General features: G+C 44.1%; 5 protein-coding genes across 11 annotated transcripts; 2 read left to right on the forward strand and 3 right to left on the reverse strand.

The window, feature by feature from the left end:
* Window positions 1-1,380: 1,380 nt before the first annotated feature.
* On the forward strand, window positions 1,381-5,959 carry cxcl14 (chemokine (C-X-C motif) ligand 14). Its single transcript, XM_084707013.1, has 4 exons — window positions 1,381-1,678; window positions 2,421-2,526; window positions 4,069-4,182; window positions 4,543-5,959. Exons 1-4 carry the CDS (start codon window positions 1,615-1,617, stop codon window positions 4,556-4,558), a joined length of 300 nt encoding a protein of 99 aa, XP_084563139.1. The 5' UTR covers window positions 1,381-1,614; the 3' UTR covers window positions 4,559-5,959.
* A 722-nt stretch (window positions 5,960-6,681) lies between these two features.
* On the forward strand, window positions 6,682-36,574 carry fam13b (family with sequence similarity 13 member B). 6 transcript variants are annotated; one of them, XR_014767131.1, is made up of 22 exons: window positions 6,682-6,900; window positions 10,417-10,577; window positions 11,180-11,353; window positions 12,546-12,758; window positions 13,556-13,733; window positions 15,585-15,729; window positions 17,576-17,691; window positions 24,211-24,252; window positions 25,275-25,361; window positions 25,601-25,730; window positions 26,343-26,419; window positions 27,202-27,253; window positions 27,650-27,776; window positions 28,717-28,927; window positions 29,131-29,269; window positions 29,474-29,555; window positions 30,925-31,142; window positions 31,499-31,678; window positions 31,909-32,246; window positions 32,470-32,571; window positions 32,966-33,518; window positions 33,781-33,910. XR_014767131.1 is itself a non-coding variant. In XM_084707436.1 (22 exons), the coding sequence occupies exons 3-22, from the start codon at window positions 11,200-11,202 to the stop codon at window positions 33,902-33,904; spliced, it is 2,904 nt and encodes a 967-aa protein (XP_084563562.1). In that variant the 5' UTR covers window positions 6,682-6,900; window positions 10,417-10,577; window positions 11,180-11,199; the 3' UTR covers window positions 33,905-36,574. The 6 variants fall into 6 exon arrangements, 3 of the variants coding, with proteins under 3 accessions (XP_084563562.1, XP_084563471.1, XP_084563388.1); XR_014767123.1 differs by having other exon boundaries at window positions 32,966-33,529; window positions 33,781-33,870; XR_014767136.1 differs by having other exon boundaries at window positions 31,502-31,678; window positions 32,966-33,529; window positions 33,781-33,870.
* Window positions 36,575-39,086: 2,512 nt separating this feature from the next.
* klhl3 (kelch-like family member 3) lies at window positions 39,087-46,920 on the reverse strand. 2 transcript variants are annotated; one of them, XM_084707664.1, is made up of 15 exons: window positions 46,786-46,920; window positions 45,964-46,098; window positions 45,394-45,500; window positions 45,074-45,195; window positions 43,795-43,957; window positions 43,196-43,305; window positions 42,223-42,339; window positions 41,965-42,114; window positions 41,732-41,849; window positions 41,267-41,464; window positions 41,023-41,124; window positions 40,596-40,724; window positions 40,342-40,482; window positions 39,985-40,128; window positions 39,087-39,655 (listed from the first exon to the last, which is right to left on the reverse strand). In XM_084707664.1, exons 1-15 carry the CDS (start codon window positions 46,803-46,805, stop codon window positions 39,627-39,629), a joined length of 1,785 nt encoding a protein of 594 aa, XP_084563790.1. In that variant the 5' UTR covers window positions 46,806-46,920; the 3' UTR covers window positions 39,087-39,626. The 2 variants fall into 2 exon arrangements, with proteins under 2 accessions (XP_084563790.1, XP_084563871.1); XM_084707745.1 differs by having other exon boundaries at window positions 45,964-46,083; window positions 46,786-46,907.
* Window positions 46,921-47,301: 381 nt separating this feature from the next.
* Window positions 47,302-50,393, reverse strand: thoc3 (THO complex 3). Its single transcript, XM_084707866.1, has 6 exons — window positions 50,171-50,393; window positions 49,290-49,446; window positions 48,933-49,137; window positions 48,386-48,547; window positions 47,962-48,062; window positions 47,302-47,723 (listed from the first exon to the last, which is right to left on the reverse strand). The coding sequence occupies exons 1-6, from the start codon at window positions 50,348-50,350 to the stop codon at window positions 47,560-47,562; spliced, it is 969 nt and encodes a 322-aa protein (XP_084563992.1). The 5' UTR covers window positions 50,351-50,393; the 3' UTR covers window positions 47,302-47,559.
* Window positions 50,394-52,398: 2,005 nt separating this feature from the next.
* On the reverse strand, window positions 52,399-58,315 carry slc25a48 (solute carrier family 25 member 48). The gene is made up of 7 exons (XM_084707551.1): window positions 58,006-58,315; window positions 57,300-57,343; window positions 57,134-57,205; window positions 56,552-56,804; window positions 56,074-56,355; window positions 53,507-53,640; window positions 52,399-52,954 (listed from the first exon to the last, which is right to left on the reverse strand). Exons 1-7 carry the CDS (start codon window positions 58,121-58,123, stop codon window positions 52,850-52,852), a joined length of 1,008 nt encoding a protein of 335 aa, XP_084563677.1. The 5' UTR covers window positions 58,124-58,315; the 3' UTR covers window positions 52,399-52,849.
* Between the last annotated feature and the right edge of the window lie 11,890 nt (window positions 58,316-70,205).

The raw sequence follows: 70,205 nt of genomic DNA on the forward strand, positions 1-70,205 counted from the left end.
GCATGTGTGTGTCTACCAACATTTGTCACAACTCTGACAGTCAGGGTGGACGAAGAATTCTCCACTTTGTTTGGGTTAGAAATAAACCTTACTTTAAATGGTGAATTAGGTCTTGGGAGCGTACTCTTGGCAAGTGCATTAAGAGCACTGAAACACTGAACAGGTGAACTGTATTTTTTTTTAAATAGTTTACAACTCAGTAAATATTTGAGCTTATGTGTATCTGGTAAGTGTGTGCACCTACAACGCTGCTCTACTTCTTTGTGAAGACAGTCTGAGATGGATAGAACACAGTGAATGTTGTAGCCTACTAAATTGGGTTATAAGCAGTTGTTTCATCTCTTCGAATATCATTATTGTTGGTTGGTTGTTGTTGTCTAATGAGAAAGGATGGCAAATATATTTTTCAATTTTCATCTTAGAGTGTTTGACATTTAGAAGCCACCTGACATATAGAAATTTGACCCATGATTCATTGTGGATAGAGAGGCTACTGCCAACCCGCTACAAGAAATGCATGAACATCATCAGCATCCTAATCAGCTCCACTAAATGGAAATGACAAATTCTATCAGTCTCCTGCGCATGGAGTCAAATAGGCCAAATGTTAAAAAGAATCCATGGACTGACGTAAGGGGTTAGCTTCACTATTCATTTGCTTGCAGTGTACTTTCCTCTTGGCATCCGAGAGGCAGCGGACAGATGTTTCATGGCCACAAGTTTGAATGATGACAGCCAGAAGCCAATTGGATGGAGGTTCAGCCCATGAAGAATGGTGGAGGCTAATGAATACGGTTTCATCCCCAGCCCTTCTCAGGGCTATCTCTTACAAGGCTAAACTAATGCGTGGTGGCCGGGTTCGTTTCTTTTAAAACAACGGGCTTCTTAGTTCTGCGCGCTTTGTGAAATCTGTTATTCTGTTAAAGGTATTGCAGTTTCTAGATGTGGAGATGCCGTTTTATTTAGAATATAGTTATTAAAGAACAAAATGTAGGAGCCTTGGACAACAGAGAAAATCTTTATGAACAAAGCTTGATTTGCCCCAAACAATGTCACAGGCTCAACTTAGCCCTGTCTTTTCTGCCAACATTAATGTAGTTACACTTACACAAATAAACACGCATTTTCTTACAACGAGTTCCAACTAACTCTGCCATTGTCTAATAAGTAATCTGTCCTACCACAATAATCCTTTGGTAGACTACGTGTTTACCTTTGCACTAAATGCAAAAGTAGTTGTTTTTCTATTCCTGACCTCCCTCCTCATGTAGGCTTTACCACACTGAAGTTGAAAGTTCTTCATTCGTCGGTTGCCGTGCATATTAATGAGGCGGGGAGCGGGGCTGGTTTTTAAAAGCTCAAGCTCAGAAACAGGTTGAAGAGATGGCAGCACTGGCGACGTGAAGTGTGACAGACTTACGATTAGGAAGCGCACAAAATAAAAGAAATAACACGGACTCCAAAGAGCTTGAAAGTATTCGAAGAAAAAGAGCAACTCGCGCCTGACACTTTTGAAATTAATATCAGTCAAGAGGATATTGTTGTTTGACGGAATTTATACACCGTCAAAACCATCTGGTTTTTGTTTCGGAAATAAAGGTTTCCATCAGCAGAATGCGTCGGTGTACAGTAGCGTTACTTCTGTTAGTTATTGCTCTATATTCTCTCCACGTAGAAGGTAAACGGAAACTATTTAACATTTAATTGAAACGATGTATTTTATTTATGCTTGTTGCTCGGTGCTTAAACTAATGCCATAGCCTACAGTATATACAATTATTATTGTTTGTTTGAAATGTTGGTTCTGTAACCTCAGATAGCCTACCTTTATCTCAAAGTCAAACCTACTGTTCCATAATCTATCAAGATTTAAAACTCACAGTGTTTCTCTGAGTATTGCTGTTTCTTTCAACAGGGAGTCACAACAAGGGATAAAGTTTCATTTTCCAGCATTCTAGCTTTTAGGCCGACAAACTTCAGTCAATGTGTTATATGTGTGTATGGTTGGGAGTTAATAATCTTGAAGGCTGAGGATTCATTGAAATTAGTAATAAGTAATCCATGGAGATTTAGGTTAGGTTATGTTACTTCAAAGAACCACTGCTGACACCCAGATGTATACAGAGTTACAACACACAATAAAGTATTAGATTGGAATTATAGTTTTGACCAAAAGTGTACCAATATTTAAGTACAGGTGCATGAATGATCCATACTAACAAAGTGGCTTATTTGCATAACTAGATGTGGAGATCATGTGGAGACCTTTGGATGGAGACATGAATCGTCTCGAAATCCATGTCATAATCTGTCAAATGAAAACTGGAGTGTAAATTAAGCTGTATGAGCCTAATTGCTTCCACATATTTTATAATATGTACTTTTACGATTATATGTTGTTTGTCATTTCCCCTTACCAGCTTACAAGTGCAGGTGCACAAGAAAAGGGCCAAAAATCCGTTACAAGGATGTTCAGAAACTGGAGATCAAACCCAAACACCCCTTCTGCCAAGAGAGGATGATCTTGTGAGTACTTTGATAACTATACCCCCTAACTCTTACTCATTCTTTCTTTTTACTACATTTCATTACATTATTATTGCTCTAGAGTAGATATTTCAATAACTTTCATGCTGGTTGAATCTGAATACAGCTTCCCATTCAGAAATATCTTCTCAGAGTTTACAGCTAAATTCTAATGTAACTATTACATTTCTCCTCCCCTCATCTTATTTGTATAATACAAGGTTCTAAAACATTGCTTACTGATCTCTGCCAAATTGCAGACACATTGTTGGATTGAGAGGTCTGGGCATCCTATAAGGATTTACCCCCCTCTCTTCAGATTGAAGACAATAACTTGTCATTTGTTCAGTTGGTTCTAAATGGATTTAAATGAGCCTATTACTGTCAAATTGAAAGACCCTATTGTGAAACAGAAGCAATTGGTATTTCACATAACCTATGAGTCATTTTTGGTGTAAGGCTTACGCTGTACGCGATCCTCCCTTCAACATATAAGATACGAAGTCTCCCCCTGCTGGTCACTTTCATAAAGAAATGTGTGTTGAAAGGAGACCCAGAATGACATACAGCCTTGATACTGATTACAGCAGATTGAATTAGTTTAATCATAAGACCATAGTATATGGTATAAAACGACAAACAAACTGTTGGCTCAATCATTTTAGCTTCACAGTGCAGGCCTTTGAGCGTTGGAGGAGCCATTCAACAGTAGAGGGCTGAAGAGCTGAAGCTGGCCTATTTGCATGAGATGGTGGCCACGGGCCACTGTCCCCCTGTGAAAAATGAGACCCAGCAGGCTCCGGAAAGAGAGTCCCCTTCTCTCTTTTGTTGAAGCCATTGGCTTACGGCTCGGAGTTTAACATTCTGGGAGGCCACCTCAAGTCATGCAGGGTCTCTGCCTCTAGCTCCCAACTTCAATCGACTGTTGGGAAGTAGCTAACCAGATTACCCAGGGCCTCTATTGGCTCCACAGGTGAATAATCAAAAGACGAAAGCACCAGAAAGAGGGGAGTTTGTATTTGTTTTGAAAGCGTCCCCTGTAGAGAAGCCGTGGGACAGTTATCTGTTTACTAGTGTTGCTATGACATATGCTGCAACAGAAGCAACAAAAAACGAGACGCAATTAGGACTGGAAAGCACATTGCGTAACTTAAAATGGAGGCTATGAAGGGACGCTATCCCTCTAACCATGTGGGGTGGGGATTTCTTCACTCCATTGCTTTCCCTCTTTATTTCTCCTTTGGTGTAAATATGTTTCAACATCTACCCTGAATATCAGTGCGATTATACATGCTTATAAACAGCATATCCAAAGTCTGTTTGGAATGACTGCCAAATCCTTCAATCATGGTTTACCATTCATTGGAGAGGAATAGACTGAACCATTCCATATAGCCTGTGTGAGTTATTTCAAGGTGTCTATCCCTTTAGGAAGTACTGGGTAGAGTCATTCCGTGTTTGAATAAGATAGAGTTCATGTGCTATTTAAACATTATAATGATATTGTAACTATACATTGAATCCACACCTCTGTTTGCCCAGTGTGACCATGGAGAATGTGACGCGGTTCAAAGGTCAGGAGTATTGCCTGCACCCAAAACTGCAGAGCACCAAGAACCTTGTCAAGTGGTTCAGGATCTGGAAGGACAAACACAGGTACATTGTTGTGATGAACTTTTGAAGGTCCTTGGTGGTCAACCCTCCAACCTAGATTTATAATAGAAATGTTGCATTGGAGTTTGTGGGTATACCATCTAATCCTTATTGGGAGACATGCAAATACTGAGAAATTGGAAAACTGTGAAATAGAAGATTTTTTGTTTTGCACTTCCACATTGTAGGCTGAGATTATATTATATTGATATAATTATGTTTATGCACACTTTACATAAATCACTTATCACTCTTTGGTTATTTGGAAGATAGATCATCGTATGGGTCGTTACAGGAATGCACAGATGGAGAATGGGCTGTCTGGTCTTTGATTGTGTTGAACACTCTCTGTTTCTTCTCCAGGGTGTATGAGGCCTAAAAGCATGGATTACCAGCAAAAATAAAGTGAGAAGATGAGACAACGTCAACAAACAGAACCGTTTTTTTTTACGTGAAATAGGAGACAGAATGTCCACAACCAGTTCTTCCTCCCCAGGAGTGAGGTTTTTAACATACGCACAATATGATTTAGTTGACAATGAGGCTAGTAGCTGTAATCACAAAAGTAATATCCAACTGTTACAAAGGTCACAATTCGACAATTCCAACATCCAAGACCATGTTTACCCATTCAAACATCTCTAAAGGAAAATCTCTTGAGGAAGGTCGAATAAGTCTTGACCACGATTTGGGATATGACACATGAATCCCGTGTCTGTTCGGAGGTTAGAGTATATCATAGAATTTAGGTCTTGTAGCAACAAGGAGTTATATGATTCTTGTTGTAACCATGTCATTGATTGAGAAGGTTCTCCCCAAGTTTCTGTCAGTGCAAAACTGATGTTTAAAACTTACAGACACAAATGTGTATGCAGTGACAGGGACGAGGTAACAATGTAGGCTCTCATTCCTAAATAATAAGACCAAGACCAAGTCTGTGTTTTGTCATAATTTATGACAAAACCTTTTTTTTTTTTTCAAAGAGAGATGGCATAAATGATAGGCTACAGAAGCATCCAGTACACTAGATGTACAACATGTAGAGTATGTTGTTCTTTACAGTACATTGTGCCATTCTTACATCCAAGTTCATGAGTTGTGTGTAATATAAATGTTATGAACCTAAAAGGTCCTCTATCATATGAAAAGCTGGTCAGATTTGTTATTTCTGCATCCAGTGTCGATCATTGGTATACGGTTATTGTATAAACATAGTCATTGGTGATGTTTTGTATCAGGATTTGTATCTATTCTGTTTCTATTTTAACCTTCAAGTTTTTGGAGTTCCCTGAAATATGTCATATTTACTTTTTTTTAAAGATACGTTTGCTACAAAAGCACTACAGGTCACATAAAGCAAGCAAACTTATTAAGCAATATCTCAGTGTATGACTTTCAATAAGAAAATATGGATAATTAATTATTGAACTAAATTTCCCTGCAAAGACAACATTGCAGAAGTCTGACCTTAAACGTTTCTTTATGACAACTGATACAGTCAAAGTTGTGGTTATTTTGTAAACTGTTGATACACATTCTTGATTCAAATATATATACAAAAGTATATATAAATAATCACTATGTAAATAGAGCAATAGCTTGTTAGTTACAATGAATTCATCTAGGACTTCATAGCAAAATGTGTTGTATTACTGAGTTGTTTTGCTATTTAATTGTAATTTTGGTCAAATGTTGTTTGAACTGACACATCAAACACATTATGTAAACATTCCAATGTGTGTAAATCAATAAGCACAGCAATAAACAGTGTCTAAAACAATTTCACTTTAATTATTATTTCGTCGGGCTCCAACTCACTATAATACAGTACGATATTTCTTATTCATATTATTGAGCAATGGTATTATAACGGAAAAACTGTGGCTAGGTGGCGCTACTGAACCAATGTTGGATGTCACAATTAGAACTGCAGGAGTTCATACAATTTTGACGAAGCATATGTTATCTACCACGCAGTCTTTTTATTAATTGTACTTTACTAATACGTTGCAACTACACTATTGTTCTTAATTGGATTGTGTGACGCTTAAATTGTCTTATTTTTAAGCATCATTGTTCCTTACTTTATTATTACGGTAGCTCTTGTCGCTACTGTAGCCTACTGGCAGTAGCGCACTGAATACACTAGAAATTCAGACAGAATTGGCATGCCATAGTCTATCTATGGCATTGAATTCGAAAACAGTAAACGAAGGTCACAACAAATACAGGAGTGAATGAAAGATTTAATTCTGAAACATTTCGTTATATTGTAGTAGTAGTTTTCAATATATTCTATTTCAATGAACTTTCTGCGCACACGGACAATTAAATACTTTTTTAAAAACAATTCCTTTTTTTTACTACAAATGTAAGTACTTTCAGGAACAAATAGGATTGTTAAATACCAATAATACACGAGTGTATCTCACTGTAGTTTTCGAGTTGCTGACTTGTCAATCAGTCAGTGGGTTGACCAACACCTGGAAAGGCGGAGACAAAATTTGGCAGCTTCTGTTGTGGGTGTGTGACTGAGAAACATTCTAGCAACGATCCGCAAACGGCATCTGAATAGAAATAATCAGGAACTAAATACTCTCGGATAAGCAATGTTTTCGACGTTGTTTTGTTAATTTTTATCGAAGGTATCGTCAAGTCAGACGTCTGCTTAATGCAAAGAAACGAGAATTGATGCTTTTTGCTCCTGTTGTATTTGACCTGGTAGGTGCAAAAACGTTGGTTAGCTAGCTAGCACTAGTTAGCACAGGCTACGCTAGTGTGTACCGCTTGCTGTTAAGAGGTTGACTGTTAAACCCATCTCTAATGCTGCTTCTTCAAGATAGGCTAGCTAGCTAGCGAGCGAGCTAACATTTTTCATTAATTCCAAGATATTTAAGATGGTTATGGCAATGTTCATTTGTGTCGTTTAAATGAAGTTAGTTTTTTAATCTTCTTAACACTATTCACTTCACAGAATAATTGCAAAAGGGTTCAATGTTGGAATAAACATAGATACAGTCAGTAGCCTATTGGGTTGCTACTTGAACATTCGCTATCTTTGCTGGCTAGCTAGGAACTGTAGCGTAGTTATAGTCAGTATGAAGTGTAGGTCATCAATGATGCTTCCTACACTGTCCTGCTCAACAATCGGGGTGCAAACGTCAGATCGGGTAACTAGCTGCTAATTGGGATACGGTAGCTCTAGCTCTGTTTCGGTTTTATTTTTGCCCATTGGTTGTTAAAGTACGTTTTGCTTTCTGTTCCTCATGCTCAAGAAATTAGACGGCTAGTCTAGTCTGCAGTACAGTAGCTAGCTAGCCTAGTGTAATCGGATTTCGAATAGTCTTGTACAGAGACTACAGTAAACTGTGTTGCTGAAAGATTATGTTGCTACCCTAGCAAGCCCGCTAGTAGCCTAATCATATTCGATATTGATGTCTTATCATTTGTTGTTACTTAACCAAATAACTTAATTATACCCTTGGTTGGGATTTGATCGGTTTCCGTTCTGGTCATTCTCCTTTTCCCACCAGCTCACCAGCTCCAGAGATTAGATAACGGGATTTGAAGGTGTTTTTTATACAGTGTTGGAAGTCGAAATTAATTAGATATTATAGTAGTGTGGAAGTGTTTTGTGTAAAATGTTCATTAGCAAAATGCCATTTACATGCGGTTTTTATTGCATGTAGACCATTGTTGTTACTCAGCCATAGATACTTAGATGGACTGCTTGTTGCATCATTTGCACTCCCCCTCACTGTGTCTGCCTACTGGCCTGCTCCAATAACTCAATGTTAACAGCTCTTGGCAACCACAAACTTGCTGTGGCATCTTATATCTGTCCGAAATAGAGTGGTTTGGCATATGAGATAGAAATGCCATAATGTGTTTAAAAAATACAAGACAACAGAGTCCGACGACGCCAGATGTAGTTTAAAAGCAATTTTAAACAAGCAATTTCTTCAGACTTGCTTGTGGGCATTAATGTGAAGATAAGTCAATGGCCAAATCGACGTTATTCAAGGCTAGGCTGCATTTATCATGTTCACAAGGCAACACACTGTATCCACAGACATAACCGTGGAGGACAAACAAATGTCTTTTGATTTGCACAGAATTCCCCCCAGGTAACAGTATTACTATTGTCAACTATTTGATCTGACATCTGAGCCTGTTTTTTTTTTAGATTAGATTAGTATTTTCTGGTGTAGATTTATAACCAGTTAAACATGATATTGCACATTTAAATTACAGTAGACTTTTATTTCAGAGGAGCATTGAGGTCTGCTGAGGGAAATTGACCATTGGATTGAACAGTATATTGCATCCTCCCCAAATTCTAATCTTATCTAACCTAGCTATCCGTCACTTATCCTTTCACGGTTTGTTATCACAGTTGCCAATTATTTTGACCATCTCCTAGAATGATCAGCCAGGAAGAGTCCCATTACCTACTTGTTGTTTGAGAAAGCTTCCTTCATGCATGGACGTAGCGTAGAGTTATAGACAATTAGTAAAATTAGTTAAATGAAAAAATGACCATAAATATTAGGGAAGGACAGAATTTGCGTCCAAATAATTTTGGCTGATAAGCTTATCCCACCAAAAATATATGAATCCGTAGAAAGCATACTGAATCAGGCTAAATATCTGATTTTCCAAACACCTTTTGGCATTTCCCTGTAGTCATAATTGCAACCGAATTCAAAAGCAAAATAAAAACACAATGTCAACATTGTGTCATGTTTCATTCATATCAGTACATCCCTTGTAAACATGTCCTAAGTGTTGTGATAATTGTTTAAAGGGGGCTGATTTTGAGATTAGACACCTAGTTTGGGCTTGTGTGATCAAACCACATAGAAGGATCTGATCATGGTAGGGCAACCAGCTTCATGCCACCTCATTTCCTCGTGGCTCTGTGCTTCTGTCTCTTTGCCCTCTTTCCTCGCTCCAACAATGGCCAACATTGTGGACCTAAAGGTTGTCACGCATGATATGTGGGATTAAGATACAGAGAGTTTGGCAGATTCTGGACTTTTCCATCTAGAGGCCAATTGTGCTTTTCAGAGCTGTAGAAGGGTCAGTTTACACCCCTCTAAGACAGTTTGGGAACATTCAGTACTTTAGCCCATGTGCTTGTCCTTCTGTTGTGTCCAACTGTGACCCTGCACAAATTAATCTGGACAGTTTAATTTGGATTTCAAAGCCATGTTAGAAATGGCAGTAGCAAATGAGGCATGGGAAATAGGCAGTACAGAGCATGTAGTTAATAGGAGTCCTTATTGCCAGAAAGATACCCAATGCCTTGAAATCAAACTGTTATAAAGATGGTTCTAGAATTAAGCAATTCATATGACTGTCTGCACACAAGGTTTATGTCACGAGAGAATCCTGGTCATAAAGTCATTAATGTGAACTAGTTCCAGGACGGTCGTTCTATTACAAGAGAGTGAACCAAAGTTTTTCCCAAGATATTTTGCACTCTAAAACGGGATCTCCATTCATTATCTTGTCTCCTGGTGTAGGAAAAAAAGTTACATTGCATGTAGGTCATCTTGTTGTGTAACATCTGTGCATGGTCGGTAAAGTCTCTAACGGGAGAAAACGCCTGTTTTATGGTCAAGATTAACCATACAATCATTATGGTGGATATTGCTTTGCCCTGCCGTAAACTGGAAAGCGTTGCATGATTGGACAAAACCCATAGGGTTTTATCATGACAGGACACACCCTTTTTGAATCCGTTATATGTCGCTATCACCAAGTTTGGTGTCCCAAGGATTCATGAAATCAACTCTGCATTTGAGTACCGTCAACATCTTCGTGAACTTAGCGTAGCAAAGGCCCTTCGCTCCATTCATGAGCAGACTATTAATATTTAAACACACACCCATTCCTTTCCCAGGAGAAGGCTTCTGGTGACGGATGAGAACAGGCTGTAGTTATCCTCCAGCTTTTGTTTCAGCCGAATGGTTCTCCCGCCTGCTCGCCAGTCATTGGCTGAGGCCTTGTTAGTGTTCCATGACAAGCCACTACCAGTTCACCCACCTCCCCTTCCTCACCTGGAAGTGAGTTGCTAGACTTACCTGACTCCAGGTCCAACCTGTGTATGGCTGTGTCTGTCCTGCAGAAAAATGGCATCTGGTGTTGGGTGTTTTTTTGTTTGTTTTTTTTGCTTGTTTAGGCGAGTAGTTGCTAATAATATTTCTATCATATTTTTTTATTTTAATGCAGCTAACAAGTGAGATCCTGAACGGGATTTGCGGTCTGTCAATGAGGAACTACCGGCTCATCTTTTGCCACAACCTGAAGCAGCCATAGATGTCCATTCTCTTCAGCGGGCTTGAGAGGAGCAGGCGATAAGGACAACTTCTGGGTGTTTCAACTGCTAAACGGTGAGTATCTTACTCGCCACAAGACAGCAATACAACAAATACCACTGTATAATACATTGGCCACACATTTGTTTTAATGTGCAATTAGTCAGGCTAATCAATAAAGAGATGGGGGGGGGGGGCACTATTAAGAATGCTCCATGTTATTGTTATATGCCACAAAATGTGCTTACCTTTGCTTCACCCTTTGTTGGCTGCATGTGTATGACAGCCTTATCAAACATCAGTGACTACTTTTTGAATATTTCAATATGAAACAATATGATAACAATACATGTAAACAATATGAATGACACAAACTATATTTTACAATAGAGCATTGCACAATTTTTAAAAGCCCTCCTGTCACTATATCTATATCAAAGAAGCTTGCTTGCATGAGATTTTGCCTTTCCTCTTCTCACTTTACTCCAGGCACCTGCTGCCACTACTCAATAAGAATGCCTTCATTATAAACGGTTTCACAAGGCTGCCCTTTACTGTATTTCCTTCCCCTCTGCGTATTCCGCTTTTGTGTGCACACTTCACATACACCGAGGCCTTGACCTTGGCCTGCATTGTGAGAGTCACCACCTCTCTCTGTTTCTGTGCCCTGGCTGTAGACGGAAGGCGGGGCCGTGAGATGAGGAAGAGCGTGTCTCCTTCCCCAGGTAGCGAGGCCCTGAGCCAGGCCAGGGTGTTCGGCATCCCCCTGGGGGAGCTGAAGGCCAGTGGGCAGAGCGGCCACAGTGTGCCTCTGCTGGTCCAGCAGATTGTCGACTACATCGAGGAACACGGTGAGTCCAGGACACGAGTATGGTCGGATGCTGTCACGCGTAAACACTTGTTCTTACACGCAGTTTCACACATCTGTGCTCTCAGACACATGGAGTGAAATGCACATTAACATATGGATATGTATGTATATGTATGCACAATGTATGTATGGTATTTTAAGACTGCAAGGAATGCATGAAAAACACAAAAACAAAGAACAGTAGAGAAGTCAAATATCCTACTGGGAAAAGTAATCGTTGCTAAAAAATAGCTTTGAATTTGCTGAATTCTTAGAATAAAAGAAAGAAAGCAGCCTTTGAGGTTAACTTGGTTCTGAGAATTTGCCTCGTCTGAGGCAAATGTATTGTTTTAGGAGCAACCACAGCAATGGGTCCTCAGAACAACATATCTGATCTGGAACAACATACGTGACTGACGTTGTTTTTACCTGAACATTCCAGTGTGCGCTGGCGACCATAGCTTTGGAGTTCAGCCCATTGTTATGCTGTGTTGCCATTCTCTTATGGTAGCCAACCATCAACTGTGATGTTTGGAATGCCAAGTTCAGTTGCTGTGCCTCTGTCCTGCATCAATGATCATGTTGTGTACATCAGCTGCACCACACCAGTGAGTCAACTGTAGCAGATTATTAAACGGGCAGTGATTACGATATCTTGGACGTATTAAGTCTATAAAAGTATGCGGGTTCCACATGTTTGAAATGTAAAAACCGAAGATGTCACTTAATGCTGTCTACTTCACCATATTTGAATTGAGAAAACTTTAAAACTCACTCACTGCTTGGTAACTCAGTACTTGAGTATGGATAGCTGCCAACTCATTCCATTGTGTTGAAAAGTCAACCTGTTTGAGGAGGTCAGGTTTCTGTCTGAGTTGCCTGGAGTCAAAGTAATGTGTGTGGTGCTATTGGTGATTGAGATGGTCGGGGATAAAGGGGCTGAACGTGTGTGTGTGTGTTTCATGTGTGTTTCACGTGTGTTTCACGTGTCTTTCACGTGTTTTTCATGTGTTTCGCGTGTTTCATGTGTGTTTCTCGTGTGTTTCATGTGTGTTTCTCGTGTGTTTCATGTGTGTTTCTCGTGTGTTTCATGTGTGTTTCTCGTGTGTTTCATGTGTGTTTCTCGTGTGTTTCATGTGTGTTTCTCGTGTGTTTCATGTGTGTTTCTCGTGTGTTTCATGTGTGTTTCACAGGGCGTCTCGACCTGGAGGGAATGTTCCTTGTCAATGGCAATGCGGAGCGTGTGGATTGGCTCAGGCAGCGCTATGACAACGGCGAGCAGGTGGACCTAGAGAAGGAGGCAGATCTCGCCTCGGCCGTCAGCTTGCTCCGCCTCTTCCTGCAGAAGCTTCCGGAGCCCATCATCCCTGCTGCGCTGCAAGCCCTCATCCTGCAGCTCTACCAAGGTCAGCAGCCCTGCACACCACAGCCCTGGGCACCACAGCCCTGCGCACCACAGCCCTGCGCACCACAGCCCTGCGCACCACAGCCCTGGGCACCACAGCCCTGCGCACCACAGCCCTGCGCACCACAGCCCTGGGCACCACAGCCCTGCGCACCACAGCCCTGCGCACCACAGCCCTGCGCACCACAGCCCTGCGCACCACAGCCCTGCGCACCACAGCCCTGCGCACCACAGCCCTGCGCACCACAGCCCTGCGCACCACAGCCCTGCGCACCACAGCCCTGCGCACCACAGCCCTGCGCACCACAGCCCTGCGCACCACAGCCCTGGGCACCACAGCATGACTCATCTCACTCTACTGGCTCTGCGTTCTGTCGCTGTTCCTTCTCCCCACTTTGTGATATCCATCCATTATCCTCCTCCCTCTGCCTCTCTCGCTGTGTGTCCACTGATACTCTTTTGCACATGTGTTTGTATTGAAATTGAACTGCGAGTCTGGTCTTTTAATGTCATAGTAATTGTGTCATTTTAAACCAGTGTGCAGAAATGCAGAATGACTTCTTCACTTGTCAATGTGACCAAAAACTATTAACTATAAAATGTTTATGCTCCATCTGCCTGCTCACCTGGCTTGAAATGTTGTATATTATATAACCCCTTGAGTTTATCGTCATGGTGTGGTTCAGTCAGATTATAGCTTTGAGGGGAAGCTGTCATAACCTACGTTACTAATGGCTTGACTGTCTGTACTCTACCGTGGCTCCATAATCTGTAATAATCCAACCTGTTGTCTTTCAGATTACAGCAGCGAGGAGGAGCAGGCCAGGAACATGAAGTATTTACTGCAGCAGCTCCCCCAGGTCAACTACGCCCTGCTGCGCTTCCTGTGCCGCTTCCTCTCCAGCGTGGCGGCGCTGCAGGAGGACACGTGGAACGTCGGAGCGCTCGCCGCCGTTTTTGGACCAGACATCTTCCAGTAAGACCGCAATGTGTTTCTTCGTTCACAGTAAAAGGGGTGGGTATTCTAAGAAGTGAGCAAGGCTAGTGTGTTAACCCAAGAATAGAATTTGAATTCTCTGATAGCTGCAAGAAAAGATGGTTATTAGTACCATAGTGTATATGAAGTACATATCATAACTAGCCTCATTTAAAAATATATATAAATAAAATAAAAAATAAAACATTTAAACCACTGTTGTTTTAAAATGTACAACTATTATCATTAGACCACAGTAACCTGAGGCTATGTTGTTGATGTAGGCTATTGTATGTGTGAGTTGTACTAAACATGGATCATTATATTCACCTCAGAGATACAATCCAAATTCATCAGAACACACATGCTCTTTGGGCTAAATAGCTTGATTGTCTTCTGACTGTGCAGAATGCCAAGACCTACATGTCGTAGTGTAGTGTACCAAACAAATGTTCTGTTACTAGGTTTGATCACACCTCTATTTAACAATTGTCTTATTAAATTAATGTCCAATAAATTTAATGCAGTAACAATTTTGCAAGGACATAAATAAAATAGCTCAGTTTAGCTGACTCATAGAAAATAAAGAAAGCCCCTATTAAGGTTAACTTTAGCCTTTTCTGATCTGTTGTTTAGGGGCGTTGACTACAACCAGTGCCGACAGCAACATATCAGATGTACATAGTTTCTATCTGAACATTCCAGAGTGTTGTGCCCACTGCCTGGAAGTTCAGCACAGTGGTATTCCGGGTGCTCAGTGCTACCACCAGCAGTGCTGTTCCAAATGCCAATTTCAGTTGCCATGCCCTCATTTCCTGGATCGATAGCCATGTTGTGTACATTAGCTGCACCACACAAGATGGAATCAATAGTGTAAGATTATTAAACAGGCAGTTTTTAGATTGTGTCTTGGACATACTAAGTCCTTAGCTGATAAAGAAAATAGTCTTTTCTGAACCATTTAGAAGTTTCTAGAATGTAATTGTATGCTCCCATGCCAGAGTAAGGTTCATACAGAAAGTGTTTTGGAGAGTTCAGTGTTGGAAAAACCTGACGAACCAACACAGATCCCTGACCTCAATCCCAACAAACTCCTCTGGGCTGGGCTTGGGCAAGCAAGAGCCTGAACAATTCTATATTTGGGGCCTGGTCAAGTTCAAGCTATCAGTCCAACTATCAAACCACTAGTTCTTGTTTTCCATCATGATTATGATGGTGCTGACTAGAGACATCAGTAGGACTTAAAGATCCTGTAAAGTGGAATTGAAAATATGTTTTAAGTTCATCACACCACAGAAGAATGTGTTGTTTACTACCCATCCAAATTCCAATGAAAAAAAAAAAAAACACAGATAAGTATGTTATATTAGGCCTTGAAATTGTGAGAAAATCAGTCTTCTCTGTTTGAGACTGGGGGGGGCGTGTCGCTTGAAGGAGCTGAAGCTCCGCCCACTCTAATTTATTGAATTTAGCAACAGCAACACTAGCTAAATCAATTGCAGATATCAGAACAGTCATACCTGCAGTCTCTGAGGACCTCATTTACTAACATTGCGACCGCAGCTTAATCTGCTCCTCTGCCCAACTGCAAATAGTGGACGGTGTATTTTTAGCATTTTGCGTGATATTTATCAAACCAGTTTCTCGTCGGGCAATTGGCGCCTTACTCCGTCCTTTAGTGTTAATTAGTGCGCTGTTAAAAGACGGGAGAAATTGCCTGCATGTTACTTGGGCAAGGCACTTCACCCTGCTTGCCTCTGGGGAATGTCCCTGTACTGTAAGTCGCTCTGGATAAGAGCGTCTGCTAAATGACTAAATGTAAATGTGTTTCATCTCTGCCCCCGGCCGTAGTCTGGACACGGAGGTGGAAGGTGTGCGGGAGCAGGAGTCTGTGAGCAGGATCCTAGCTGAGCTGCTGGAGAACAAGGAGGACTTCTTTGACTCCGAGGACGATGACATCTCCACCACCAACGACTACAGCTCCATCAACGAGCAGGCAAGTGAAGCGCACACGCGCACCTACTCGATCTGGTGTTTTGTGTGCCTCGGCATGTTTGCCCTCACTCAATTTGCAAACTATGCAAAGAGAAAATGGTTTGGTTTGACCTTTAGGATGGTGTTACAGCTTGCAATCTCAGTCATTAGCTGCAGATCTGTTTTGTAAAAACATCTGAAACAGCACTTTGCTGTTTTATGGGGAACATCCACTGCTTTTTCCAGAGAGTATAATTACTACAATTTGTTTAGTTCAACTTTAAAGTGCAACAATTAAGTTTTACATTTCCTTAAATGCAACATTGGTGTCCTAAGTAAAAGGACATGAATACCTATAACCTTTTTCTGTTCAATTGGGGTGAAACAGTACACAATTTTTGCTTGGTTAGCTGCACACCTTTCAAACGCAACTTTGACTATGACTTAGAAGATACCTTTCCAAAAAGTACCCAAAGAGATGAACAAGAACAAAGAAAGGGGACAATCAGCATTAGAGAGAAAACGATCATCTTATGTGTGGTGGGTGTTCAAACTCTTGTGTATTGTGATATACATATGTATAGGCAAAATACATTAATATGTATTTGTAAAAATGAGTGATTAGATTTGCCTATATGGCAGATGATGGCTGGATGGATGGATTTGCCTATAAAGAAGGTGTATCAGTGTTTCCTTTAGGATTTTTTTTTGCAGTGGGAGCAGGTCTGGCATATATGTATATATATACATATATACATTTTATATATATAATAATCACAATAAACCCTCTATTAATTACATTATCTTAAAGCAGTGTAACTACTTCAGCATAATAATGCACCTAAAATACAAGCAAGGGCATTTAGCAATCGCTATCAAATCAACAGCCACGTGCAATTTAGCTAGCAGGTGAAAAGTTCAAACAACGAAATCACCAGTTAATTTAATTTAAATGAGCAGAAACTATAGACTAATACAGGTTAGCTGAACTGACAACACAAGTTATTCGATGTACAGTTCCCAAGGATGCACAGTGGCGTGCGTGCCCGCTCGCGGTGTGAAGCGTGTGTCCGTGCTATTCTCCGACGCGCACTTTAACAATCGTTGCTGATAGACGGGCTTTTGTACAGTCCTATTTCTGATACCGTTGCGGCTGAAATGTTGCCGTGGCGGGCCACCACGCCAAAATCAACATAGAGGAAACACTGGTGTATGTCTGTGTAGTAAGTGTAAATGCACATTTAGATATGTATTTAAATATGCCTTTCTGTACGGCTGGTCAGTGTACTTACCAAGCAGTGGTTGTAATAATCACACAACTTTTATGGCACATTGCAGCTGACAGTCTCTGTAATGAGGTAGATTCATTGGATTTGCCCTTAAGAGGGGTTTAGCATTCAAAGTTCTACTTCAGTTGAACTACTCACAGTTGCCCATGGCCAACCCTCAGATTAGTAAAGGGATTACAGAATTACAGACTGTTGTTGATTCAAGACATTCAGAACAATTACATGTGTCACTTTCTTTTGGACGTCGACCAGCAACATAATTGTTGTCGCCTAACAATAGTGTTGATGTAGCCCCACACAGGATGTAAGAAGTCAAGCAGCTTAGAATAAACCAGCCTTCAGACGCAAACAAGAGGTGTGACCAGGCTTGTTGTGCTTCCATCCCATGTTAGGCAGGGTGCTTTCTGGGTTACTGACAGACTTGATTGATTTGGCTTGGCGTGACTGCACGGTTTGTTTTCCTGCAGGGGGTACTGAGGCCTAAAATGCCATGTCACGTATGTCAGCTGTTGTGATGGCTTAGGGAGATATCTCTTTTTACTCTCTCCCCCCTCCGCCTGTCTTTGTTCCTCTTTCTAGATCACGGAGCTCCTGGATGACGACAAGCTGGAGGCGTGCGAGGAGCTGCCCCAGGACAGCGAGGACCGTCAGCCCTCCGACTCTACCCCACACACCCAAGACATCTCCCCCTCCAGGTGCGAACTCCTCCACGCTCTCACTTCTCACCCCTCGCGCTCTCTTCTCAAGCGCTTGCTTTGTCTCCGTCTGTCTCTCTCCCTCTCTCTCTCTCTCTCTCTCTCTCTCTCTCTCTCTCTCTCTCTCTCTCTCTCTCTCTCTCTCTCATCCTCTGTCTCTTAAACAAACACACGCTCTGTGTAATCACCTCTTCTGAAGCGCCGAGGGGAGGGGGTACTCCACCGGGACGGTTGACTTTCTGAGGGGATTTGAGATTCTCCGTCTCCTTGTCCTTACCCCTCCAGCCCTCTCATGTTTCAAGCTGTGTACATAAATACGCGCAGAGCCAGAGAGATATTCAGGTCTCAGACAAGCACCAGCTGACTACAGGTTGGTCTAGATACAGAGACTCTTTCCTTTCTTGATGGGCCTTGTTGCCCCAAACATAGCTGGCGCAGAATTGGAGGCAAGCTGTTTTCCCAGTCACCAAGCGGCCACGGCAGTACACCGTGCGTCAAGCACCCGAGTCCAAACTCCTGTTGTCCTCCTTTGATCCCCTGACCCTCCAGATCTCTGCTGATCTACATGGATGAGTTGCTCTTCTGGTCCTGGAGCGCAAGTCTTTAACCCCCAGGCAATCCCCAACGCTGATCTCCTTTAGCTGCTCGCAGAGAGACAGGTCCTGACCTGGTTTGTTAAGAGACTACTGCTTCCCAGAGAGTGTTTGGGCGTGTTTAAAAATGTTTTGAAAACATGTTGTAAAGACTTCCTGCAATTTGGACTGCTTTAGTGTCTTTAGTATGTAGAGGAGACCTAGAGTGGTTACCCCCCCACAGTCATCAATCCACCTACCCCAAAAGGTTTCCATTTGAGTCTCTAAACCCCTAGGGTATAACCACAAACACAGCACTCACCTGAAAGTGTCAGAAATATAGATGCATGCATGGATGAAGTTGCATATAAAAACACAAGCCCCGGCCCGTTGTGATAACGAATTCTGAGTCCAGCTAGTACTGAAAGTTGTGATCATGTCGCTGCCAGCAGCTAAATAGGACAGTCAGCCTGTTTGGTCCATCATATGTTTTAATAATAGTTCTCTCATCAACGCAACCCTTGCAAGCCATAAATCCCATCATAAACAAATAATTAGACCTTGTTTCCAAGGAGCCTGAAATTGATGTACGTGACTGTACATGCAGCTATATTTGACTGTATTTCAAGTGGGTGCTGTGTTTGTGGTTGTCCTGTAAGGGTTTAGAGACACTGAGCTGAGATTGGGGGAGCTGGATTGATTAGGAAGACTGCGGGAGTAGTAATGCCGTGATCTACGTTGTTGGAAGAGTGGTTGAGGTGGGTCAAAAAAAACAGGTTTTCAGTTCCCAGAGACAACAACACGAACCACCAGAACTGCCAGCTTAACCACTTAAACGTCTGATTTAAACCCTAGTGTGTGCAGGCTGCACCTGCTAGGGGTGCTGTAATCCTATCTTTGGCAGTGGGTGTCTGTCTAGGGAGATAAGTGAAGGGTGGGAGATTACTGTAAAGGATGCTATTGGTGAGACCTTGACACTGTGACTGTTTGACTGGAAATGCTTTTTTTGGTTGTTCCCCGTTATGAAGCTTTCGTCCAAGAGGGTTGAAACCTCACTTCCATGTTTGACCAGACATCCCTGACCCTGAATGACAGGTTTGACCAGCCCTACAAAACCCTCTCACTTTAGGGAGGTTGAGGTTTCAGAGCTAGCGTTTGTTGACTCGTTTGACTTAATTTGTTGGTTCAGACACAGTTGACTATTCATGTCTCCCTTTGTCCCGTGACAAACCCTGACAGGCAATGATTCCTACAAGTCTAAATATACAAGTCTGGCCTATTTGGCAAGGGGAACGCTGTGAAGAGATGATCTGATCCACGGTTCCTGGCTGTGTCTTCCCCCCTTTCCCGGGCCCCATTCAGTTCTATAAATGATGCTTGGTCACCAAGGGCTGATGGGATAGAGGAACAGTTGGCTGGCATACACACACCACTCTAGGGAACCAAGAACCGTTTCTTAAACACAAATAGTTCCAAATCAGTCTGGAACAAAACTAACTTTGTGACTTTTGGTTGAACTAGCGGCACTTCTGGAAAATTCCATTAATTTACATACACTGCTGTGTTCCCCCTTCAGGGACAGGCTAACTAACTAGTTTAGAAGGGCTTGCCACGACATTTAAAGCAGAATGTCATTACTGACCTCAAACTAGAGAATCGGTAGCTTCCCCAACCCTAGCCCGCCACATATTAGCACCTTACGTAAGATCCTTGACATGGAGACAGCCAGGTGTCATGATGAGTATTATGTCATGCTGATTGTGGCTGGTGACTGGGTCCTGAGCAGAACTGACACGCTGCAGACCCACCTCCCTTGAGCAAGCGGATTGGCTGTCTGAGCCAGCTGCCTGCTTGCTGTCTGCTGGATATTTAAGCAGGAGGTCCAGACCGTCACCACAGCACTTCTACATAACAGATTGCTGAGCAGGTTCCCGCTCATACCGTCCACCAACGACACAGCCGGCCAGACAGCCAGCCCGTCGACACACAGCCGGACAGGATAACAAAATATGTCCCCCAGCCGGCCAGCTGTGCTTTTCGACCTGCTTATACAGACGTCTTTGCCGCAGTCCTCTGTGGGCTAAAGCTGGGAACGACGGGACGCCTTGACAAGCTCCAAAACAACCGACTGCAAATCGACTACTGAAAATGGCTTGTGAAATTTTGCTGCACAGGTACAGTCCAGGAGTGTGTAAGGTAGAGGAGGGAGAGAGATTGAAGACACGGGATGGATTGCATGTGTTTGAAATGTTATCTATGTGGGAAGCAGATGGATGTCTTGGTCCACCTAATCTTGGACTTCATATATCTCTTTGTCGCCCCATCACTTACTGACATGTTATTGGACATGTCTCGAATATGAAAATGCCTTGTGTTTGTGGGCTGAAACCTGATCCATTGTTCAGGGAGAGGGACAGTGATGTAGAATGTGTGTCGTTTGCAGTAAGTACCTGCTGAATGCTGTGATGTATGATATAAGACGACAGCGAGTGTCTCTTGCTTGCTAGCCAGGGCAGCTGCAGTCGTACTGCAAGCTGCGACTCTGCAGAATTACAACTAGCCTCTGCTTCCAGTCTGCTACTGAATCAGGGTTCATCCTAGCGGTGGATTTGGTGCATACCATGCCTGCCAACTGTAGTGGCTTACAAAGCTAGGGGGTGTTTTGCCTTGCAAAACAATTAAGATACTTGGCAATCAGTCGTTGATGCAGGAAATTCAGTTACGCCCAGAAGCAGTTCCTGTTGTTTCCATTTCAGATGATATGATGATTTTTAAAATTATTTTTATTAATATATATCATCAAAGTTGTAGATTTTTTTTTGACGTTATTTTGCATTTTAAATTGTTGTTTGGGGTGACTCTCTTAGCTCCATCTTCCATTTTTGTCTCTGGGTTCTGAGATAACATTTTGTCCAGTCAAACAAGCAGAGGATTTCATTCTATTGAGACGTTTCAGAGTTATCTTGGGCAATGAAAGGCCAGGAAGAGAGATAACGTAACTGAACAGAGCTGTGTGTGTGTGGGGGTGTGTATGTGGGCTAGGGCAGGCAGCACAGCCAACAGTACTGTCATTGTTTGGGCGATCAAAATGGGTAAACCGTCAGAACAAAAACGCAAGGCTACCTGGCCGTCTGTAATCAGAGAGTGGTCAAGGCCTGTTTTTATACTCTGGTTTAAAAAGACGTTTTATTTCAACTTTCCTGCTGTACTGTAGGCTACATGTTTGAGAGTACAACTGGCAAGCTTTTCAAGGATCCCGACAACGCATGCACGCACACACACACGCATGCACACACGCACACACTCTGCTATCCTCAAGGACACGTACTGCTATTCTTAAGGACAAAAAGTCTAAATGGTACGTGAGAGTTGTGGTTTGAAGAAGGAGGACCAGAGGGTGACAGGGGGAAGGAGGATGGCTGTAGGGTGAGGAAGGAGGACCAGAGAGTGACAGGGGGAAGGAGGATGGCTGTAGGGTGAGGAAGGAGGACCAGAGGGTGACAGGGGGAAGGAGGATGGCTGTAGGGTGAGGAAGGAGGACCAGAGAGTGACAGGGGGAAGGAGGATGGCTGTAGGGTGAGGAAGGAGGACCAGAGGGTGACAGGGGGAAGGAGGAGGATGGCTGTAGGGTGAGGAAGAGCCCCCTGGTGTGGGAGCCTGTTCAGTCATTAGTTCTTAATTCACTTGGTATTGATCTGATGTGAGCTGAGTCGGTCTCTCTCTCTCCCTGCAGACCCCAACGTGCGAGTCTGAAGTGCAGTTTGCCAAAACGAAACCAGACTTAGTAAAGCTGTGAAAGCCTTTACGGGTTGGGTTTAGGGTTAGGCCTGCACAAGCTTGGGAAACTTGGGTTTGGGCAGTTTACCTCATTGCAGATCTTTTCAAGCCCAGTCCGATTGGGTTAGGGAGGGTCGGCGTCGTTCCACAGATAGAATCACACGTTTGATTCCCAGCTTTGGCCTGTCCACTTATCGACATTCGTTCCGGAGCCATTCCACTGTTGTCTTGGCTGTCCGCTTCAGGCCATTGGGATGTTCACTTTGCCCCGGTCATGTTTTGTGTGCTCAGCAGGTGTTTTTCAAGGACCTCTCTATGTTTGCCTCTGTTCCTCATCAGAGACACACAATGTTTCCAACGGGGGTTCCATTGATAGATGGCGCGCCCCGGTGTCAACAAGAAGTTGAAAACCCCCTTCTTTATTGGGATGCAGTCTCTGCACAGAGCACCAAGCTGCTTCCCCACTCCTCTATGTACCCCAGCTGCTTCCCCACTCCTCTATGTACCCCAGCTGCTTCCCCACTCCTCTATGTACCCCAGCTGCTTCCCCACTCCTCTATGTACCCCAGCTGCTTCCCCACTCCTCTATGTAGCCCAGCTGCTTCCTCACTCCTCTTTGTACCCCAGCTGCTTCCCCACTCCTCTATGTACCCCAGCTGCTTCCTCACTCCTCTATGTACCCCAGCTGCTTCCCCACTCCTCTATGTACCCCAGCTGCTTCCCCACTCCTCTTTGTACCCCAGCTGCTTCCCCACTCCTCTTTGTACCCCAGCTGCTTCCCTACTTTTGCGCTTGAACCTGACACCTGGCAACACCGCTTGCATGTGACCGCCAGGCTAGGATTTATACCTTGTTTTTTTGCCGCTCTGAAACTGTGAATCTTGACGTGAACAGCGACCAATATAGACAGGTGAGATGCAAAAATCACAGCCAATTGCTAACTTTGGGCCCATGCAGACTCCCTATTAAGGAAGTTCAAGACGATGAGGATGCGTCAATCTCAATTGGGAGTGACACAGGGTCTGATTACTTAAGTACTTATTATATGTCAATGTAAGGGGGGGGGGGGGGGCAGGGTTGTTCATACATCATTTGTCAAAACATGTTTGGATGTGATGACACGCCAGGGACATGAACACACCTGTCCACCATGTTTTTGGATCTTGTTTGTGTTGGTGACCTCCTTCCACCCAATCAACGCTAACCTTTAGAACACCTGTTCACGCCTGGAGTGGCCGTATCGTGTGAACCCCCCCCCGGCCGAGCACACCCAATCGGTGCCGCTAACCGGGGTGTGAGAATCAGTAGGTCAGGAACTGTTATGCAAGTCCTCATTTCAGGCATTCCCTGTACATTGAATGTCCCCTGACTGGCAGAATGCTGATTCAACCAGACCCTCCCTCCCTCCCCTACCTTCGTGTCACAGCCAAACACATACATCGCGGCGCGTACATGAACACGAACACGCGCATACAAACATTCACAGATACACACGCTATGTTTAGACTAAGTACTGAGAAGGGACACTCTGTACAGTATACAGGCCCATCACTCACCCGTCTCAAGCACTTCCACCAACCCCCTGCCGTCCGCGTTGGCGCCAGGGAGGAGAGAGGCCTGATTGGACGACTGGACTGTGTGTGTGTGGGGTTCTGCTGGCCCCTCTGGAGATGCGTGGGCTCCCCTGACACTTTCCCCCTGTGGAGTTGCATAACAACCATCCTATATTAGGAGAGCTGAGGGCATGACCTGTAGGAGTCACATGACCTGTAGGAGTCACATGACCTGTAGGAATCACATGACCTGTAGGAGTCACTGCTGTCCCAGTTTGTGCTGAGTCTCAAACACACACACCCACACTTTTTTCTCCAAACACGCATGATGCTAATATACTGACAATCCAGGTTTGGAGCATCTCGCTAACATCAAGACACACCTGCACACGCAGTGTCTGTGCTACACACAAACACACACGGCAATGTCTCTCAGACAAGTCATGGCAAGTGCTCACACACACACACACACACAGGAAAACAACATCTGTACCGCAGGCTCTCCCTCCCTTAAAAACACACTCCCAGGGTCGTAGTGAAGGTCAGTGTTATGAGAGGGAGGTGATGTGTGATTTTTGAATGTTCCTAAATGTTTCTTCCCTCTTACTCTCTTTCAGTTCCCACATCCCCTCCATCAGCATACTTCCTGGATCTGCTAAGTGAGTAGCTTTCACCATTTAGCCAGTTGGTTCCTCATCCCCCCCCTCCCCCCCCCGCCCCCACTTGTTTCCTCAATCTTAGACATTTGAATAAAAAACAAACAAACTTGCATGGCAAATTTGACCTTATTGGTGTTAAATTTAACTTTCCCTGCACAGTGCAGGCCATCAGACTTTAAAGGGAGAAGGAAAGCAGGGGCAGTGATTAGGTCTCACAGTTCATCCACATCACACAACACTAAAGAGCTACCAAGACATCATTTACATTACATTTAGTCATTTAGCAGACGCTCTAATCCAGAGCGATTTACAGTAAGTACAGGAACATTCCCCCCGAGGCAAGTAGGGTGAAGTGCCTTGCCCAAGGACACAACGTCATTGGGGGGGAATTGATCCAGCAACCTTCTGATTACTAGCCCGACTCCCTCACCGCTCAGCCATCTGACTCCTACATCCACATCAGCGGTCACGTGGTCGTCCCTCTGGCCTGTGTGGACGCTATAAGAAGGTAGCCGCTGGCTCGAATCAAAGGAATAGCTTTGTGAGTGGTTCTTTAGCTTCATCGGGAGCACCTACTGTTGTCAGCGTCAAAACAAGCAAAAGGAATACACCAGGCCGAGCTGAATAACCCGGACGTTCAGAATGGGTCCTTTTGTTACCTTTTATAGTCAAAGCCCCGCTCTTTCTATCTGACCTTATTAAGGCCGGGCGAGAGATGAGAGAGTGGATCGCTAGCTAACTAGGTCACAGGCTAGGAGCAGCTGTGTCTCATCCCGGCTCTTAGCAAGGTGAAGATGAAACCAGAAGTGAATGAGTCCATCTGCTCGTGGTTAGACGTCAGAACGGGTCTTCTGGTCTTATGCCAGCCATCTCCAGTCAAGGGCTCGAACACAAGTTGAATTATGGGATATTTATACGTTCCGAAAAATCAAACAACCTATGGTGAAACATGGAATCAAGTAGGGTATCTCCTAAAATTAAAACGTTTTATTATGATTTCTTTCCCTTTTTCCCCCCTATAGTATTATAGAGAGAACCATCCGGGCTGCGGTGGAACAGCATTTCCTTGACCTCAAGACCTGCATCGATAGTAGTTACAACAACCAAGGGTGAGCAAACACACACCACAAATATTAGGCCGTAGCCATGCGACGGCCAACTGAAAAGGGGTCGAACAATAGTTATCATCCCCGTGCTGGCTGTTGTAGGTGGCTTGTTCATGGCCTATTTGCGTCATTGATGGAAGCACTTTAGATCTGGTCAAATCAAACCAGTGCAAGGCTTGAATTTGACGCATGACTCTTGGTTTGCCTGGTTTGATGTATGTTCTTCCCGTTGTGTTCTACAGGGCAGGCACCAGTGAGAAGGGGGTGCAGAGCCATGGAGAGGAGGGGCAGAGCCATGGAGAGGAGGGGCAGAGCAAGGGGGAGGACCTCTGTGACCATGACCAGGAGGAGACCTCACACATTCACCAACAGGTTAGTGAAACACACAAATGCAAGTAAGACCGTAAGACGAAAAAGATCGACCACAAATACAATCAAGCACACACAACAACAACAAAAACCTCCATTGGCTGTTAAGCCGACATCGAGTTTGGGGCGGAGCTTCGTGAGATGCCTGCTTTAGCCAAACAATGTTCCACTTCTGAGGGACACACTACATCCATCCATGGGCAGAATGCTAACCAAACTGAACACTCCCATCACTGCATCTCTGTGGAACAAGACGGACGTTTGTTCCGGCTGCCCAGGCTATTGTTGGGCCTGACAAAGACGTCATTCAGTGGCTCCAAGGGGCCCAGGCCTCAGGCCTTCATGGGGAACGCTCCCCACTGACAGGCGTCACTGTGAAAACTCCATAGTTTACTTGGCACACTGTATTTTAAGAAGGTGAATTCGATGTTTCATTGCTCTGGCCACATACACACACACACATACAGGTTAGCTAAGGTCACCATTTGAACTACACGTTACTTGAAATCAAATCTCCGGCTTTAGTGTAACATTGATATCTTGTGGAGAAGATGAGACGAATGTGGTATTTTGAAAGGAATCCCTCTGATTGTGTGTGTTTGGTTTTCTGTCCAGGATGAGTTTCACAGCCCCTCCCTAGGAGAACGTTCTGGAATGGACCTAGATGCCGAGAACAACACCAACACTGCCAGGTGAGCCAGGCCAAATCTTCCATTTAAGCTCTATATCGCATCAGCATTGCCTCAACAAACTGTTACACCAAAGGTTCAGTTGAAATTGCTGCAGATTGGAAGGTTAAATGACCCAGATGAGAGGTTCATTAGGATGTCAGGATCATTTACAATTGTGCAATTTGTAACAATAGTGATAATAGCAGCACCTCAACAGGTTAGCTGATTAGCTGTGAGTGTAGCTCAAAGGGAGAGCGATGGACTGCACATCCTATGGTCGTACGTCAAATCCCCTAAATCTGCTAAATAAATAATATTATTAGATTAGATTGTTGCCATTTTTACTACATGATGACCTCATGGATCCTGACTGTGGGAGCATCCAGCAGTGCAGTCGTGCTGGGCAGCACAGCTCAGACTCGGTGGGGTTTGGTCTGTGGCACTGCTTTGCAGAGAGGCAGTAGGCTGGCAGGGGATAGCAAAGGATCAAACTCCCTAGCCTTTGGTTAATCTGGACTGGCTAAACTAACACAGTTTGGGGTGTTTTGGGATTATGTAGGGGATTAACGGCAGCGTCGTGGATTGGGAACGATAGAAGGCCTGTTTGAATAAAATAATGCTAAATCTAGATGTGGGATTGCAGAAAGAGATTGGAGTGAGTCCCTCCCCTCAGTGTCAGTCATCACTCTTTAACCCTGGTCTTGTCAGCAGGACTCATGGTGTGCTTCAGTTTTCTGACAGGGCATTACTGTGAGTACTTGTGATTATCAGACGATACTGGATGTGGCACGTTTGTGTTGCAGGCAAGATGGCCAGTCTTGTGAGAATATGGACCAGGCAGATAATATCACCAGGGTAAGTGTTCAATCTTTCCTCCAGAACTATCTGTCCCTCCCTCTCCCTCCATCCCTTTCCCTCCCTCGCTTTCTATCTCCCTCTCCATCTGCCTCTCTCTCTGCCTCTCCATCTGCCTCTCTCTGCCTCTCTCTCTCCCTCTCTCTCTCTGCCTCTCTCTCTCTCTCTCTCTCTCTCTCTCTCTCTCTCTCTCTCTCTCTCTCTCTCTCTCTCTCTCTCTCTCTCTCTCTCTCTCTCTCTCTCTCTCTCTCTCCAATCTCTCTCTCTCTCTCTCTCTCCAATCTCTCTCTCTCTCTCTCTCTGTCTCTCCAATCTCTCTATTCTCCCTCACACAAACTCTCTCTTCAGATACAAAGTTTGACAGTTTGTCTCCTTCCATGTCTATCCTCTGTCCAGGAGAGGGATTCGTGCGAGAACCACCAGAACTCCACCAGCGGCACCAGTCCAGCGTCATGCCAGCATGCCAGCAGCTACAACCACCAACTGCATCTCGGCCACATCTTTCCAGACAGCCAGTGGGAAGGTAGCCGTCCCTCTCTGTCGACTTGACACTGTGTGTATACGTGTACACGACTGTGTGTTTTGAGTGAGAGCGATTAAACAAGATCTTATTAGATTCCTAGGACAAATGTTGCATCTTGTAGCCAGTTGTATGTGTGGACTATCGATGAATGACTGTGGTGTGAAAGACTGCTCACAGCAGCGTTCTCTACTATCTCTCTGCCCTCCCCTCCCCCTCCCCCATGTGTTCACTCCTCTCATCAGCCCCCCATGCCCCCTTCATAGACTTCTCTTTTATGCACATGCAGAAGGAAGGCTGCGGTAAGTAGCTTTCCTTTCATCCTCCATCCCTTCTCCTCTCTTCTCATCCCTCCTTCCCTTCTCCTTCTCCTCTATTGTCATCCCTCTATCCCTTCTCCTCTATTGTCATCCCTCTATCCCTTCTCCTCTATTGTCATCCCTCTATCCCTTCTCCTCTATTGTCATCCCTCTATCCTCTCCCTCTGCTCCTCTGTCACCCTTGCCACTCTTTCCTCTCATTAACCTCTAATCCATGTCTCTAGGCGGGAGGAGATTCCTGTGAAGCTCATTTAAGAGCTCTCTTTCTTCTGTCTCCCCCACTAACTCCATCCTGTCTCTTTCCATCTCCTCCCTCCCTCCCCCTCTCTCTCCTGGGCTCTTCCTCATTAGAGGAGTGCTGCGCGTGTTGGGGGTTGCTTCCAGGGCGTCAGCAGAACGGAGCAGAGGAGCCTCCCAGGCCTCTGACGCTGAGGGCACACGTGCTGCCATACGGCACACACACACACACACTACCCATCTGGCCCGGGCCTGTGTGTGTCTGTGTCCATGCACGTGTCCCTGCCCTTTCCAGTCCCGTCTCTTGATCCTGACAAAAGCCGACAGCATCGTCGGTTCCTTTCCCCCACAAAGCCCCCCTAACCGGCGTGTCTCCCTCCCCCCAGACCCCGTCCCAGCCTTCAAGTCGTGGCACGACGAGAGCGACAGCGGCGAGGCCCAGCTGTCCCCCCTGGCCGGGCGCATGGTGCACCCCCCCCTGGAGGAGGACGCCTACCCCCTGCTGGCACGCCGCTTTCTGGACTTTGGCCACAGCCAGCGCTTCCTGTTGCAGGACCCCGACGCCACCTCGCCAACCAAATCCCTGTCCTGCGGACGGTGAGCGCCACGCGCCGCACGCACTCACGCACGCGCATGTGTGCCGAGGCTGTCTTGGCCCGCTAAGCACGTGGGAGGCGTTCATGAAGCATACACACTCTGATGCCACCTCAGTGTCCTGAAGCCTTGTAGGAGGTGAGCGTGACATGGTCACATGCAACATGGTGAAGTTGATGTGTGTGTGTGTGTGTGTGTGTTCCCAGGCCTCGTCGGGCCTCCTTTGGGTCCAAAGATAGCTCCAGGGCCGAGTCAGCGTCCCACCAGCTGAGTAAGAAGCTCCAGAACCTCAAGAAGAAGATCAAGCAGTTTGAGGATCAGTTTGAGAAAGACCGAAACTACAAGGTTAGTCAGGCCCTGCTGGGCTGACGTGAAACCTTCACTCTCCTTCGTGTCAAAGGCCCTCTTTCACACGAGGGTTTTCTTTCATGCAAGGTTTACGTTTGTAGAAGCAGGTCTTCTGAGTGTGGGGAGAACAGCAGTGTTGTAAACGGGGTCCTGTCCTCACTGACACAGCTCCTCTCCTCTGGCCTTGTTCTCCTCCCTCAGCCATCTCACGGAGACAAGGCAGCTAACCCCAAGGTCCTCAAGTGGATGACGGACCTCACCAAGATACGCAAGCAAATCAAAGGTACGACCGCCTCCCCCCCCCCCCACCGGGCACCAGGAGGGTGGGGGGTTGGTGTAATAGACATGGGGATTCTTTTTGTTGTGTGTCTTTTTTTTGGGGGGGGGGTTTCATCCTGTTCCACATGTAGGCAGCTGGAGCCTTGCCCCTGTCTGCCCCCCCCTCCCCTCCTCCCTCCCTCCCCCCCCCCCCCTCTCTCGTGGCGTTGGCGTGTTGTGGCAGGGCTGTCCCATCCCTGCATGCACTCATGACCTCCCCGTGTAGCCCAGAGCCCTCCTTGTTGCTCCCACACACACACACGTGTACGCACTCTTCTTTCCTCTCCCACACCCCCCCCCCCCACACACACACACCTTACTCCTTCTGTTCCATGCATCACTCCCAAGTTTATCCATTCCATGTCCGCTGAGATTTTGATTTTTTGGGGAACGAGATTCAAGTTGGCCAATGAAGTTTCTCTCTCTGTTTTGAAAAAAAAAAAAAAAAAACGACAACAACCCCAAAAACACCCCAAAACGTGTTTCACGCGGACGCCGTGCCCCCCTCCCCCTCCGCCGGCCCTCCGACCCGACCTGACCTGACCCGCCCCGCCTGCAGGACGACAGCACCCGCCGGCCCCCAGAGGCCCCCTGAGACACCAGGCCGTGCTTCACTCACACAGATGCCAGCTCCTCCTCCACCACCACCACCACCACCACCCCTCCTCCCCCTCCTCCTCCGCCCCCAACACACACCATAGCACACACGCACGCCCCCCCTACGCCTGTAGACAGGCCTCGCATCTCAGTAAGTACCTTCCCCTCTCCTCGCGCCAGTAAGTAGAAACCACTCCATACTACTAGGCTTTCTAGCCTTTTATTTCTCTCTCTCTCTCTCTCTCTCTCTCTCTCTCTCTCTCTCTCTCTCTCTCTCGCTCTCGCGCTCTCGCTCGCTGGCTCTCGCTCGCTCTCTCTCCCTCTCTCTCTCCCTTTTGCTCTTTCTATCGTTCTTCCTCCTTCTCTGATGACCATGATCAAACAGAGAGCCTGCTCTGGTTCATAGGGTTTGGGGCTGGGCTGATGTCCTCTTCTGAACGCCTTGAACTGTGGCTTAACTCATGTAACCGGGGTGTAGCTCTGGATACATGATCAGGTGGACACTGGACAGGACAGAGAGGGTGGTGGTGGGGCAGTGTGGTCGGAGCAGCTATATCACTCCTAGTCCAGAAGACGTGGTCCTCTAGTCATGACGGGTGTTTTGTTATGTCTGCTTGGTTCCTCCCCTCCCCTCCCCCGTTTGCTTGTTGTGAGTTCACTGCACCACCACCCCCCCTCCTACATAAACACGTATAAGCTCAACGTCTCCGTCTTCTCCGTCTTCTCACCTCCCCCAGATGCCAAACACAAGGCAGAGAGCGAGCAGGGCCCTCTGACCCGCCCGCGGAGCAACACCCTGCCCAAGAGCTTCGGCTCCACGCTGGAGGCCCAGGCGGCGGGGCCGGAGGAGGGCCGCTCAGGCCAGCCCAGGCCCACGCGCCTGGAGACCCTGGAGCTCATCCAGCTGCGCGTGCGGGGGAAGAGGGAGGAGGACGGCTGGCCCGAGGACACCAAGGTCAGTCTGGGGGGGGTCAGTCTGGGGGGGGGGGGGGGGGGGTCAGTCAGGGGGGTGGTCAGTCTGGGTGGGGGGGGGGGCGGCAGTCTGGGGGGAGGGGGGCAGTCTGGGGGGAGGGGGGCAGTCTGGGGGGAGGGGGGCAGTCTGGGGGTGGTCGAGCAGGCGGCGTGCAGTAAAAACGCCATCTGGTTTTTCTAGAAAGGAGTTTGCGACTCGTTTCCAAACAGCGGGATTCTACCTTTATCCGTGTTAGCCGCGGGGAAAAGGGGTGGGGGGAGGAGCTGAGGTGTCAGAAGCGAAACTTGACAGAGACGCACGAGGCGCGCCGAGTCACGCCTGCTTTGGTTGCTTCCCAGAAGATGAGCCGGGAGCAGCTGTCCAGCGAGAAGACGGTCCTCCAGAAGAACCTGCTGCACTACGAGGGGCTGCATGGGCGCCCCGTCACCCGCGAGGAGCGCCTGGTGGCCAAGCCGCTCTACGACCGCTACCGCCTGGTCAAGCAGATGCTCACGCGCGCCAGCATCACCCCCATCACCGTACGTACCGCACGCTCTCGCTCTCTCCTCAACAACAACCCAACAGAGGCTGTTACGTCTCTTGGGGCCTGCAGTGCAAAAAAGGTTCTAGGACTATAAACATGACAGTGGGCAATCTCCCGCGTGTAACAAATGTCGTAGTACCATTGTGTGTGTGTGTGTGTGTGTGTGTGTGTGTGTAGTCCTGTAGTGTGTGTCACAGCCCTGTCTCCCTTGCCATCGTCCCCCAGGTGTCCCCATCCAGCAAGAGACGCAGCCAGACCCTGCAGCCAATCATCGAGGGCGAGACGGCCCACTTCTGCGACGAGATCGAAGAGGAGGAGGAGGAGGGGGCGGAGGAGGCGGGGGAGGGGGAGGGGAGGGCCGGAGAGGAGGAGGAGGAGGAGGAGGGGGACACCAGCGGGGGGGAGACGCAGAGCTCTGGGTCAGACGTCATCATGTCCCTGGGTCCCCTGGGCCCCCTCACGCTCCAGTCGGAGAGAGAGGGCTCCATCACGTCCCGCATGGAGGAGAGCTCTGGGAAGCTGGGCCTCGACCTGCGCCTGTCCAGCTCCAACGCCTCCTCAATGTAAGGTCACACACACACACACAGGTGTGCATGCTCATTCGCTGTCCCCTAGAAAAGGCAGGTAGAGATGGAAAGTTGGCACACGCATCATCAAACTAGCGAGCCCACACCCACACCGCCTGGGTCGTTAGGCTTGCTGTTGCCACGGGTCTTGTTCGAGGCTGATCTGACGTTTAGATACGGCTCCCTCCTTCCTGTACTCCCCCATCCCATAACTCCACAGGCCTGAGCTGCTGGAGCAGCTGTGGAAGGCTCGAGCGGAGAAGAAGAAGCTGAGGAAGACCATCCGGGAGTTTGAGGACATCTTCTATCAGCAGAACGGCAGGTGAGCTGAACGAGCGCGGCCGCACAAACCCATCTGCCCCCTGGCCGTGCCCACATACGACATGACATCAGATGTTGGGTGGCGACAGACTGCTTCAACAGGCAAAACGACACGTTATGCATGCACAATTTGTTTGGGTCCTTTGTGAGCACCTGGTGCGCGGCGGCCCCAGTGGCAGTTTAAAGGCTGGCTGAAGAGCTCAAGCCCTCACCGAGCCTACCCAGTACACAGAGTTGTTAAGCTCACCCCTCAAACTCGACCTGTTTGACTAAACAAACCTGCCCGTTTGTTTTCCACTGATTTCATTTCCCCCCCTCAGGTTATCTGCGAGGTGTGTTTACACAGCAGAGTTGACATTTTTCCTCTGAAACATGTTTAACCCCTCTACACGTAGTAAATACAGCCATGCAGCCACGGTGCTAGGGTTGACCTTTGGATCTGCGATTCTAGAAGACCCTTCCAGACGGTTCACCATAGTGAGCGACAACATTGCCTGTGATCCGGTGAGAGTGAGGTGGCAGGCAGATCTCCCGCGGCTGATGAGGGAGGCAGCTGGTGACATAATAGAGGAGACAGGAGACTTGGTGTCCTCTACCAGGGGAGAACAGGATGCCAGGACGTCACAGGGGAGATTAGAGAAGCTGCATTAGAGACGAGCCGAGGTCACCTAGACGAGCCGAGGTCACCTAGACGAGCCGAGGTCACCTAGACGAGCAGAGGTCACCTAGACGAGCCGAGGTCACCTATACGAGCAGAGGTCACCTATACGAGCAGAGGTCACCTATACGAGCAGAGGTCACCTAGACGAGCCGAGGTCACCTAGACGAGCCGAGGTCACCTAGACGAGCCGAGGTCACCTAGACGAGCCGAGGTCACCTAGACGAGCCGAGGTCACCTATACGAGCCGAGGTCACCTAGACGAGCAGAGGTCACCTAGACGAGCAGAGGTCACCTAGACGTGTGTAGTCGGATGTGGAAATAGTACTGAAATGTTTAACCCAAAAAGTACAACACAGTGTTTCTACAAACTACAATGTTTCCACTGAAAGGTTTTCTAGAAACAATACCCTTATTTCTTCAGCGCTTGCAAATTCCATTGGAGTGGTCTACAAGTGAAGAAACACATAGCTCCTTCTGACCCCTTCCTTCCTCTCTCTCCCTCTCTCTCTCTCTCTCTGTCTCTCTGTCTCTCTCTCTCTCGTCCTCCAGGACTGTTCAGAAGGAGGACCGTGTGCCCATGCTGGAGGAGTACAAGGAGTACAAGAGGATCAAAGCCAAGCTGCGTCTGGTAGAGGTGCTCATCAGCAAGCAGGACTCTTCCAAGTCCATCTAGACAGACCTCCCTCGCCTCCCCCCGGCCCCACCTCCAGCCAGCCAATCAGCGGGCCAGCTCTGGCGTGACTTCATCATTCTTTCCCCCAATCAGCTAAGCCCCCCCCCCCATCCCAGTCAGCAGCCCACATATCAAGCTTAACCCCCTCAATAACCCCCTTTTTTTCTTTCTTTCTTGTGAAAGAGTACTTGTCATTTTTATCACAACCTCCACATCTAACATTCAAGTTTCTCTTGTTTATGTTTAGTCCCCGTCCCCCCCCTTATTTATGTTTATTTTGTAGATTTTGTGTTTATTTTTTGTGCACAGTAGTTTCTCATACTGAGAAGTGCTTGATGATAGAAGACAGAAGCTGGTACTTAGTTGTTGCTGAATAGTTTGACCATCTTCATGGATGAAGCAGTCCCTCCCTCTAAGCAATGGGATTGGTCCCCTCAGCTGTCAGACTCACTTAGACTCCCGCCCTAAACTCCCATCTCACCACTCTGGAAGGAGGCAGTGGGTTGTTTTGGTGGAGAACAGAGAGAGTTGTGTGCATGTATTCCTGTCAAATCGCTATGTACACATTGCTTAGTTAAACTATGTCACTTTTTTTGTTCTTGAATGAAGAACTACTTTTCAAGTAAAAAGAAAAAGACAACAAAAAAGGAGAGGAAAGAACCTACTGTATTGAGTATGTTATATCCCGGTTCTTTGTATATTATGAATCCTTTGCTAGTGAGGAAACTGAGTTCATCAGTTAAGGATTGGTTTGTGCTGAGGTAAATTTTGGTTCTTTTGTAAATCTTGGGTCACCCTTTTCCACACAGAGAGGAATGATGAGGTCCACTATTCAGTTCTGAAAGGGAAACCGCTTGATATTAGTGTTTATCTTGTATGCTTGGTTTCTATTCTCCGCAATAATGTTGGAGCGCTTTGACTCTGGCTTATAAATATGTATATATCTATTAACGTGTGTTTGTTTTTTTATGAGTGTTTAGGGTTTGTGGCGTTGTCGAGTTTGTGGTGTGAGGTGTGACTGAGGGAGTAATAAGCGTGATAACAGTTATCACATCCGGCTCATCTAGCAACATCAGTGTTAAATGCAGGGCCACAGTCGAGTTCTGGAGAAGGAAAACCTCAGTTATCTACAATCAGTCAGTCAGTCAGCTGTGTGTGGTCGGCAGACAGGCAGAGTAACAGGCAGACAACTTTCCAACGGCAACACAACAGTTGGCTTGAGCAGGTGTGTTTAGCAGGAAATGCCATCTCACGGAGGAAGCCTCCATCCTCATGTCTTGTGGCCGATGTCTTTTGAGGATGGCTATTTATAAATCTCCTCATTGGCCAATCAGAAGTCCTGAGCTGGGGGCCCAGCAGGTTGACATGACAACCTGTCTTAATCCTATTTCAGCCCCAGGAATGTAGACACAGACTATGGTGTTAGTGAGGTGTGCACTCCTTGAGACGGGTGTGTCCAGCACTTAAACTAGGGAGGACACATTGTACACAGGAAGGTCACTTCTCTGCTGTTACAATATGGGGGGACATACCTTTGGCTTGTGTGTTGTCAAACGAACCCAGGGAAGTTCTATTCCACCCTGACCTGGTAGGACAGTTTCAGTTGACACAGAACTGTTACATACTGAAATCTAAGGGGATGGGATGAGGAGGAGGGAAGTTATTTGCACAGCATTCCGAGAATGCAGCCCTTGTTTCTGTCGGTTGTTTTTATGTTTTGTTTTGTTTTTTGTTTCTTTTAAAAAGCACTACTTGGACCTGAAGGATGTATGTCAGAAAAGTTTTCAAGTTTTCAAACAACTTAGTTTGCCCCCCCCCCCAACCCCCTCGCCCAACCCCATCAGCTTTTTACTTCCCGTGATGTTGAAACCATGCTTTTGTATTGATTGTTTATGTTCTCACTAATATATATAAATATATATATATATATCTATATTAAGCAAAGTAGCCATGTATCTGCTTAAAAAGAAACCTGCTAATGTTTTGTATGAGCTAAATGAGCTAGTAGTTGACTTGCATGGTATAAATGACCATTTGTATTGGTTTCTATTTTTGTGCCATGAAGCTGAAGCAATAAGATGAACATGGAGGGGCGTGGCAGTGGGGTCTCACTCGGAGCAGTTTACCACTCAAGTTGTCAGCACAATGTCCCCGTTCACTAGCTTCAAAACCAAATAACAGACAAACTATGGAAGTGTTACGTATGGACGGTGGCCCAACCACTCGCACCATTCTATGAATAACGAAGTTCATAAGGGCTTTTTTAGTTTGAATCCAACCACCACCACCACCACCCCCTTCTGTATTGTTTAGCATTGTGCCTACAACGAGTGGTAAAGATCATGTGAAGCCTCTGGGTTGTGATGGATGTATGCAGACCTTGTTCATAGCCCCACTGATCCTGACTGCACAACTCGCACGCATGGCTCACGCACGTTTCCACGGCAAACGAGGGGCGGGCGAGAGACATCAGCTTATAATACAATAGCTCCATCCCCTCAGTCTGTATATGTGGAACTGTGTTTTACATCTATATGCTGGATGTATATTATCTGCATAACTGTTTTCTGTGAATGCTTTTTTTTTTTCCTCTTATCAACAATGATTAAAGTACAATCAGTAATAATGTACATTTGAAATGCAGACAAAATAAAGATTGTAATTTACACATTTCTTTGGTTTGTCTTTCATGGATTGAGTCGACTTGTATTGTGGGTATTTTGCCCACAACAGCCGTGGTACATTAACAGTTAGGACACAATGGGAAATCTTTAAGGCACAGTAAATGTGATTGCAGTCATCCAAATGTTGCACTGATTATAGATTACACGATATACTTGAAGCCTGATGCATACTCTAATCACATGCCTTCACATGTCTATTTAGACGGATGACAAAGTACATGAAGAAACTGAATGAAAATAGCAGAGAAAACAATGCAGACGCTTCCATACAAGTGCTCTGCATGACACGATCAAAACAATGAACACCCTTCTGTGTCATGCTGGTGGCCAGTAGAAACATCTGGAAGGCACGAAGGCAAGAGGCTGTTTTTTTGCAGTCCTGGGAGAACTGCAAAAAAACAGGAAGTCTGGAGACGGAGCGGAGATATCCAGCCTCGCAGGGCCTTCATAACGATGATAGATGTGGGTAGGGTTATGATGATGTGTGACTGTCGCCATCTAGGGGTCACTTTGAATATAGATCTGTGACTGATCAGAACAACAGTGCTTGTGTCATGTGACTGAAGATCCTGCTGCGCCTCAACAGAAGGCTGACGTCCTGACCTTCACACACACACATTCAACATGACTGCTCTCTAATCAGCATTAGCTTTGTAGCATTCATATTCTGTTATCACACTCCCTCGATTCTCTCACATACTTAAAGATAAACGTACTGCGCAAGTAACATCATATTCCTACCAGGAGCCTAAGAAAATTGTATGAAACCTGAACCTTGTAAAATGGTTTATTTGTATACATATTAGTTAAATCGCAGAACAACCAACAGCGTTCTGATATCAGAAATCCCTTTAGAATAGATTTAACAGTATAGAGTTGACCACGTTGACCACAATGTCATCTCAGTTAAATATATATTTAAGACCTCTCCTCCTTTAGCTTTTATTCTTGCTGGAACACAAAGACACAGATTGAGACAATTTTCTGATACATCATATGCATCCTCTCCTGTTCTCTGCTTTGATGTTATGGAAAAATATTGAAACTAGGACAGTCATACCTTGAGCACAATTTTCCACTGTGCACATCGGGACTCCAGCAGAGTAGGGCTTAGTTTTGTGATAGTGAGTGATATGCTTTAATATAGAGAATATCAAACCACTCCACAAACGAAAAATGAAAAATGTGACGATTTGATGGAGTTGAACATGACTAATGTAAACATCTGCTAATGTCACCAATATCTGTTGACCAGTTCAGCAACATCATGACTGGACTGAATGGGAGACTGTAAAACGTCATAGTTATCCATCAGGCAAGCAGGGAGTGCATTTGAACTCATATTCCATCCTTTAAGATTTCTAGCACAAGCACATTTTGGAAAGGCCTAAAAGCCCTTGTAGAGAGTTTCTTGACCTTCTGGGAGATTGTCTAGGAAGATTTAAGACCTCTTTTTGAAAAAGTAAAAGGTTAAAAAAAAGGACACAGTAAATGGAAGCAGGACATCCAATCCGATCCCAACTTACACGGAACACAGAACAGTGAGCCATAGAACAATGATGGCTCACTGTCGACTGCATTCCAGAATGCTGCTTCATTCCACGTGCCCCCTTTGACCTCCTCCTACAACCTACAAGGGCTGCGTTCGGGTCTTCTTAGATTTCACCTGCTTCTTTACACTCATCCTGGCATTCAGAGCAGAAGAAACCACACAATGCATGAAAGACACCACCAGTAGGAAACGGAACAGGCCCAAGTTAACGTCAAAGTTCAAAATGACAAACAAGGTTAGTTCCTGTAGCACAGTTGTTTGAAGTAAAGCATCATCACTAAGGATCCAGAGTTCTTAAGATGAGGTAACAAGAGGAGTCTGTTCTGTCCAAACTCCACACCACTGCTTTAAAATATTGAAGGAAAATCCTAAGATGTTTGATTTAGGAAGATTCAGATGGTGCACAAAACAATTCTGATTAAAATACTACAATTAAATATTCACTATAGAGACACTTTTAGTACATCTCACCTTGATATAATATTCAATATACAAGTTGAAATTATTCAATATACAAGTTGAAATTAAGTTCCCTATGACGTTTAAAATCCTCATCCTCCATCATTCTGTGAGACAGAACAAGCCCAACACAGAAACATCAGTGCCTCTTACTTTCAGAGAGGATATTTCAGTGACTTGTGGAAAAACCTACAGTATTGGACTCATGTTCTTATCTGGAATGGGTGAAACTGAAATAAGTTGTTTGGTCATTTGAACAGACAAGTCGTCTACATCCAGTATACTACGAAAACAACAAAAGAGCTAATTGCATTTGGTCCACTTCCTGGTGTGGGCTTTGCAAGTTTGGCACGGCTCTGACCGAGATAAAAAGTTTGCATTTTAATTGGCCCTTTGACTCCTGTCCAGCTATTGGCAAGTTCACTGAGTTCCAGATCCTTCTGTCTGTCTGTCTGTCTATTGGCTACTGGACTAGAGAGTGAGAGTGTCAGGTAGCTGAAGCTGTGTTTATTGCATCATCAGAGCAGATTAGTATTGTAGCATGGTTCTAGTGGGGAAAGTCCCTGGGTTAGCTCAAAGACGTCTCCTCCACTGGTTGGCACAGGGTGTCGTGTCAGACTGGAAACTCTTGCAGTTGCTGCCACATGGCATCATGTTCCACAAACCCATCCTGGGCGCCGCGCCAATATGTCTATCCCACCTGAAATGGCTGTTGTCAGTGTTTAGCAGAACAACACTCTAAAGTCTTGGGGGGTGAGTCCAAATGGGAGCCAGTGTTCCCACCTGCTCTCAGTCTCTCCTCCTCCTGTTTACTGTGCTTTTCCTCCCTCCGTCAGTCTACCGCTTGTCCACCCACCAGGCCACATTCAGACCAGAATGTTCCGTGACACTGGCAAGTCAGGTGGCCGTGGGGTGAGTAGAGGATTGGCTGGCGGAGCTGTCAGAGGTGGCCTGGTTGGTTTCAGACAAGTGCCTGGGAGAGGCTTCCTGGTGCTGGATGGAGGAGCCGGCACAGGGGGGCTGGTAGTCATAAAGGCTTGTCTATCACTGATACGCCTGGAGGGAGGGAGGGAGGGAGGGAGGGAGGGAGGGAGGGAGGGAGGGAGGGAGGGAGGGAGGGAGGGAGGGAGGGAGGGAGGGAGGGAGGGAGGGAGGGAGGGAGGGAGGGAGGGAGGGAGGGAGGGAGGGAGGGAGGGAGGGAGGGAGGGAGGGAGGGAGGGAGGGTCAGTTGTTTGTCAAGGTACGAGACAGACATAGTGCTGCTATCATACTCATCTCATTCCTTAATAACCACTCGATATACGCCGAATAGGCAGGTTTACCCAAACCCAAGCGTTAGCGGTTTCTTGGCTGGTGGTTGTGCAGATGGAGTGCGAGGCTCTGACCTGCGTAGCTGCGGCCGTTGCTCATGTTGGTGGGGATCAGGCTCCACTTGTCCGTGGCAGGGTTGTAGAACTCCACCGAGGACAGGTTGCAGGAGCCGTCGTCCCCGCCGATCACGTACAGAAGCCCGTTAATGGCGCTCACCCCTGCAAAGTGGAGACGGCGTCAGACACGAGACGCGAGACAAACGTAACACACACACACACACACACACACACACACACACACACGACCGACGCGACAGCCCCGTTTCAGAGGAGCGGCGCTGGCGCCTCGTTTCGGAGAACAGCGGGAGAGGAAGAGAGGGCTGGTCCTGGGGGCGGGGCGTGCGCGCGCGGGGGGGGGGGGGGGGATCTCACCTGCGTTTCGGCGACACATGTTCATGTCGCAGGCTTGCCTCCAGGCGTTGGCCAAGGGGTCGTACACCTCCACGCTCTTCCTCACCAGCGGCCCGTCGTGGCCCCCGGCCGCGTACAGCTGCCCGCTGAGCACGCCCACACCTGAGCACCACACGCACACACACCGCCGCGCTTCACTTAACGGCTTACGGGGAGGGAAGGTCGCACGTGGAGCCGGGGTGAGCGGGACGCCCGCGGGGGGAGGGCCGTCGTACCTGCTCCGCTGCGCCGGGTGCTCATGTCGGCCACGAAGCTCCACTGGTTGCTGCCGGGGTCGTAGCGCTCCACCGTGCTCAGGCACTGACGCGACGCGCCGTCGTAGCCGCCCACGGCGTACAGCTTCCCTGTGGTGCGGCCAAAAGACACATTACATGTAGTCATTTAGCAGACGCTCTTATCCAGGGCGACTTACAGTAAGTACAGGGACATTCCCCCTGAGGCAAGCAGGGTGATGTGCCTTGCCCAAGGACACAACGTCAGTTGGCACGAATCGAACAACCTTCGGATTAATAGCCTAATGCCCTAACCGCTCAGCCATCTAACCCCCGCTAACACACACTGAGGGACACTGGGACCAGAACAGACGCGCGTGCGCACGCACACACACACACACACACACACACAGTGTGGTGGGCGTCTTACCGTCCACCACCCCCACTCCCACACTGCTTCTCCTGGTGTTCATGGGAGCGACGAACATCCACTCGTTGGTCTTGTAACTGAACGCCTCCACTGAAGACAGACCTGTGGAAGAGAAGAGGGGAGGGAAAAGGGAAGGAGGGATGAAGAGGGGAATAACGGTGAATAAAGGGACAAAGTTAATGGGTGTGATAGTGAGCCATGAATGGAGCTGTGAGATGTGTGTGTGTGTGTGTGCACCACGCACCAGTGCTGCCATCAAAACCCCCAATGGCGTACAGCAGATCGCCCAGCACAGCCGCCCCCAGGGTGCTGCGCCGCTCTTGCATGCTGGGAACTGTAGTCCACAGGTCCCGGACACCGTCGTATGCATCTACCGTCCGGACGCGCAGCGAGCCATTGAACCCTCCCACTGCATAAACACGGCCCGCCATGAAAACCACACCTGGGGAGGGAACGAGGGGGCGGGGAAGGGACGATTAGCAGACAAGGTAAGGAAAGGTTATAGAAAAAGGGAAAGGAGAGTCAATGAATAACATAAGGACATAAAGATGGTATGGCTGATCACTGACAACGTTTCCATTTCAGTTGAGAGGAAAGTCAATTTCCTCCGGGTAGAGGTGTGCAGGAGGTTATGAGAGCATAGAGGGAGCGACAGAGACAAAGAGAGACAGAGAGACAGAGAGACAGACAGAGAGAGAGAGAGACTCACCAGCTCGACAGCGTCTGGACGGCAGGTCTGCCACCTGATACCAGCGGTCCTCCTGGAAGTCATAACACTCCACACTCCGGATGGCCTTGGGGGCCTGGCCTCCCACCACTATCATCACCTGGGGGCACACAACGAGTCTGGGTGTGTGTGTGTGGTACAGTCTCTGTGCTCTTGTTCTGGCAGATCACAGGGATTTTGTGTGTGTATATTTGTGTGTGTGTGTGTGTGTGTACCTTGGGCAGGCTGATGGGCGTGCGTGGCCTCGTGCGGTCAGTCTTGATGAGGTGTCTCTGCTCTGCGGGGAGGAGGTGGTACTTCATGGCTTCGATCAGGAAGTCCTTACACGTGTTGTTGTTCTTGATCAGAGCCTCTTCTTCCACGATCTGTGGAACACACAACCACTTAGACACGCTAGGTTTTCTGCCATCCACACACTAAATCCTGTTTGTGTGTGTGTGTGTGTGAGCGTGTGTGGGTGAGTGCTTGCACACCTGCACCAGGTAATCTCTGGTGAGGAGGGGCAGACGAACGTGCTCCATCAGCTTGGGCATGTGTTCCAGCCGGGCTTCCTTGTTGTGCTTGATCCAGGCAATCATGGCCTCGAACACCTGGAGCGCACACAGACACACACACACAGGGCTGCTTCACTTGGCTGGGAATAGCTTTCTTTAAAGAGACATTGGTCTCAACAGGTATCCCCCATGATTAAATAAGGGTTATAAAACAAGGATTGTTCCGGTGCTTGATGCTGATTAGCTCAAAGCCATTGTAAAACACTCTATAAAACAAACATATGTGACCACATTTAAATTCATACTCACTATCAGTGATGGAATTTCACTTCAAAAATTGCACATTTAATGGTGATGTCCTGAATTTTTTTAATAATCACCCCAATCCTTAAAGCCTGTATGCTGTCCTGTGTTGCTTGGCAACCATTTTTCAGTCTTGAGAAACTATATTGCGAACTATAGAACAAATTGATGTCGCTGTGTGATTATTATTTAGTGGAATACTACTTGGTAGTCTATAATAATCATTTTAGTAACCGTTTCATAAGACAGTAAGCCCTTTGAAGCCAGGATTTTAAAACAGGTAGGTGTTGCTATGCACGACACAAAGAAGTGAAATCTAACCCTCTTGGGGTACATTGATTAATTAAAAGACATATAATATCTTGGGGCACAGAATCCAGTCTATCAAAAAGCATATGATGGGTGTAAGCGTAATGGTCTTGTTTTGTCAATCTATGTGTCCTGGCACGTTTCAAGGGAGAGAAAGAGAATCTGGTGTAGTTTAGCAGCTACTGTTCCTCATCCCCACACACAGACAGCATGTGTGCTCGTCTCCCATCTCCCCTCCCACACTGAGATCACTAGCAAATCTGGACTGTGTCGAGGAGAGAACACTAGGCCGTATCATACGGGAGTCGCTGTGCTGGAACAATCAGGAAGCAACACCCACCTTTTCTTCGGTGGACACTGTGAGCTTGTCACTGGATATCAGGCTGCACACCTGCTGCAGGGTCAGGCCCAGGAACTCCTCACCCAGCATCACCTCACAAAAATGCTGCTCTGTTGACACACAGCTACACACATGAAGACAGACAAAATACTGACAACCTTTTCTTGATCATCTCCCATCCTCCTTCAAATGAGACCTCACTAGGTTCCTCCTTTCCCTGACTGAATAGGTGGGAAGAGCTGGGAGATGACCATCCAAAACAAACAATAACATAACACATCATGGTTCCCGCCTCTCTCTCCGGAGGCCCCTGTCTGCGTGCCCCCCAGCCCTCCAGGACCCCTGTCTGCATGCCCTGCAGGGCCCCTGTCTGCGTGCCCTCCAGCCCTCCAGGACCCCTGTCTGCATGCCTTCCAGCCCTGCAGGGCCCCTGTCTGCATGCCCTGCAGGGCCCCTGTCTGCGTGCCCTCCAGCCCTCCAGGACCCCTGTCTGCATGCCCTCCAGCCCTGCAGGACCCCTGTCTGCGTGCCCTCCAGCCCTGAAGGACCCCTGTCTGCATGCCCTCCAGCCCTGCAGGGCCCCTGGCTGCAACCCTCACCAGCGTATGCGTGGGACTGGTCGAGCAGCTGGCTGCAGGTGTGCAGGTCAGCAAAGGCTCGGATCCCCAAGCAGTTGGTGGGGTGGAGCTGGCTCTGCAGGAACTCACAGCACACCTGTCTGACGTCCATGAGCTGGAGCAGGCTGGCGGCAGGTAACAGCACCTACACAGGGAAAACACATACCCAACTGTAAGTCGACATAAGGCTCCAGTTTCATGTATAGAAAAGAAGAAAATAAATGCAAGACACACACTGAAACACAATGGGGGGTGGGGGAGGCACATGCTAGAAAAACACAGATAGGACGCTTGGAGTGGGAAACATCCAAATACGGTCTATGCTGAAGGTTACCATATTATGACTTTTAGTACCATTATCTGTGAGCTGACAGATTTATGCTTGCTAAACAATGGTTTACCGAAAGTAGCATAATATTGCTATCAATGGTGATTCAGTGGTTATGAAGTGACGAAGGTCAGTATGTGCTTTGGTCTCAGGAAGGCTTTGTGACTTGTGTGGTTTCAAGGCTTCTGGCCCTGAGTCTGCTGCAGGGTTGTTTTTCTTGAAGGTTTTTGCAGCCAACAAGGCCGCCATTGCACAAGTCTCTGTCTCTACAAAGGCGGACAGAATCTAGGTCATTCATTCAAAGGCTTTTATTCAGTTTATTATTGTGCCATTTTTCCCTTGGGGTATGAGGAGAGATGGGCTGACCTGTAGTGGTTGTACCACACAGTTGTAGCACACTTTTAAAGGCACCAAACAGACTGACTGACTGACACACACACACAAACGGACACGTACACCTCCAAAAACAGTTACACACACGTAGACACACTTTAACAGGGTAAACTTTGCACACAAACACACCCAAGAGGATTAAATCCCGCAAATGCCTCAATACATTACACACTTGTCCCCTCTCTCTCCCAACAACACACACACACGTTGCAAACACTGGGAGGATTTCCTGTCTCTGCAAGCACATTTCCTGATCTAATAATGAGAGGAAATGCCCAGCCTGCTGAAGCTCTGGGCAGCTGATCTGCCAGAGAGCCGGGGGTGGAAGACTAGAGGAAAGGCCATGAGAGCCAATAATACGCCACATGATCTTCCACAGCTACTCCCATAACAAGGGAGACCTGGGTAATAATACAGCATGAAATAGTATTATTTTGACTATGGCCAAGACTACAGGTGCTTGTTAGTCCTTTTTTTGACGTTTTTTTTTTCCCCTCCCTGCTGACGTTCGAATTGGGATATGAGAGGGAGTTTGTTCACCTGTACGTTGTCCTCGGTCACCTGGATTTCGGCGGTGTAGATGTAATCCACCAACATCCTCAGGGTGTGGCCGTCCACATCCCTGATCTCCACCTGCTGGGCTGTGCTCTCACTCATGGCCCCTGCGCACACACACACACACACACACACACAGACACAGACACACGTACACACACACACGCGCGCGCGGGCACACACACACACACAGGAAGTTAGACATTCTTGTGAAATCTTTCGAGGGACAAAAGATCAAACTCGACACAAATATTTGACTGGGATTTGGGTAGGAAAAAAAAATGGCACTCTTCCCAACTACGCACCTGTAAACATGGCACAGAAGTAGGGGCTGCATGCAGCCAGGACAACCTTATGGGCCTCCACCTGTATGTTTCCTGCCACGAGGAGCACGTCGCATAGCATCTTTTTACTGGGATCACAGGAGAAACATGATCAGGCTTTATCCCCATCACACACTGGGCACTGTATGGACACTAGCTCGGTATACAGAGACCTGCAAGTTGAATGTCCTCGCATGTATATGTTCAATCAATCAATATTTTTAGAGCACTTTTAAAAACAACCATGGTAGACTTAAGTGCTGTACAAAAAGTACACAGTTGATCGCCACTTTGCTGAAATAACTGTCTACACTCTTCTGGGGAGGCTTTCCAATAGATGTCAGAAATGTGATGCAGGATTTCCTTCCATTCAGCCATAAAAACATCAGTGACAATGTTGGGTGATGAGGCCATGGATTGTGCTGCTCCCCAAGGCAACTCGGAACTAGTGTGTGTTGCAACTGACCATTTCAATTAACTTCAGCATACTTCTGGCCATACAGTGTACATTGGCATTGCTTAAAGAAACTGTGAAGGCATGTAGCCATCTACCTCCTCAAGTCATTCATCAGCTGAAACGCTTTCCTCATGTGGGTGTGGTTGAAGGTGTGCATCCCCGCATCCATGGCATCCTCCTCTGAGTCCCAGTTCCTCGGACCGTCGGTCTCTCGACTGATTAGGGATAAACTGAACATGAGCAGAAATGCACAAGGATCTTTAAATAATCGCTACACGGTTTTAACCCTCCCTGCCTTGTATGAAACGTTCATCAGTGCTTACTCCTAGACACAAATATACGAGTAGGTTAGTTACTGTCTCTTACTGCAGTCACAGGCATCTATTTTTTAGTTGTTGTCGGTAGACTATGTTGCTTAACTATACATTACAATACCAACAGTAGCCTCTGTTTGAATGCTCTGTGCTGGCTTGCTAGTAGAAACTACCTCTCTCTAAACTGGACGTAAGATGAGTCTTGATGGCTAACTAGCTTGGCTACCTGAAAAATAAACTGGACACGTCGTGAGGGGACACATTTCTTATTACTATAAATAAGTGCTTTCCCTTGGTGGACCGTGCAACCTACACTTGTGCATAAAAAGCATGTCTAAGGAATGCAGTTGTGATCAAATTTGTTAATATTATTGGTAGCTAGCCTAGCTAGCGTATGTCTCCACAGCTTAAAAAGCTTGCAGAGGTTAGCTTAGCTAGCTAGTTAGTTTTAACGTGAGCTTAGCACCACTAGCTACAAGCAACCCCGTAAATATCCAGTTCTTCGTATCTAAAGAAACCACGCGGTACATTATTCCACAGATGAAGCTATGACGATGCCAATCAAAAGAATACTGTCTGTATTTGAACATAAAAGAAACTTACCCCATCGTCACACAGTCCATTATTGAGGTGCAGCTCCGTACATGAGCAGCACCGCCTAGGCTGGTTACGGCCTGGCTGTGCACAATAAGTTCGAAGTCCAGCAACACTACTACGGTTGAAGGATAGAAACTAGTTGCCAAGTATATTGCAAGGGAAGCTTATTAGCGAAACTCTTCACGACATCTTCCTGCATCTATTGTCCATCATTTATTCTCGACACAGCTTTACAGAAACGTAAGTCTTCTGACAGCTCCGGAATTAATGTTATGATTGGAAGGGGGTGGACTCAATCAATACTATATCGCTCGGACTGTTCATGGTCTCTCAAGCTTATGAGTAACGAACCGTAGAAAAACATTTATTTACTGAAAAACTTGCAAGACTAAAGAAAACATAAAAACAAAACATAGCTATAAAAGATTTCAAGAGGGCCACAATGTCATTTGACTTCTTGGGGTGCATTAAAAGTAAAAAGAACCTTTGATTTAACAAATAGCACTTTTACTACTACAAACATGAAATTCACCAGTGTAATTTTATGCAGTACAAAACATATGCCAACACTGTAATCCTCAGAATTATACAGAATTTAAACAAAAAAAAAACAAGTTTTAAATTGTGCCCCTGGTCAAAACAAAATACATTTTCAATTGAGTGTGTGTGTGTCATTCCTATTAGTCCTTTGGTTTATAGTCAGTAGACAAAGTACAGTTCATAAGGACTCATCTCCACTTTCAGATGTAGTTTACAGCTATCCAATAAAAATAATGGATTTTAGGAATCATTGGGCAGTCCAAACAGTTTGACAGTTCCTGCCTCTCGGTTGCTGTCGTACTTCCCTTCCTTGTCGTCACAAGCGTATGCCAACAATGGCCTCTTGGGATGCCATGCTACAGTGAACGTTGGTGATTCACACTGAACTTCCCATAGCTTTTCACCTGTGAATCAATCAATATTACATATAACATCCTTTTTTTATAGCCCTACGATAACAGTAAAACTTTGAAAAAAATATCATACATTTAGAATGTTTAGTGAATAACTAGATCAGAAGCTGCCATTATGAAATATGAAAAAAAAAATCTATGTAACATATGTCTCTCTTTACGCACAAGTGCCTGATATTTACACAGGTTCATTTTAAGGAGTAAGCCAAAACACATGCATTCTACTAACCTGTCTCAACCTCTGCTATGTCAATGAAGTGATCCTCTGAAGCTGATGCCAACATCTTCCCATCGTGACTAAAACTCAAAGTCCTTACTGGCCAGTCCAACCTGATGACAAAACAAAAGACATATATATTTTATGCTTATACTTTGTCTTATGTTTTGTAAGATTTGTTACCTTTTTATTCATGTTGTACCTACAAATCAAACAGTTCGCATCAATAACGGGTCTGTTCAACACTGGCCAAGGTAATTTAACCAAACAGGCAGAAAAAAAAAGAAAAAAAAAACTGATATAAATCCAAATGTAGTCAATAAAATGTGACTTTCTGGCATCAGGATTCAACTAATCAAACATTCCATCATACACGGCAGTAATGTGAGGGAGCAAATCTGTCCATCCAAGTAGACTGAACAGCAGAAAGACTAACCTGGAGAAACAGCGAACACAGACCAGCTCCTCCACATTCCACAGACTGACCAGAGCGTCTGCACTTCCTGTTGCAAAGTACTTCCCCGTGGGGTCAAACTTGATGCATATGCAGTTGGAAGGGTGGGCATTGATGGACTGGATAGGCTTCAACTCAGGATAACTGGAAATGTGTAATAGAGTAACAAATCATTATTAGTTTTAAGATAATATGGTGGTGCAGTGGTTTGGTGTCGAGGGACAGCAGTTTCCTTTAAACCTTATTATGAAAATTGAGGAACACATGCCCAGTGTTTGAGAAGTGCATGTGTTTAAGGCTATGCAGCATAATAACTACAAATCATAAATACTAATTACAAACACTTGTATTTAGTGTCCTTGTATTCAGACGCATAACAAAAGCACCAATTGTAATTCATTTTTAGCAACTTGGTTTTTCTATATGTATACACTGTTGCTTATATATTTAGATAGAAATGAATGCCTCTTATGCTTTCTCTTACTACCACAAATCCTGGAAAAAGCACTGCAAATACAAATAGTTTTACCTGAGGACATTGATGCATCCATTTCCATTGGTCAAAAAGAACATGTCGTTGTCATTGTTCCAGGAAATCTCGTTGACCTCAAACTTAAACTGTTCCTCAGCACGTGACCGATGAGTCTTGGCGTCAATGAAGGTGACCACATCATCCTTGTTCCCTACAGCTATCGTCTGACCATCTGGACTCCAGCAGATATTGATATTTTCCCCTAAACACAAACCAAAATAATTTTGTTTTAAATAAATTCAGTTTAAAATCAATAAATGAAATAATCATTATTCTGTATTATTACACAAATTAATGACGATCACATCAACAAACAGTTACATTGGCATGTCAAGTGTATTGTTAGAAACTGACCTTTAGTATTGACAGTGGCTATGCACTTTGTTGTCCTAACGTCCCATATTCGGATGGTCTTGTCTCCTGATGCAGTGACAAAGATGTCTGGGTTGGTTGGATGCCAACACAGCTGGTCAACACTATCTCCATGACCTCTGTAGTTGTTCTCCTTTACCTGTTATGTACATTTAAAGACATGCCAAACGTTTTCAGAATGGACCCACGTCGAAAATATTTCTGTACTCTATTCCTCGCCTGGAAGAGAGGGTTTGTTGTCCATATTTTGATGAGGAGTAGGCCTACGGACTTAACTAAGCTACAGGCTGGTCTTCCATCTACTGATGTCACTGTGACTGTACCTGACCTGGCCTGAGATTGACAATTGTTGGCTTCTCCAAACTTCAGGTGCCTGACTGAAAAAGTGAGAAGCACGTGTGGATGCACGAGTAATGTAAGTTACTTGTTAACTTACATGTAAGTATGTAAAATTATGCAAGTAGCATCACATCGCTAGGCTGGACTTGACAGTCTGCCCAATAACAAAACTATTTAGGCTAGTGTTCGACAGACCACATTAATGCTTTAAAATCAGAGGTTGCAGCATTACTAGATGCACTGATTCAATGTGAAAACAAATAACATATGTGGCATAGCAAAATAGGTAAAAAAGAAATAACAACGTGCTGTTTCGTAGCCAAACTAGCATAGTCAAACGAGGAAACATGCGGCCTCATACAGAGAAAGCTCTCTTTTTATTACTCATTTATTTTCACTAATAACTAAATCAAACTCATTGTTAAGAATCCAGCGGATATTTTGTTACAGCTAGCTAATGTAGATGGAAGCTTGAGTAAAGTGAAACAGTATGTGAAATATCCGTATCGTATATTAACACTCACCAGTCGGTCTTTTTCCAAGACAAATACGCTTGCAGTTTTGTCAAAAGACCCGGAGGCCAGCCGTCTTCCATCGCAGCTCCATGCTACCGAATGAACTTTCGCGCTATGCGCAGCAAATTCACGACTTTTATTGTTATTTCTGAAAGTTTCTTGCATCTCTTGATAGTAATGCGACGCCATGTTGAACGCGAATTTCTTCTTCTTCTATTTTTCGACAGGCTGTACGCTGCACATGCTCTGCTGCCTCTCACTGGTCAGGCGTGAAAATCCCTGATAGCGTCGGTCTATGGAAAATCTTTATTGCTTTTCTTCTTCTCTGATATGCCGGTGTCGTGCCAAGGCACTTATCCCCACCAGGATTTGTATCCCCTGGCCGACGTGGAAGACAGGGTTTTCCATAGTAACAAGGGACTCATTTATCTTAAATACGTTGATTTGTCTGTTACATTAAGGCGACGTTTAATGCGTCGTTTAGTATATTGTGGATTAATCGAGTGTTTTCCAAAGTTCCATATTACCATGCACCTTATAGTTACATAGGCCGACTGATAGGCCTATCTATGTGACTCGACATCACATGCAGGTTTATTAACAATATTTTTCCAAATATATGATATTATTGCAAGGGTCTGTCCTGCCATCATGTGTGTTGTTTTCTGTGTTCTTTTTGTCACAATGAACAACCTGAGATAAGATGGAGATGTCTGCTCTTTTCTAGCAAAAGTTACAGAGGGGATACACATTATATTAGGCAATTTTTTCACTTGTGAGCATTATCTTGGGGCGGGAACAGATTTCCTTGTGCCTCCAGGGACATCTGTTCCCCCTGTGTTCTCAGTGTAAAAGACTGATGTTTAGATTAAACTTGTTATACATAATGATCACAGTAACATATATCACTAGTATCCCTGTTTTTCTTTAAAAAATGACCAGCCTGTAATTTACAGAGGGGGAACCACTTTCCTCAGGTCTCCCTGGAAATCTGCTCCCACTGTGTTCTCAGTGTAAGAGACTGGTGGTGTATAGCATATTCATATTACACTTCATCACTGTAAAATTATGAATGAAAGATGAGTATCCAAAAATTATAACACCGATTTGCCAATTTATCGTACAGTACAATAGTTTATTTGTGTCTGCAACAAAAGGTAAAGTTCTGTGTTCAAAACTACACACACACAATTAAACAAGTAACAACAATAAATTAAATATAAACAACCGTCCGAATAAGACAATACTCACTAAGAACTAAGCATTTTCAGTTCAAATTGGTATACCTAGTACTGTAGATTACAGTACCGCTATTAGCCTACTGTATGCTTCCGATAAGCACTAGCTGTTACAGACTCTGAAAACAGGGAATGACTAACAATTGAGCAATACAACTTACTATACTTTTCTTTAAAGTCTGTATTTGAGTTCAAATTAACTAACCAACATCAATAAATGTACCTTATGCTCATGGAAAGTAGAGTATAAACTAACACGCGATTATATAAATCACATTCAGCTCAACCGAGCAACAAGAGAAAACGTCATGATTTTGCGCACGCGCAACGAAGGGGGAAAAGGGGAACGGAATTCTCAGAAACACCGGTGTTGTGGCCTCATGCACCCCCAACTGATAAAGCAGGTCGATACGTAGAGGTTTTAGGTTTACTTGTCTTTTGCACTTGAGTAGCCTACCCTACTCGCACGCTAACTGTAACATTCGTTGTTTTTTTCCATCCGTCTGTCAAAAAGTGTGTGTCGGTGCGTGTGCGTGCGTGCGTGCGTGCGTATAAATGTAATTCCACATCCAAAGTAGGAAGATGTTTGTATGGGAAACAGTGTCATCTAGTGTGTGCTCTGCTGGTTGACAATGGTGATAGCATTTTTTTTTTTACTTTTGTTGTAAAGTAGCCTTTAAATTCCCCTGGGGATCAATAATGTGCAATAATGTGTTACTCTACTAAAGGAACATTACAGTAACCTAATAATACAGACTTTCAGCCAACATGTCCATCAGTAGCAGTTATGTAAATATGACAGAGAGTTACGCAAAGGCCCACATTATCTCATTTTCCAGACAGCATGATAAGGACTATCAGCATACAGCGCATAGATGGAAGGCTTCATGGAAGGCTTCTTACCTTCACAAACACACTGTATGGTCTATAAAGCTTTGATACCCTATTGCCTCAAAACTATTTTGATGTTAGAAAAAATACACTCTTTTGAATGCTGTATTTATCAAACATATTTATGTATATAACACTTACATTTGCCAGTAACATAGTAAATTAGAAAGCTAATTGTAACAATCTTGTGCTTGTGGTTCTTAAGCATATTAAGTGCAAATGATTATCCTTCATAAATACTAGGACTAGGACAATAACAGAAATGTATTCTAAATCTTGATATAGCATATTTACATTTATGGATTAGATTTTTTTAATTTATTCAATTTGTATTCTTTATACAATTCTCTTTATTTTCTTAATATAAGAAATAAGTACATAAAATATATACAGCTATTTTTTCATCACTATGGTTATGATGAAATGTACTCTTTCAAGTTACCTCTTGACTCACACTGCATGATAAAGATTAGTGTTAAAAAGTCCGAGGATTGTTGTCAAGATAATTCCATCAATAGGACAGAGGATCATGTGAATACTACGTGTGTCTGAGTATGTACTAAAGACTCCTGAAGAACTTAAGAGAAAGTTCATAACCTAAAAACATGGTGGCACTCATAGGAAAGCCACGGATTGCATTCACTGTGGCACCACGAAAGAAGACCTGCAGAAACATAAAAACAGGTAGATTAAAGTACTTCAAGTTAGGGACTGCATCAAAGGCTTTTGATATTTCATATGAAAACAACCTAAGGCTGATTTTGGTGTCAACTATTAACTAACTTTTGTGAGTAAAACCTATTTCCTCATTGGTGGTGATTGGGTTGATGAACTCAAGTTTATGTTCTTTCAGTTTGTAAACTACAGTCCCTAAAATTGCGTTTGGCAGAGAGTCGATTTAGTCTTGTGACACACATATTACAGAACACCTTTCCCAACTCTAAACAAATTCAAAGTCTGCAGTTTATATGCCAATAAACCATTTTATCACAATTTATTGTACACCATTAAGTGAATGCCCATCTTGCATCAAACCCAAAGTTTATACAAAAATCAGTCACTTATAACTTCTCATATCACATGTGATGATTCAACTACAGGCCCATGCGAGGGCACAAACAGTATGGCTAGGCAAAGGCACTATGAGCATACATTTAAGACAGGTTTAAGTGCTTATTCCTGTGATTTCCCTGAGATGGTTATCAATGTTTCCTACCTGTAAACCCTCTGTCTTGTAGCTATGTACTATACAGTGGAGGATACCCCTGTACTTTCTCGGATGCAGGGAATCCGCCTGAAGTCTGCTCTTCACCACGTCTGCTGGGGTGGCTGTTACCCAGGAGATGGAGCCTATAAAAAAGAAAAATCACCAAACAGTCAAACAAGTCAGGTTGAGATTAAGATCGACAACTTCCAAGGGTTGATTTCAAGCTTTCTATACAGAGGTCCATCTCCATAGAATGTTTTACTATTCATCACTAAACACGATGACTTGCAAAAGTAATTAAACCCCTCATCAAGTAGATTGTAAAGGTGACATTGGTTTTATGTTGGTAAATCATTGTCCGGAAAAAAAAAACTGAAATAACTTGCATGTATTCAACCTTGACACAGAGCCCCAATGGCTGAAACAACCACTTTGAGTCTTTGGGATAAGTGTACCGACTTTGTACATAGCATTGGAGTAATTTTGCCCATTCTTTTTTCGGCATTTTTGTCCAGGCAGGTTAAAGTTGGACAATTCTTGTGTACTCAAATTTTTACGTGGTGCCACATATTCGAAATGGGATCGCAGTCAGGACATTGACTAGACAACTGTTTGAGCATTGAAAAATGCTATTGGATCTCAACATTCAGAGTTGTGCACCTTTATTGGTCAAGCATCCCATTCAAGTTAGAAATGGCTACTACCCTCTGTGCGGCTTTCTCAGCAAGCTGTTCACCTCAGCCCCTGGGAGTATGCCAATACAGACTATAGTGATTGGTGACTCCATCACCCTTAACATCCAATTATAACCACTAATGACAAGGAGCTGAGTTACCAAAATAGCAGCTAATGTTAGGGTGTCGGGTGAAACTAAGGCTAGAGCAAAAGAGAAAGTTTAGGCACTAGGTGAACAAAGTGGTGATACAGCAGGGACGAGAATAATGCCATAAATGTTGATCCCAATGACGTTACACTGAGATAGTCAGATGTCCCTAAAGTAAATGCAGCATGAGCATATGACCTTGCTTTTATCAAGTGTCTCTTGTCCACTTTACCCCCCCCCCCCCCACTCCCCCAATTCGAACACAGCTTGTACCTCTTTGCACGGGGTTGTTGCTTAGAAACGTGTAGCACTATGGAAATCCCTGCAGGTGCTGCTTCCCAGCCTCATTTTGTATGTATTGTAACTTATGCCGTGCACTTTCTGCTATAAAAGCAAGAGTGCTAAAATCGGAATCAGAATATTACTTTTAAACTTCAGAGAAGAATTATATGCATGTAAGTAATGCATTCCTAATACATGATTTGGCTTTAGACACATCAAGAGAACCAATCCAACTCCCAAACATTGGATCTAGTCCTTACACTTACTGGCACCTTTACACTTAACATTTCTGTTATGAAGGAGGGGGAGGGGGGGGGGACAATCTTTTGTTGGCCACTTTCACAACTGAACTATATCAATGACCTCATAGTTATCATACACTTGGGCTGAGTGAAATGTACAATGAGGATAATGTTTTCTGTAAAGAATTTGTAAAGGAATACTCTTGACAAAATAAACACGTCAGCCCTTTGGAACCTCTTCCAAAACAAACAAGTAATCTCTGCAATGAAGCACATGCAGCACTGTTCAAATTCTTAATTTGATTACAGGACATGTATTTAGTTTAGTTTTTATTTTGTCTGTAAGATTGTTGGATGTTCACATTTATATTTTCATTTGTATTTGGGGAGTTGCTGTTGTTATCTGTGTAGCCTTATTGACACTATAACGATATATAACGATGAGCTCATTAGTCATCATCACTTATTCACCATCCTCAAATTCCATCATCCATCCCAACCAAATAATTTTCAAATCATTGTGCACTTGTGCAACATGCTTAAATGTTGACTTCTGCCCTCCTTCATTAGTATCATATAGGATCATTTCACAATCACTAGCAATCCTGTGTCAGTTTGATATTAATAGCTGTGTTCGGAATTTAATGCAGAAGGTATTAACTCCCACTAAAAAGAACATCTGCTGTAACAATTGGTCATACAAGGATGGTCATAAGGCATTTCTCCTGAGTGCAATCTCTGTCATGAGTTGGAATCCAGCTCAGCTAAAAGAAGTAAAGTTCCCTCTTGCAGTGCACAGTGCATACATTGTATTGTGGGTTGGGGTCCCAAACCTTTGCAGATTATGTGAGCTGTTGTGTTAGGACATAGAATAAACAAACAAGACTCCTTATTACATTTGGTGAATCTATAACATTTATAGCAGAGATCAAGAGACTAAAAAGTCAATTAGTTTTTTTGCAGGTTTCATAGCACTAAGCCTAGGTCAAGGAGGTTATTTACAGTGTCACATGCATTACGCAACTTTGCAGAGGATGTGTGTCAGTGCACAACATAGTTGGTAATTTATGGTGTCAAATTCTAGCTTACTCGAGATAGCAGGGGTTATTTCCAGGGAGTGTTTAACCCAGTAAAACTGGTCAAACAAATTTGGACTCCTCTGACTTACTCAATATCTCTGCAATCTTAAATAGGGAGAAGAATAATCCATATAAATACAACATGCTTACCTGCTAGTCCACCAGCCAGCCATATGGAGCTAAAGCAAGGGGAGGACTTGCCATCAGGATTCAGAAGATCACAGAACAACGTGTAGGGGATGAAGTAGAGAGTGTAGCCAGGGACATCCCTCAAGACCATAGCCCCGGCCCCTCGGTAGAGGCCCTGCAATCCCTCCGACTGGAGGATGCTGCTGATGCAGTGCAGAGGTCCCCTGTAGCCATGCTGACCGGAAATCTCCACAGATTTCAGAGGTATATTACCACTCGTGTTACCAGCAAGGTTCAGGTTCTCTGCATACAGGGTAACAGACATGAAGTGAAAGGTATATTACCTCATCTCAAGTGCACATGTATTATGCTCGACTAACATAACTACACCACACCTGTTTCTTATGAATTTGTATCTTACTGTTCAGCATAAGATGTGTTCATGTCAATGTTTATTCCTAATCAATAAAATGTGAGCCTGCGCATGACCACTGTCTACCTGCTAGAACAGGCCGTGTCTGCATCTGCAGCCTGATCTTCACCAAGTCCACCGGTGCTCCCAGGCTCACTGACGCCAGCCCAGTTAGCATGCTAGCTAGTAGCAGGTCCAGCATGCCAGATGGGTGTCTGCTATCGCCATGGCGAAACTTGCTTATAAGTCTCTGTGTGTTGCTGAATAAGCCAAACACCACAGAATTATAGACTGTGATGCTGGCCAAGGGGAAGGAGAGTCCCTTAAAGAAGCCAGACACCTGGAACCAATCAAAAACAATCATGAATGTCGATACACCAACTATCTTTTGATTCCTGAGTTATAGCAAAATTAAATCAAATTGAGTTTCCCTCGGGTCTCAGGAAAAGGTCTCACAGCTGTTCAAAACCTTAAAATATTACTTTGGCCTGTTTATGCTTTGGCATGGCATTAAAATAAAAAAACGTCTACAATGTTGCATGCATACAACACAGCACATTGGAAACTAAGACTTTTATTGTTAATGCAACCCAGCCTGATGTAATCATCATGACAGACAATCCCTTGTTATTTGGGAACTAAGTTTCAGAGTCAGAGGCACTTCCTTACTGATTCTTTTCTGTAGATGGTGAGAACACAATGGAGGGTGTTTTTGTATCCTTTTCCAGCCTGCAACCGAGTCTGTAGGATTCAACAATAAATATACTATATCTTATTACATCTTATTAAAGATACTAAAACGTCACTGATCAAAATTTAGGAGAAAATAAAGTACCTTTACTGTGTCTAGTGGGTGGCCAACAATAACACTGGAAGCCCCTACAGAAATTAGTACATTGGATTAGTTTTCTCTTGCAATACTGCATTGTTTATGTAATTTACTTTTGTAAGGGCAAGTTTAAAACCTGTTGGTATTCTCACACAAAATGTAGCCTATGTGCAGTGTCGTTTATAACATTGGATTATTTTAAACATAAAACGATTAACGCAATGTAAGACTCTAGCAGAAAATAGAACATATTCTTCTAACGTTCCAGAAACAATAGTTCAACTGTGCGTCTTCAGAGGACTTCCAACAACATGCATTGTTGCCTACTACAGAGCAGAATATAGACTAACATTTAGAAAATCTATTTCTTTTAATTAAGTTTAAGACTGCAATTTAAAATAACAAAGAGGTCTGTTTGATATACAAATCTAGCCTAATATATATATTTTTGGCGCAGTGATTGTGCAAATTAGGTATGTTTGAATTTGTTTAATACAACATTTGCCTTATTTCGGTGGCTACGATGCAATTCAAATGCACATTATGTACACTAGGTCTACTGTAGCCTATAAGGTGTTAGCTGGGAAACCACATAAACTCCAAAAACGTTCATGAAACCTGAATTATTTATTAATCTCTTTCAACTTTCTTATGTGAAAACAAACTATCTTGAGGATGCGGATTCACTTTATGCTAATTTTAAATCACTCACCGCCAATCCATCCGGCAATGAAATCTTCTATACGAAAAAAATTCCTTGTCGATGCTGTGGCCAACTCTCTCCGTTTTTCCATGATCTTCAATGATGAGTCTAAAGATTTTGTACTCATAACATTTAAACCAGCAGCTTATAGACAGCACCGTATAGCCAAGATTATTAGAAGTTTGATAAACTACACAAAACTATTTGAAGAAAAACTACGGTGTCTTTGCAAACTATTTGCTGTTTTGCTACTTACATAAAAAAAAAGATCGGACGTATCTGAATGCTTTGAACCAATCAGATTCTCGGATTTCTGTTTGACCCTTTTTCTGCCGAAAGAGTTAACTTTTCATGAGAATCAGAGCGTTTTGTAGCCTATGACGGAGTATAAGAGGAATAATGCTACCCAAGCAAATATTTTTCCTACATACACGTCTCTGATTAATAACATAAGGAAGTCATGCTGGACATGCACTCAGTAGTCTTAGGGTTAAAAATTGGAATTCCATAAGCTGTGTCCAATTTTAAGAGCGTCTCATGAAAAACAAGCAATTTTCACAAGCAACACACCCTTAAGATTACCCTGTATGTAGGCTAACCCAGATAACAGCAAGATAAGTAACATAGCTTTCAACACTCAGTTGAAAGTTACCCGCAATACAGTAGCCTACACTAACAGCATACGTTTGCATGTTACTGTACAAATACGCTATATTTTTTTTTTACTCGTGAACACGAAATTATTTATCTGTGACGATAGTTACGTTTACTCAAGACATTGCTTGAAATATATATTAATAAATCCTCGCGTGTAGCCTTGCAGTAAGACGACGGGGTCGCAGACGGTTTCAACATTTGCTGAGATATACTTTAGGAATGTCTCACATCCAACTCAAGTTCACTGCCTGTAATGTAGGTTAATAATAGTGTTGTCAATTGGCACTGACCACCCCAATACACCTGTATGATTTAGGCCAATAAGACAGAACACCTCAAATAAAAACGGAGCCAAACACAAATTTGCACCTGCTCAGTGTTTATAACTATGTACTTAACCGAATCATGACATTTACAGTGTCTGTGCATTGACAGTGTCTTTAATGATAACACATCTGAAACTTGCTCTCCGTATTTACAGATTGATTACTTGGTAGGTATTGTGGATCATTAAGGTAAGCAACTGACTTGAGTGGGAGATCTGGGTCCAATTCCCAGGTAAGACAGTGAGGAAAGTGTGTGGTATCTTTGTTGACAGACCGTAAATAAAAAGTTAAATAAACAATGTCTATACAAATATTCCGTAAAAAGATTAAGGAATAAAATGATGACAAATATATCCAGTGGATTTAAAGCATTAAGAAAGTATTTTTAAGTCAGATAATAAGTGAATATGTAAATTATGATGGAACAATTTACAGACACAAGCACTGGAACCAGTTACCTGGAGGCTTTGAGTCCACTAAAACACACCAACCAGTTCTGCCTGGCTGGATGTTGGTTGTTTGATGTACCTTGAGATCTAACGATTTTTCAAGGAACTTGACCTGCATTACAATTGTCCACAGACAGACCTTGTGAACGACAGCAAATCACTGCAAATTGATTTAATTGACCAAGCTTGCCATCAAATCATGATTCCGCTACTGCTTTATTTACGTTTGTGATAGTAACACTTTTCTGATTTGTTTTGTGTCCACATTCTGTTTTGTGCAATGTATACTGTACTCTATGATTATCTATTCCATCCTTCAATTATTAGAAAAAAAATAACTGAAGGTTCATGCTAAAGAATGTAGTTTGTTATTAATAGTTAAAGCTGCAATAACACTATGTACAAAAAATGCTATAATTTCAGTTTAAATGATTATTTAATAAATGGTTTAACATGTGTGTATGAAAATGCCCTTAAACGACAGACAGTTTGCACTGGTCTCCTTGTCAAGCTTAGAGTACAGAACGTACTGAGAGGGCAAAACATGTGACTGTCCGAGGACATGCAGAATTATGCAATATTGTAGTTTAAATTGTTGTTTTGTTGCACTCTGTCTGGTCAAAATACAGTTCCTTGGCACTAACATCTGAAGTCCTGTAAGAAGTTAACTTCTGGTCTTTTATTATCTGCTACACTTAATAGTCCTTATCTGCTAAATTAATACATTAAAAAGTTTGATGCTCACCATATGTGGAAGTCTAATGAAATTACACTGAAGAAACAAAAAACAAAAACAATAAGTACTAATCTGTATTGTTTTTGTTTAACATAGACATTGGGAATTTGTTTTCAATTTTCATTTGATTAGTGATATCCTTACAGTTCCATCAAGGGACTCCTTGAAATCACATTTTATTATTTTTTTACACTAGGGGGCAGAATAAAACGGATCTTGTTTGGTACAACGTCACAGTTCAATTACCAATGACCTTTACCTTCTCACTATGGATTAGTCTCTAACACAACACATGGTTCTTTAGGGCAAAAGCTAAGCCAACGCAGGACTAGCAGCCTTTTTGTATGTTTGATAATTTTCCCATTTTGAGTGCTGATATAACAGTCGTAACTAAGGACTACATCCTCAACTTTAGAATAAAAGCAATTGAAATTATGAGCTAATCGTCTCTTGGTTCAATTTGATCATTTAAGGTGTAGAACAAGATGGCTTCTCAAGTAAAATACAGAAAATATCAACTGGTTCTGATATTTATAAAATATCAAAGGTAAAAACTAAATGTCAACAATTAGTTTTGAGCATAGTGAACTACTATGTAACTACATATAACATGGCACTAATTAAGACATACTTGCTAGGGAGAGGGGTTCTCCAAGGATTTGTGATTGTAAATAATGCTTTTATCTGGCCAACCTTTAGCTAAAATTCCATCACATTCAGTTTGGGGTACACAACCCCTTAGAGAGACCCACTCCACAGTACCAATACCAAAACCTCACTCCACTTATAATAACATGAAATCCCAAATATGCCTTTGAAAATGAGGTGAGAGATTTGAATGTGCAAGCTTCCTTTTCTGTTGAAGGTTCAAGCTGTCCTTGACTTATGAGTTGTGCCTTCAGATGTGTGAGTCATACAGCACTGGCTAGATGTGCATGGCTAAGGTCTAAACAAGAATGAGGTATTTATATAAAGCAATGCTGGCCATTTACCCTCCAGCTGCGTATTTGAGAGAAAGGAGTCCTAATTTGGAGTGACAGTCATGAAACAGAATGAGCTGCTAGTTGTGTGCCGTGACTAGGACTTGGGCATGCTGAGGTCCTGGCCTCAGGTAGGAAAGGGCTCTCTGAACCTTAAAAACAAGTTGGAAAAGTCTGTTTTGTGTCTTGTTTAAAATTCAATCTATGCTTGCAACAGCATATTGAGAATGAATACAAAGTCAACTCGCACAGTCATAGCTATGTTGAGGAAAGACAAAGAACAAATTGTCAGTGACTGTGGAGGAGCACAGCTGTTGTGTTGGTGAGGTCCCCACCCAAAAGTCACCAGTGGAAAAATTGAATAATGTTCACACTGTATGCTGTTTTTTTTTGCAGCAGTATCAAATCAGTATGTTTGCTATCTCTAATCAGATCAGACAGGTACACTGCTCATAATGTAACAGGATATCCTACCAAGCCTGACACAACACTTTTTGTTAAGATACCAGCCATTTCCGTTTCAGTTTTCAATTGTTATTTTTTACATTTTTTTGTTATTTTTATTTCCGTACAGGTGTCCTCTGAGTACCATGGGGCCAGTTTCTTTAGTATTTTTCTTGGGTTTTAGTGGTGCTTTATCTAGAAATATCTGTCGAATTATATACTGGAATTTCCTTTGGGATCAATAAAGGGAATTGAATTGGATATTCAGTTCATCATCCAGTGATGTTTAGGGTGCTTCAGGTGTTCAGGTGCTCCTGGAAAGATCCAGAGCTGCACAGCATCTGTGTTTATCAAACACCCTACTAGTAGGTCTCTGTGAACTAGTACATGGGGTGTGATACTGAATATACTAAACCCTTCCTATCGACAGGATGATTTATTTGAATGGACTCTGAGTAGGATTGTAAGGCCTTCTGGCCTTTTCCCCACTATAGTTGGTATGTTTGATCTGAAAATACTTAATAACTCACAACTGAGTAACAGACGTTGTCGTCCTCAGTTTAAACACATCTAGGACAACTGGTACCCAAACCCATAATGGATTTCTTGGGGGATCTCCAGCCTCCCAGCAGTGACCCTGAGAATTAATTCTACTGGACAACCCATCTATCTACACAATTTCCTTTTTTTTTCATTTATGTATAGTATCTACTGATTCATCCTTTCAGTTAAACAGCTAAATGATTTCATGAATGTACTATTATTTTTGTACGTCAAAATATCTCTAAAATTTAGTAACCACTGAAAATACGGAAAGTAAGACTCAACCTAATATAAAACTATCTTAAGCCAACAACCCCTGTAAAAGGGACACGATCCAAGATACTGAGATGCAGTGCTGTGTGGAGCAGAGGAGCCTAGTTTGGATGGTCTTAACATGATTTAATGTTCATCTCCTTTGGTCTACAATGGCATAGATCTCCGTTTTATAGGACACTGCTTGATTTGCATTTTAATAGTGTGTGTCAGGTTTGCTGCAGTAGCAGTTCAGCTATTCTGTTACCATTAAAGCTTTCCAATTAATTATGCAAAATGTCACACATCACAATGATGGGAGGGGCCCAATAGCAATTAGAAATTATGTTATTGAGTTAGCACGCATCAATAGTTATCAGATAGAATAATCTGAGTGACTTGAGGAGAGAAGGCATTACATATGTCCTGGTACAGTTTAGTAGACTGACTACAGTAGCTATTAGCAACAGAGAGTATCGATAGGTCTTTAGACTACTAGTCTGTTAGTTACTTCCACGAGCCAGTTCAAAATCAGTGAGTTTGTACAAAGGCTACTTTACTTTTGATGCCAATGACTATTTGTGACTGTTGCAATACATAGCTCAAAGACTGAGGCGTATCACACTGTTAGCATGTCACTGTCATTGCTCAGAAACACAAGCTGTAATTTGTTCAGTAAACAATGCTTCTGGTATATCACTATTCAAAAACCCAAAGTCTAACATCAATGTCGTATGTGATGAAATAAATATGTGTATATGTATACAGATTTGTTTGTTTTTCTAATCCACTATTCATCCCAGTCAGGTATGCTAGAAGGGTTTGTAATTGTCATAGTGTTGTCAAGCTGGGCTGGTTCTGCTATGCTGCAGTGGGGTGTTCAGTATTCTGCTCAGCCCTGGAGCAAAAGAATAATGTGTTCAGCTGAGAAGTACGAGCTTCCCTATCACACTTGGCTGATGTCCCTGTATCCTTTACTTCCGATCGCCTTCCGTTGTCTCTGTCTGTTACTCGTGTGTGTTTCCATTTGTTTGTGGGCATCCATGCATGCATTTGCTTGTATGTGCTCGAGCAATACAAATACATGCAAATATATAACTTTGATTAATCATTTATGAATTTGTCATTGCTATAATTTCCATTATATTCCAATATTTTATGCAGACAACTTTATAAAGAGGGTGCACAGAAATATGTTGTTTTTTCTTACAGAGTTGGCATCTTAAGCAAATAATTGATGATCCTATGAAAGATAAAAATAGTTACCATTTAGAATTTGTAGTGATGGGCTTTAGTTAGAAAACACTGAAGCTGGCAGGACATGCACATGAATGAAGGAACAAACGTCAGTGGGACTATAAGCAGCTATTTGTTTGTAGTTGATGTTGTTTACTAACATGTAACCCAAGGTTAAGCAGCAATTGATTTAGCGTTGAACTGTAAAATATTGTATTATTTTGAGTTATATCTAACTAAGAAAGGACTAGTTGGTATTGGGTCCATGTGGTGATATGTTTTCTATCTTTCACTTGTGTGGTGATTGAGTCGGTTTTCGAAGGAGTTCGAAGAGGACCCACACACACACAGATTCCTGAAGTAGATGCATCATCAGATGTCGAGATGCAGGCATGGGATTCTCTTCCTTTCTATCCAATTAATGTCATCTCAAGAAGTTCAGCTTGTCAAAACTGCCAGGTACACTGTTAGTTGACATTTACAGAAATATTCTTTTTTAACCAGTACAGTTGTATATCAGGGGGGTCAGATGGCTGAGCGGTTAGGGAATCAGGATATTAAGCAGAAAGGTGCCGGTTTAATTCCCGTCGCTGTTAAATTATGTTGTGTCCTTTGGCAAGGCACTTCACCCTACTTGTCTTGGGGGGAATGTCCCCATACTTACTGTAGGTCGCTTTGGATAAGAGCATCGGCTAAATGACCAAATGTATATAAGATGCATAGCCTATTTGCAGCAGGTTTTTGGAACATTTGAAAGTTTACATTAATTTAAAACATTTTAAACAGAACCCAGTTTCCTACTTTGTAAAATGTTGTTTTAGATGTATTTATCAAAGGTCGTTGGGCTTGGGACTTTGCGTCAATCCAGGATTATAGATCTCTCATCACTCTGTGTAAGCAGTTGAACACCAAAATTACATGTCACAAGAACTTTCACTGACCACGATCCCTGGGTGGGTCAGGGCTCAGCTCCCACTAAGCTTGATTACAGTCAGCTAATTGTGTTGATACTCAGCCGACTTATGTGAAAATTTGGAAACAAGAAGACAAAGTTATATAACCAATTAAAATGGACTAAATATTAAGCAAAAAAATTGTATTTTTTTAATTCTAGAATGTCTAAAGTAAAAGATCTGCACAAACCTAACTATAAAAAATAATCAAAACCTTTTTTGAAAATCAACACTATTAAGAACAATTGAGCAATCCGGCTGCATTGGGCATGATCAATCGACGTTCTTACACAGTTAGAAGGCTTATGAGGTGCACCCCCATCTATAATGGGTAGTCCAGGGCCCATAACCGGGATAACATTTTCCAGTACATAAAAACTTTGATTTCCCCACAATGCAGTCTCCTACCAAATCATCATGCCACATACTAATTAAAAGCCAGATTCCATATCGCAGTCGAACACACCATTCCTTTTGTTAATCCAACAGTCACAAGAACGTACAAGCACCCTCTCCCCCGTGCAACCCCAGCCCCACCTTCTCACAGCCATTTAAAAACCCCAGCAGATCTCTAAGATGATGCGACAAACATCCAGAATGTGGAACTTCCCCTGATCCCTCTGCTGCTGGCGGGATACTTTGTGTAGCTGCTATCATCTCTACATCCCCAGGAATACCCTTGAGGCCCTTGTTCCTAAAGCCAGGGGCCACTGTCGATGCTTTATGACCCTGGCTGACATGATGGGAGTTTGGAGTTGGCCCGTGGTCAGTGAAGTCAAATGTATGTTTGGGTGCCACAGGTGTCAATGTGTCACTCATCAATATTGCTCCCAACCGACAACCTTGGTAAGTCTGACTAAGCACAACTGACCCTATCTTAGGGTAGCGCATATCTTAACCGGCTACAGCAGCAGTTTCCAATAGCCACAGAGAATTTACTTACATAAGTTCACAGAAATTCTACTCCTATCAAGACTACATAATATTACAGTGCGCAGTTCTATCCTCTTGCAAGATAAGAAGAACTTAAATTGAGATTGACGTTTGAAGACATTTATACATATACTTACAGGAATTCATTGTGACAAACTATTTCCTTACTTCCGTTCTTAATATTAATGTCTTCCTCTGTTTCCAGTCTACCACTTTCCATCTTTCCTCACTACTAAACCAGCAGAAGTTTGGATCGCTCCACCTACAATGCTGTGGTGAGTCTGTGATATCATAATGAAGCTGCTCCTTCATTCCTCAACCCCATTCTGTCACCACCCCACCCTCCCTGCCACCATCCCAGTGGAATATACATCAACTCCCCACTATAAAAAGTGTGTGCAGCCAGCATGGCTGAGCTATTGGCAGAGCTATAATACAGACAGAGATTTATGTCTAGTACCAGAGGTTTTTCTGCAAAGCCATGGTATGGATAAAGCTGGAGTTCTGAAGGTGAGCGGACAGTGGTATGGCATTGACCTTTTATAAGACTACATTGCGAACCTCACGGCCATCATCCCCATTTTACGTCAAATAAGTTCACGCCTTTGGTCCCCTTACTACTCTGTGCCTCTTTCTCTCACACACGTCTCATTCCTTTAGCTAGTCTCCACGCAGGAGTAGAATAACAATGCCTCTCCGTTCCCCAAGACCAGCCATCTGTTTACTGCCATTGCATGGTAATGCTCTGAATTATCTCCCTTTTGGAAACCATAATAACCATCGCACCTTCTCCTCCCTCACCCTCTGCCATTATCGCTCCAGCAGCCTCAACCCTCCACACTAAGCAGGCGATGTGTCTTAACGACCAGAATCATTTTCAACCAAGTCTACCCACCTCAAGTGAAAGGACCTTACAATATCGGGCGTGCATTTTTATGAAATAAATTACTTTAGTATGTATTACATATTTGTGTGTACAATGGATCACGAATGATAATACAGTCAGCCTTCTCTGAGCAGACATTAGGTGGCAATATGCTTGCCAGTCAAAATCGCTTGTGCATAATGGTCTCATCAAGCAATGGACATTTCCCTTTCGGGAGCACCCACAGTGTTTTTATGAGGCTGTGGAGGAGTCCACCCCATGGTGACACAGCAGGTGAACTGAAAGGAGGGTGACAGATGTTTTGGTGGAGTCCTGTGCCATAGAGGGCGCTCCATTTCTAACCATGTACTCACGTTGCCTTGGCAACACAGCCTGAGAATATAGAAAGGGGGGGGTAAAGCACCATGAGAAAAAGAGCGGACGTTGTAGCCTCTTCCCCTCCGTCCAGCTGAGGTGTATACTTTCTGGGAAGGACGTTGCATCTCAGTGGCCATTGTTCAACAGAGAAACATGTGGGCCAATAGGCAAATAAAAAGCAGTACGTAGACTTTCCCTCAAAGTCTCCAAACAAGGTTGGTTTTTGGAGGCGATTGGAACTAGATTCTGAGACTAAGGTCAAGACTTGCTTGTGAACCACTGTTCATCATGTCGAACAAAATTAATATGGACACAACATGTGAACCTCTTCTGAATGTGTGTATAACTTCTTAGCAGAATTGCTCCTTCAGAAATCAGTCCTGATTCATGCATAACAGGTACCTCTTGTAATTTGCCATGCAAGAAAATATTTTCATTTGAAAAACAACCAAAAACAGGAAATAACATTGAATGTGAATATGAAAACTGATGGTTCACATGATTCCTATGGTCTACCCAGACTTTCCCATTGTCTATGCTTCCATAGAAGATGCTCCCACATGTCGACCTTCACTCCTGGGTCAACAAGGTATGAACACACACAATCAAAAGGCTACCATGTGCTGAGACAAATTTACTGGGCACTAAAATCTCATTGATCCGAAAGCTTTTTTCAATAGACTTTACAACACCTGAAACACTACGCAACACCTTTCAGTCTCCTCTAGTCGTGCTGGTCACACAAAAAAATTAAAATAAAAGACTAAATGCTGTCCACCCATGGCTTGTGATTCACTTTTCCAAATCTGGCATTTGTTTCTTTCACTTTTCATATGACAGTCATAGTACAGTACATGATTGGGGACTGAACAGATCACAGTGGCATGCCCCACAACCTCCCACCCTTTAAAGACAAACCCAAGCTCCATCAAAAAAAAAATGTAGACCTGCCATGGAGTCAACACGACTCATCTTCAGTGTGTTAGAGCTAGACCATGACACTGGAGAGAGTGTTTTGGCATTGAGTCATGGGGGAGTTCCTCTCCCCCACCTCCTGCCCTTGCCCTATGAAACAGTGGTCTGCCACCCAGCCCCATTAACAGGACTAGGGGCTACAACTGTGCCATCTTATTTATAGTCACAGTCCAATCCACAGTTCCTGCCATGGCAAATCTGCATGATTCAAGCCAGAGGCTGTGGATTCAGCTGGATTCTTCCGATGGAATTAGTTGTGACATTTAGTTTTCAATCCCTTTAAGAATGTATTTTTCTTTGTCCCTAAACCAAGTTGTCTATAGATCTACATTTAACGCTTAGCTATGTCCTCTGTAGACAACATTATGCAAACACTAATTATGAGCTGAACGCAGGATATGGCATTTCAGTGATGTTTCATTGTGACACTTCCCCATTAGTTCTTCAAGACGGTGACAACGCTTTCAGATCTTATAATCCGACAGTTGACAGTAACAAAAACCAACAAGAAGTGACTCATTGGTTAGTTCATTATATTCTTAGTCATTTTTCAATATCGTTTTGTGTTTTTCTTTTTTGTTAGAGCAAAGGCATTGTTGAAGCCTATTGTGTTTCGAGCCACTTAACTAACTGTGTAGGGTTGGCGATTGTTAGTATTCTACAGATTCTGATTCCAGTTCTGATGCCTCTTAATAAATCAGTTGTGATTCCAATTACATTTGTTTACAGAATCATTTCAGACTATGACATTAAATAGGGTTGATGCCAAATCATGTTTACATTTGCAGTACATTTAAAAGTTAAGTGAACTTCAAATGCTGAACATCAAAAGCTTTTCCTGACAGAAAACAAAATTATGAAAATTCTAGGAAAGTATATAGAGAGAGGGGAGGCCCACAACAACCCTTTCGAAGTTGTGTTCTTCAGTCTTGACTCTGCAGAGAGATTCCAATTGAACAAAATGCATTATCTCATTACTGTTGAGCTGTAGGAAATGAAAACCCTACAGCAGTGGTTCCCAAACCAGGTGTCATGACCAACACCGAGCCGAGAAAAACGACTGATCGAGCCTTGATACAAACATGTGCCAGTGCATACATGTCTGCTGCATGGTCCCAAGCAGGTCCATGTTTCCAATCACAACCAAGTTATGTGGAAAGTTATGGTAGATGGGTGTTATGGCGAAAGGCCCATGATTTAAGGACATTGCACAAACAAATCTTTGTGTTGATATGCTTTAATAAAGCAAAAGGTTTATAGGAGCATCTGTGTTGGCAACCAAATATTTGTGGGTTTGTCACTATATTTATCGCACTGAAGTAGAGAAGGGAGAGTCTTGAGGGGGAAAGTAGAGCACAGTGAAAAGAGATAAATCATTCTCGAACTCTGAGTTAGTGTTTTGTTGTGCCTTTCCTTCTCAGTTCTCAGAAAGATAGAGTAATAAAATAAAACAATTATGACATTTCTGGTAAAGAACAAAAAGAAAAAAAACTCCTTCACCCATAGCTTTCCGAAAGATGTTTATTTGTTTTTGGAATTGAAGGACAAAGCCAACAGTAGAATCTCGACAGTCTTTGCAGCTCTGTAACCCATTATGGGTTTTGATTAGGACTGAGACGTTGCTGCTGACTTGGGACAAATTGTGTAGGCCTGAGGTAATTGCTTACTCATTCATTACTCAAGGCTTTGCTTTCTCCTCTCTGTTTATCCCTCCACTTAATATGGTCTTCTACAATATCAATATTAATCGAATTAATCTTCAATAACCCTTTTAAATTGTAGAGGTGTGTTTGTGTATCATTTTTGGTGCGGAGAGGGATGATCCTGACCTTATTAGTTTACCCAGTACACACAGCCTGTCAATGCAATGAAGGACATTGTACACCCATCTTGCCAGTTGCCTTTAGATGTATGAACTGAGAGTAGATGTACAGTCAAAGCAGAGGACATTGTAAGCTTGAATGGGTGAGCGCCAAATTAAAATGAGGAAATTTGTGACATCACAGCAGAACATTTCTCTTTTCCTGCCTCTGCCTATTTCTCACTCTCTCTTGCACACACACACACACACACACACACACACACACACACACACACACACACACATACACACACACACACACACAATAACACCCCACTCTAAATCCATGTAGTTTCATACTGGGCCTCAATGATCTGCACCACAGCCATGGCACTAATGAAAAATCACTTTTCTACTTTCGCCTGCCCTTCTCGATTACAATGAATGGTCTGCAGCCTGAGATATGGGTAACACCAGCCTGTGGTTGGTTTATAGGCAGGAGAGCAACCATCCAATCAAAGCTTGTGGACCGGCAGCATTCCCGATCCAGTAATGAAGCCATTAAAAATGCCTGGCTGAAGCCAGATGCTTTGTCATTGAGGAGAGAGGGAAGATAGAGAGCAGGGACAAGAGAGATTGAGGGTTGGGGGAGGGTTAGGGGGTGGAGAAGTGGGGTAGTGG

The sequence above is a fragment of the Hypomesus nipponensis genome, chromosome 1 (assembly GCF_054491055.1).
Source record: "Hypomesus nipponensis isolate SF chromosome 1, ASM5449105v1, whole genome shotgun sequence".
NCBI classification, from domain to species: Eukaryota; Metazoa; Chordata; class Actinopteri; order Osmeriformes; family Osmeridae; genus Hypomesus; species Hypomesus nipponensis.

Excerpts from the sequence above, each read along its gene's own strand:
- klhl3 (XM_084707664.1), bottom strand. The coding sequence starts at position 46,805 with ATGGACTGTGTGACGATGGG. Across the intron at positions 45,501-45,963 it reads CTGATGAATGACTTGAGGAG|TAAAAAGATGCTATGCGACG; the intron begins GTAGATGGCTAC and ends CTGTGATCCCAG. Across the intron at positions 42,340-43,195 it reads CAGTGTCCACCGAAGAAAAG|GTGTTCGAGGCCATGATTGC; the intron begins GTGGGTGTTGCT and ends TGTGCGCTCCAG.
- thoc3 (XM_084707866.1), bottom strand. The coding sequence starts at position 50,350 with ATGGCGTCGCATTACTATCAAGAGATGCAAGAAACTTTCAGAAATAAC. Across the intron at positions 49,138-49,289 it reads AGCCACTGTCAATACTAAAG|GGGAAAATATCAATATCTGC; the intron begins GTCAGTTTCTAA and ends GTTTGTGTTTAG. Across the intron at positions 47,724-47,961 it reads CATAGCAGAGGTTGAGACAG|GTGAAAAGCTATGGGAAGTT; the intron begins GTTAGTAGAATG and ends ATTGATTCACAG.
- cxcl14 (XM_084707013.1), top strand. The coding sequence starts at position 1,615 with ATGCGTCGGTGTACAGTAGCGTTACTTCTGTTAGTTATTGCTCTATAT. Across the intron at positions 1,679-2,420 it reads ATATTCTCTCCACGTAGAAG|CTTACAAGTGCAGGTGCACA; the intron begins GTAAACGGAAAC and ends TCCCCTTACCAG. Across the intron at positions 2,527-4,068 it reads TGCCAAGAGAGGATGATCTT|TGTGACCATGGAGAATGTGA; the intron begins GTGAGTACTTTG and ends CTGTTTGCCCAG.
- slc25a48 (XM_084707551.1), bottom strand. The coding sequence starts at position 58,123 with ATGAGTACAAAATCTTTAGACTCATCATTGAAGATCATGGAAAAACGG. Across the intron at positions 56,805-57,133 it reads CCATCTACAGAAAAGAATCA|GTGTCTGGCTTCTTTAAGGG; the intron begins GTAAGGAAGTGC and ends GATTGGTTCCAG. Across the intron at positions 56,356-56,551 it reads GACACGGCCTGTTCTAGCAG|AGAACCTGAACCTTGCTGGT; the intron begins GTAGACAGTGGT and ends CCCTGTATGCAG.
- fam13b (XM_084707436.1), top strand. The coding sequence starts at position 11,200 with ATGAGGAAGAGCGTGTCTCCTTCCCCAGGTAGCGAGGCCCTGAGCCAG. Across the intron at positions 12,759-13,555 it reads CATCCTGCAGCTCTACCAAG|ATTACAGCAGCGAGGAGGAG; the intron begins GTCAGCAGCCCT and ends GTTGTCTTTCAG. Across the intron at positions 31,679-31,908 it reads CCAGCATCACCCCCATCACC|GTGTCCCCATCCAGCAAGAG; the intron begins GTACGTACCGCA and ends ATCGTCCCCCAG.